General features: G+C 35.9%; 2 protein-coding genes across 4 annotated transcripts; one reads left to right on the top strand and one right to left on the bottom strand.

The window, feature by feature from the left end:
- The first annotated feature begins 27708 nt into the window (after positions 1–27708).
- Positions 27709–55047, top strand: LOC120776618 (BAG domain-containing protein Samui). 3 transcript variants are annotated; one of them, XM_040107414.1, is made up of 3 exons: positions 27709–28206; positions 52834–52939; positions 53018–55047. In XM_040107414.1, exons 1-3 carry the CDS (start codon positions 27895–27897, stop codon positions 54631–54633), a joined length of 2034 nt encoding a protein of 677 aa, XP_039963348.1. In that variant the 5' UTR covers positions 27709–27894; the 3' UTR covers positions 54634–55047. The 3 variants fall into 3 exon arrangements, with proteins under 3 accessions (XP_039963348.1, XP_039963347.1, XP_039963349.1); XM_040107413.1 differs by having other exon boundaries at positions 52831–52939; XM_040107415.1 differs by lacking the exon at positions 27709–28206 and adding an exon at positions 47718–47956 and having other exon boundaries at positions 52831–52939.
- Positions 55048–62669: 7622 nt separating this feature from the next.
- On the bottom strand, positions 62670–66383 carry LOC120778968 (transient receptor potential cation channel subfamily V member 5). Its single transcript, XM_040111044.1, has 9 exons — positions 65589–66383; positions 65305–65531; positions 64737–65247; positions 64358–64676; positions 64170–64288; positions 64001–64108; positions 63788–63939; positions 63187–63721; positions 62670–63131 (listed from the first exon to the last, which is right to left on the bottom strand). The coding sequence occupies exons 1-9, from the start codon at positions 65985–65987 to the stop codon at positions 62967–62969; spliced, it is 2535 nt and encodes an 844-aa protein (XP_039966978.1). The 5' UTR covers positions 65988–66383; the 3' UTR covers positions 62670–62966.
- Positions 66384–72089: the final 5706 nt, after the last annotated feature.

The raw sequence follows: 72089 nt of genomic DNA, 5'->3' as shown, positions 1-72089 counted from the left end.
GCGGTTGCTATTGGGCTGTCTCACTGTGCGCAGTAACGTAACAAGCGCACCGACAATTCTGTCGTAAATATTGTGCAAAAACGACAATTTACATGAATTCGCAAGAAATTCGGAAAAAGTGATTGCCGTGATAGAAAGAAAAAAACAAGCACAAAAAATGTGACAAATTCAGACATCCCAAGTATATGCATTTAGAAGTACATACATATGCATACTTAAACAAGTAAGGAAGGGCTAAGTTCGGGTGTCACCGAACATTTTATACTCTCGCATGATAATCGAGATTTCATTATCCGTCATTTACATATTTTTTTATTTTGCTGTAAAATTAATTACATTAGTAGTTCCTGAGATATGGTTTTTGGTCCATAAGTGGGCGACGCCACGCCCATATTCAATTTTTAAAAAAATCCTGGATGCAGCTTCCTTCTGCCATTTCTTCCGTAAAATTTAGTGTTTCTGACGTTTTTTGTTAGTCGGTTAACGGTTGATTTTCAACATAACCTTTGTATGGGAGGTGGGCGTGGTTATTATCCGATTTCTTCCATTTTTGAACTGTATATGGAAATGCCTGAAGACGACTCTGTAGAGTTTGGTTGACATAGCTATAGTAGTTTCCGAGATATGTACAAACAACTTAGTAGGGGGCGGGGCCACGCCCACTTTTCCAAAAACATTGCGTCCAAATATGCCCCTCCCTAATGCGATCCTTCGTGCCAAATTTCACTTCAATATCTTTATTTATGGCTTAGTTATGATACTTTATAGGTTTTCGGTTTTAGCCATTTTGTGGGCATGGCAGTTGGCCGATTTTGCCCATTTTCGAACTTAACCTTCTTATGGAGCCAAGAAATACGTGTACCAAGGTTCATCGTGATATCTCAATTTTTACTCAAGTTACAGCTTGCACGGACGGACAGACGGACAGACAGACATCCGGATTTCGACTCTACTCGTCGCCCTGATCACTTTGGTATATATAACCCCATATCTGACTCTTTTAGTTTTAGGACTTACAAACAACCGTTATGTGAACAAAACTATAATACTCTCCTTAGCAACATTGTTGCGAGAGTATAAAAATATATAGTAGATCACACCGAATGGTCACATATACAATATCAACGATTTTAGGAAAGCCTGTTCTTGTTATATGCATAGACTTTCCGTGAAGCTTTCGGTAGATTGGCTTTGAATGATGGATATGACTTTATTTCTATATATATATAGATATATCTAGATATATATTGAACTAGAGTATCGTACACTAGATTTATGGAATATTCCCTAACCAAATTTAAGAAATCGCCAAACCCGCTCCATGTCAGTCAACATCCACATATCTTTCACAACATTGAATAACGAAAAGCAAGCAAGATGGCTCTACGAATCCTGCGTGTTACATTGCCCCTAAATTTGATTTATGTGTATGAAAAAGAAGTCTTCTTCACTTGACCCTTGCGTACTCGTTTAAGTTCATCTTCATATGGAGCTCTGAGAGAGTAAGAAGATTTTTCGGGACTACTGTATGAAAAAAATTATACTAGAACAAAATATATTATATTCTTTACAGAAGCGCAGGATAAATAACCAAACGCACATTACAGAATATCTATAAATTACACTAATCACAGAAACAAATTCTTTTCTGAGCTGAAATCCAACGCTACGGCGCCTCTTATTCAACAAAATCGAAAATTGCTCCATTATACTCATAAACCATCGTTGACCAATTTTTTCGCAAGCGAAACTTTAAATATTTCTTGCACAGCTAAGTTGTTAAATACCTTCCTTGGAATTTTATTTCACTGATTATTCTCGCTTAATACATACATATCTACATATCTTTGTTGTTTAAGGTGCGTTCCAAAGTAAACAGGACTTTATCTAGCGCCCCCCGTTGGCGCCATCTATGTGCCGACTGGTGCGTTAGAATCTGCTATCTTTATCGATTGTTCAGAGACATTTCATGACATTTTATTGATTGGAAGTGAAGTTATTGCGTTTTAAGTATTAGTATGTTTGTGTTATCGATGCGAAAATGAGCTTCGGCCAAAGACCAAAAATTGCTCAGAATCCAACATTCGAAGGACGCTTGTGACCGATTATTTGACCAAAAATCACATTTTAACCATTAACCACTCCCCGTATTCACCAGATATGGCACCGTGCGACTTCTTCCTTTTCGGAAAAATGCATTTGCCCATGAAAGGAAAGTGTTATGCAGACGTAGAGGCCATTCAAAAGGCTTGCACCGGCATACTGGCGGCCATACCGGCGAACGAGCTAAAACACTCATTCGACTTGCTTTTGGACCATGCAAAAAGCTGTATTGAAGCAGAAGGAGACTATCTTGAATAAAATAAATTGATTTTGCCGAAAAAACCATTGTTCTGTTTACTCAATTATTTTCAGTTTCAGAAATTTATCCCTTTCAAGCTGTACTGACTTAAGTGGTTACATTGTCTTAAATTCTCAACTCTAGCATATTGCCCTCAACTTTCAAGTTGATCCTAGTAATAGTTTCGAAGATACAGCCTTGAGAACTTGTGCGCTCGAAGTTAGCTAGGCTAAGTTTGCCGTCCTTAAACGCGTGTTTTTGAAGTGAGTTGGCAAGATTTCTCGAGAAATACTCAACCATTCTTCATGAAATTTTACACAGGCCCTTAAGATACATTTCTTAAATACTTGGACGAAGGTTTTGTCGCAATATTTTCACAGAAATTTTAATTTTTTGAGAAAATGTCTGCCAAAGAACCAATTTTAGGGTTTAGTACGTAGGTGTACAGTTGCGTAATGAACGCATGGTATGACAATCTATACTGGGCATCGTCCCGAAAGAGTTGTACCCTTAGCGTGCAGTATGAATCGTGAAAAAACCTAAAAGAACTTCGACTTCTGGGTGTTTAATAAAAAAACAACTTCGGGGAGAATACACAGCGAAACTTTTGAAAATTAAATATATTTGTTATGCAAGATCTTCGACGCCGCTAAAAAAGCCAGTGGAGTGCAATGATTCTTTTCTTCTCAGTGGATGAGAGCTAAAAATAAAAAAATCTTTAAACTAGAATATGCTCTTCGTACAATGTCCTACGATCAAAGAAAAATTTCAAAATCGGCAAAAGGCGTCGTTTTTTGTAATAATTTCTCAATATTTTTGTTCCAATCTTCGAAAAGAAACTACTAACTAGGCCACCTAGCAATAAATATTTCTAAAAATTTTGGAAGCTGGCGTTAACCGCAGTTTTGATTTCTTATGTTTAATATTCCTTAAATCTCATACAAACTTGCGTCTTCCAAGCCTATTAAATTTGAGAATTAAATTTGAGTTGTTCCTCCCAGAACCCTCTCTCCCTTTGTAGTTATTGTTGTTTTGTATTTATAGAATTTATGTAATAAAACGATGTGTTATACAACAACTGGTTCTCACCTGTAATCAAGTCATGAACGTTTTCAAGTTCGCCCACTTCAACAAAACCAACAAAAACAACTCGCGTTTTTCTCATTCACCTGAATAAACGATAAACACTTACATAAATGCACTTAAGCCGAGTTTACTGGTTTCCAGCGATCCTACCATATTTAGCCATAAACCATAAACAATCAAAACAAGCAATAACAACAAAAATAAACGCAAAAAACGATTACACGTCGCTTTAACGTCACAGCTTGAATTGCAGTTCGCAGCTTGGATTTTGGAATTGGGAGCGTGTCACAAACTGCTCGCTTTGGCATTTTATGGCGAAAACTTATTTTTTGCAAAGTTGTTGTAATTACAATTAAGTAAGTTCAACTTACATTTTGTACGCATTCATTCCGTGTGGTGTTTGTTGTAATCGATAGTGGTGATTCATAAGCGCTAAGTAATAAACGCCGCGTGGAGAAGAAGCAGCAGTGCGTCCACTGCAATGGCGGCTTCCATATTTGGGCCGAAAAGTTGTTGTGTCACTGCTGAGCTACTGTTCGGCATGATTCAGGAGTTTGAAACGAAGGTGGGCTGTATTTTTGTAAACATGCCGATATTCCCATGTAATTACTTCGATATAAATATTTATTCATAAGTCTGGCAAGTCTAGGTTGTACGGCATATAGCGGCTCAGAAGTGAGCGGAGCGGCATTCTTGGGTCATATTTGGATTGTTTATACTCGCATTAGTTTGTAGTAAACAATTGGTTAATATTATTACTTATCTATGAGAAGAAAAACAATAATATTCTTCAAGTTTAAAAATATTTATAAACAGATATAGCTTCGTTGAAATATTAACTCCATGAATTAACCCACGAGTTTGTGAGACAAATTGACAACAAATTTAGACACACTTCATGGAGCGCTTGTTTAATGCCATTTAGTCGGTGTTCCCAGCTTAGAAAAGTAAAGTTATTATTGCTATGTCTTTTCTATTCAAAGAATGCTCCTCTTGTCTCGCTTCTAATTATCGAATGTTTTATAAACTTCATCATAATATGGCAAGTTTTTCATGTAGAAAACACCCCAAGCGGTGTCTACGACAGTAAAGAAGAAGATTACGTGACCAGACTGCCATCATTGGTACAAATAATCGATAATTTATTTAGACTTTATTGTTTTAAGAATGAAGTTAATTATATTAAAAAGTATTCTGAAAAATATTTCTACAGATTTTTTGTGATTATATGCGAGACTATATCGCTTACGCCTCTTCGACGAAAAAATATTTCCAACCATAATAAGTTATCAAATAATAAGTAGCCTCAATCTACCTATCCCTTAAAACGATCTAGTTCTGAAAAGTGATAGAAGCACTATCTGTAGTCTAACATACTCTCTGGTCTAACAGTGTTCTTTAAATAAAAGTGGCAGCAGCAATTAACTGTAAAAATATTCTCAGGATCATAGATTTTTTATCACTCTCACCGCTTTTATTTAGGGACACCACGTGTGTTAACGCTGACCGGTAAAAAACGTTCTTTGCTTTGATTTCGCCAGTAAGATATTTTAAACGGACTTCCGTTCGAAGTTCAGACTACAGTGCTAGCGATAGTGCTCCTGAGCTCGGAACTCGGCAGCTAAAACTAGAAATTTGGGGTTCTGAGGACTAAAACCTTCCGGTATAGCCCGGTGTATATACTATATAAAAAAGCGATAAGCAATTTTGACAAAGTTTAATATCGTAACATATTTTAATCGTTGAAGGAACATAGATTCATGATATTTTTTAACAAAATTAAAAGGGAAGAATCTTGGAATTTATGGTCAGCTTTTGGACAATATGTTCATGAAATTTTTGGTGTGGGTCTAATTTGATCGTCATCTTCTCCCAAAGGTACATGTATGGGTATAGCACCTGAGACCAAACTACTTGTGAGCGATTACAAATTGCTCAGACATCTCATATATCCCACAAATTTAAGCAATTTTGTCTATATAGGTTTCCAAACTGCTTATTTGGAAGAGGTACATATTGAATGGATATCGAATTGTTGAAACAAGCTTTTGTTTCAGAGCACTAGGTCTAAGCCTGTAAAACTACGAAACAATTTGTAATGTAAGGGAAGTCTATGTTGAAATATTAGTTATTTTACTGAGAAATGCTAAAATCTAATACTAAACAAATTTCAACTCGATATGCATACCCAGATGTCTTATATAATGTGACAAAAAAGTACCTAGGAATTGTAAATAAAACGCAAAATATTTAATTATTCATCAAAATTTATTTTGTAGCCTTCAAAGTAATCCCCACTAAATGTATTACACTTATGCCAACGATTTTTCCTGTCTCCGAAACACTTTTCATAAGCATTTTTGTGACGGTCTTTAGCTCCTTCTGCAAATTTTTTTTTCTCTTCGTTCGACTGAAAATGGGACCGGCAATTTCAGTTTATCGGAACGATTCGAGCGAGAACACGTGTCATACCAAAAATATCCACCAAAATCATTCAGACAGACTCGCGAGAGATGTCAAGTTCTCTTGCCATTTCTCTAACACTTTCCTGACGATTTCAAGCTCTCGACCGTCTCTGAAGGCTTTGTACTACTCGTAGGCTTGTGTTTTTGATAAAACTGAATCAGCGTAAGCCTTTTTCAACATTCACAATGACTCCCCATACGAAATTTTGTTAGAAATACAATATTTAAGAAAAATTCTTTGTTCGATATTCTTATTCATTGTAAAAAACAAGGATTAAAAATTGTGGAATACGGAATATAAATAAATTTACAGTTTTTGCAATGCATTTATAATACATACATACATATATTGCCCCCCTCAAACAAATGTTGATATGAAAAAATAAAAAAAAAAAACTATTTATTTTTCAACCAAAAATATGAGCAAAATAAGAATAAATTTTTTAAATAATAAATGTTTACATATTTATATCGAAAAGTTAGGTGTATGTATATATATTTTATATCAAATATGAAATTTATTATATGATAATAAAATACATACCAAAATACATAAGGGTGAGTCAAATGAAACGAATGTTTTTTTTGCATCGTACTCTGATAAATTGATTGATAGACAACTCTAAGAAAGGTACTCATGGTATGGGCTCTTAGTTATATAAGTATATAACCCTACGTTTATCCTTTTCCGCCCAACCGACGCGAGGAGCACATCCGCAGCAGCTAAGAATGCAACACCAAGCATTTCTATAATATAGATTAATATGTTTTCAACGACAGGTATATGGAGGAAGACTCAACCTAAAATCATATCGAATATGCCCTAAGGCGAAAAGTAAAAATTGATTTTGAACCGACTCTAACTTGTCAGATTAGATTTGGTAACTAGGGTTCCTTACCAAATGCCAATATAGGTTTAGCCAAAGTTGTAAAAAGTGTTTTAATAGCATACGGATCGCTAAATGTTTTAGAACAATGTTTTAGAAAATTGAAAATGCCTTTTGCTTTCAAGACAATGGTATCAATATAAAGACTAAAATTAAGCTTAGGGTCTATAATAACCCCCAAAACAACAAAGATAAAAACTTGCTCTTGTAAATAGTCTTTTATTACATAAAGATTTGCCAGATCTATGAGAAAATCACAGTGTCTTACATTTTTGAGATTCATGGCCAAATCATTTCTATCACACGAGTCAACCAAATTGTTTAACTCTGTTCGCAACAGACGTCCTTCATAAATTGAAGTATGTTATTTAAAAGTCTTTACGTCGTCGGCATATAATAAAATATTTGAGAATTCAACGAAAGAAAAGATATCGTTAATAAATAACGAGAACAGAATCGGGCCAAGATGTCTACCTTACGGATAACCTGAAGAGACATTAATTGAAACTCGTTGTTTTCTATTATAATGATAAGTATATGTGTATCTACTTGAGAAGAAGAGATCTTAGTTGAAAGCCCTGAAGATCGAGTTTATGTAGGAGAGTTTACGAGAGATTTACGTTATCGAAAGCTTTGCTAAAGCCAGTGTACTTATGTATATAACATCCGTATGCTTGTGTTTTCTAAAACCCAATAATACATTGTTTACAAATTCCATTTTGTTAGAGTAGATTTCCCTTTACGAAATCCATGCTGAGAAGAAGAAATTAAAGGAGCCATCGAAAATGTTATGTGGTCTCCAATGAAAGCTTCAACAAGTTTTAGTATAACTGATAGATTTGCAGTACCCATACAGTTTTCAAAGTATGACCTAAATTCATTTTTATGCAAAGGGATTATCAACGACTGTATTGAAGGAAATACATACATATGGTATACCTTGTTTAAGAGAGGCACTAATAATTCTTGTCAAAGGCTGCACTATTTTTCAGGCAGCATAAGGGCATCATAACTGGACCATAATTAAAATATTTTTTAACTTGTTTAAATTCAGTAAGATGTCTTATTCAGGAATAATTGGAGCGTTAATTGAAGTATTGGTCTTCCGCCAAAACGGGTTACTATTTGTTTCTTATTATCAGATAAAAGAATTCATAGCTCGCTTCCAACAACTTAAAAACAAATTTTCTTTTATGGACTTTGTAGGAAATTGTATGATCTTCAGAAAAGATCTACAACGATTTTTTCCTAAACCCAATCATTCAAAAGATATTAATTCGGTTTTTTACCCACCCTAATGTACATACATACATATCTACATATGTATGTATTATATTCCAACTTATAATATAAGAGTCTTTGAAATTCAGCTGTCAGCAGGTTTTCTAATTTTCCATAGATGAATTCACTAGATCTTGCTTATCCCATTTTCGTTCCATTCATAGCCATAAAGACGGCAATATAATATTCGCAAATGATGAGCGATCTCTAACCAATAAAGCGCGATCGCAAGCGATAATTGGCAATGTACGAAATGGGCAACGTCTGGTTTCTACTGCCGGCTGCCGCTGCCAGCTGCTTCCAATTCCACGGAACGGAACGGAAAGCGCCCACACATTAGCTGTCAGCCGTTGTAGGCTGTTGGGAATGCATAAATAGTATATACGAATGAATATGTGTGTCAGATGATCGGTATGTATAATATATGCACTCGTATATTATATAGAAAAAATATATCCATCTATCGCCCCCATGCATATCTAATACACGCATATACTTTGTACATATGTACACGTAAGTATGTACCAATATTAAAAATATTAATATTTACTTTTACTCACACACTCACAGCAACGCCGATCATTCGCCTCATTGGACGGCATTACTCATTGTGGTTATTTCTGCAAAGCTTGAAGAATTCTACGATAGAATGACGTTGAATCTGGGCGATAAACAATGCGGCAGTAAATAAGCATTGCTAAACAAATATTTGTAAATCAATAGTCATATTTGGCATATCAGTATCTATAACTTAAATATCTGTACATACATACATATGTATGTGCCCATAGGTGATCACTAATACACCTTATTAAAGGTGGTAAGTATTATTCCCCATTCATGAAGTCCTCTTTGCCTTTCTAAACTCGGACTTGTATATGGCAAGTCCCGTTTTATACAGCGCCTAGTCGTAAGTTGACCGATTCCTACGCGCCTTGTCGATTTCCGAGAGTTCTATAATCCACCAGAGAGGATTTTTTCTGGGGACAGGATCTCTCCATTGCAACTCACTGGTAGTGTGCTAAAGAACATATCCCTGAAGTCAACATTTTCAAAATTCAGTCATCGTTTAAATTATTTCCTCACTTCATATGAATCTCATCATACCCATAATGCCTCTCAAAGGCAAAATATTATACCAACCTTAAAACATGGAAAGCTTTTTGTATTGTTGTCAGGAATGCACCTCGCCAATGAGGTTGGAGAGTTGCTGATAAAATTCAAAATAGTAGTATTCAACAATCCTTTGCAACGAATTTGGATTTATTTATATAATAAATAATGATAAATATTGTATCAAGATCACGATCCAAAATAAAAGCTCTTTTGTGCAGAAACTAGGTACTGTAAAAGTGCAGCAAAGATCTTGATTCGTATACTCAAAGAATCGATTTAAATCTTCTCGAAATACTATAAAAGTTCATTAAAAATCGGTGAGGTTAATGTCATTTTTATTTGTCAAAATACATACATACATATATTTTAGACTATACTACAGACCGCAACATTTAGTATTTTCATTACGCACATCGAAGCTTTCACAGATTCAATTATTGAAGACATCTTCCCTTCGGACTGAAATTTTCAACTGTAGATGCTTTATTTGTACCCAATAATATACAATAAGAATTACATCGAAATTTATTAAATGTATTACTTGAATGATCCACAAACTTTAATTTGTAAAGCTCTGAAAGTTCTTCCAATATAATGTTTTAACGTAAATGGTAACATTAAATTACTTATAACTTATATGAATCTAAGTATGTACATACATACATAGTATGTATATGAACAAAATTCAGACCATGTCCCACAAGTACTCAAAAGAATATTTAATTCCCATGAAATCAAAAACAATTTGTAAGGGTGCGTTACCTGTGTAAGTATTACGACTCACTCATAATCGTTAGGGAGATGCATACACGTATTTCAATAAGATTTGCAATAGATAGATAAAGATACTATATCAAATTGTCTACCATAATTGTGAATATGAATACTCAATATGTTTATACATATGTATGTACGTAATAGAATAGAACAACAAGAATTTGTAAGGGTGCGTTACCTGCGTAGAGATTTGCGACCTTCCGCACTGTATCGTTTTGGAGATGGCTGCATAGCTAAACGATCATTTTGTATTTCTTTGGTTGTTTCTTCAATTCTCATACACTTTAGATTTAATTTCATAGAAATAGTTTAACTTTGCCGATATTTATTTATCGCTTCTTGCCCTTATGGTTGATATCAGAGTGTAACATCTGATAGATCCTACATCGGAAGATTTGTGAGAAGGCAAATCATTCCCTCCCTAGGGTTGTGCGCTGGTTTTGGGACCGCCACTTAAAAACCCTATCAATGAAAAGAGAACAATAGCTTCGGATGAGGGATACCCTTTTGATGAAGACCCCTAAAAACGTGTTTAGGATTACGATTTAAGGGCGTGCATCTAAAATGCCCGATTCTTAATTGTGAAGTCGCCGCTGTCCAGCTGGTTGCTGTACTCGTAAGAATTAAGGCTGACGGTGATGTCAGTCGAAGAAGCGCCACGGTGGGAATTGTGAAGAAGGACAAATTTGGTGTGGGATTCGTCGACGAGTCCTGGCATTCACCACGGTGGATGAACGTCCAGCCACAATCCGCACCAAAGCGAAGTTCTTCAGCATATCGCTAATTTCTGTACTTGCATGTCACCCACTTGGTTTAGAAAGGTTTGTTAATTGCACCATGCCAAAATTTTGTTAAGCCGAAATAGATCCACCTACAAAAGTTTTTTTTGCATATATTTGAGTGTATAAATAAACTGTCAATCTCACCTTGCCCAAGAAGACCTCCAAAAGAGATGGTGATTCTAGGTCATTCGTAAAATCTGGAAAAAAATAAGGATTTTATTTTACATGTTTCTACAGACGATAGCAGCTTTGTTCACCTGACGGTTGTACGTATCACCCAAAACTAATTGAGATAGATATGAATATATAATGTACATATATAATATGCAAATATATATGTATATGTATATGTATAAACGATCATAATTACGGGAAAATTTGGTATGTGACATCCTCTGACATTTTTATGTTACAGTGCCAAAGTAGGCCATATCGGCCTACAGCCACGCCTACTTCTCAAATAACTGTGTGCCTGTGGTTTAAACATGGGTTGAATCAGATTCCCTTAGCCTTCATATACCAAATATGAAGATTTGCAAACTTCCGCGTGACTTTAGACCGCGAATAGTTGCAAGAAAATGAAATGTTCAAATATACCCGACCTTAGCTCTTCCTTACTGGTTAGCTATAGATGTTTCACAAAACTGGTGGAAGTGTAGAGAAGAGAGTTAGTTTTTTACCGAAAAATTGGTCAGTAATTGGTTTATAAAAAATTGGAGACAAGTAATAGTTCTCTAAATGAAAAATATGCAGTTCGGAAAAAAATTGAAAATCTTAGCCTAATATAAACGCTTAAAGGATTTCAAGGTGGTAGCACGTGACAAAAGCTTACGATATCGTAATAACAGGCCGCCCTTTGAATGTGCGCTAGATAGTTAATATAGGCATCTCAAAAGTCCGCGTGGGTGGTACCCAGCATGTAATCGTGAAGCTGAGAAAGCTGTCCGCGTGATGGGATTCTCTACGGAAAACAATGATAATACCACTTGGTAGCAGTAGTTAACGCTGTTTAACGTAAGCGCTATCCGCTTTGTGGCTGTCGACGAAACTGGGATCCATTGGCGAATCGAATGGTCACCGTTTACTTGTGCACTTATGAAAGTAGTGTCACCTTCACCGAGGTTTAGACCTGTCAAACCTTTGTTCACGTTATCGCTTAAATTTCTACGCTGAAGAGAGCATACAAATAAAGTTCGCCTGAAGTTTGTAACACCCACAAGGAAACGTCGGAGACCCAATACTTTGTGGCCTGCACCCAATAGAGATCATGTTGAAAATAAAGATTTACGAAAGATCTTTTCCGTATTAAGTGGCCTTAATTAGCGGCATATGTGAAGGGTATTAAAGCTTCGGTTCATATTTAACGTTGTTTCTAGGCCAGATAAGCCGACACAGTTCATTTTTAAGAATTATAACCAACCGTTTTTTGAATAAAAATCTGTCAAGCTCTCTGCCTAACATGTTTTTAAAGTGGAGAAGTTACATAATGGTCTATGTAAAGGAGCTTTCATGCTGGTGAAAGCACGTTTTGAATGAATTAATTACTTCTGCCCAACATATCACACTTTTTATGAAAATATTTCACTTTCCTTTTAAGCAATAAATGCAGCATTTTTCGTAATCATTTCGCAACGCTTCACCCACATAATTATGCAGATACATATGTACATGTATGTATGTACCATGTGTGCACAGTAATTTCACCCAGAGCTATGCGACGAGTTCAATGGGTACTTACGTATGGACATACATACATATGTACATATATGTAAGTATATTTTATATAAGTATATGTTTGTATATATATACATAAGTGCGCCTAAGTTTTACCGTTTACGGCTTGTTAATTAATTATCATCACGCTTCGGTTTACAATTCAAATAAATTTATATATTTCTGTGTATGTGTGTCTGTGTGTGTGTGGGCTTTCGCGTCTTGTCAATTGAAATTGCATTGAGCAATATATGAATGGAATGTAATTTTATTAAGGAAAATTCGTCACACTCGCATAACGCAAATTGCTATGCCAATCAAGTGGCTTATTAAAGTGTTGAAAATCAAAGAAGAGAAAAAATCAGAAAAAGTTGCAAAGTGATTGGAGTCACCGATTTGGCATGGCACGTCTGGTTTTGGCTTAGCGAATGTATGTATGTATGTTCCAGCCGTACAAGGTGCGCCGGTAAAAGCAAAACCACATACACATTTTTAACCTGAACAGCAAAGAGAACAACAACTGGCGTCTTGAAGTGTCCACATTTTTGTGTCGTCACAGTCTGCAAAGCAAATAATCAATTGAATTCAATTACACACTCGCTCAATTACTCATGCACACATACATACATACATATGTATGTACATACATATACACACACTTGCACATATTTACACCCAAGAGTAAGCAGTTGCTCAGGTCAAACACGCTGTCACCTCTTTGGACTCACTTCCTGCGCGTTGAACTCACCATCGAGCAACACCAATCGCACTGCCGCCACTGTATTGCCCAGAAGCATGCAAATGCAAATGCGAAATCACGCAAAAAACAACAAACAAACCATCGGCAAAAGAAAACGTAAAACGTCACGTGGGCTACGTTAACCTGTGCTTAGCTTTGGTCCGGCTGCGCTGTTTGGGCTGGAGTTCGTTCACTTGGACGCCTCGGCGGTGCCCACGTACTCAGTTGTAGCTTTGTTTTGTTGTAGTATTTATTGCTGTTGTTGTAACAAGATGAAATATGTAATGAAGTGTTTATCGTTCGCCAAAATCAAAACGATCGAAATGGCGATTGTAAAAATAATTATAAAAGTCATTTGCCAGCAGTGTGCGGCATAATTAACAAATGTAATTTGGTAATTTAAAAACGAAACTCGAAATTCATACAGCTTTAAGTTGGGATTTCCTCAATTAAGTAGGTGTTTTATGAAGCGTGGTTTGAGGTTTTAAAAGAGTTGGCGAAAAATCTGCATTTGATCTAAGACTCCTCTCACCTCACGATCATTTCCTTTGAAGTCGTAAGCAAAATGTGGAAACGAAAATACTAACTAAACCAATCTAATGACTTTTAACAATAACGGCCCCATTATATGCAATTATAATAAGTTGCGGAGGGGTAATTTGCAAGGGCACCTATTTTCCTCACCAGGCCACAGTAGGTACACCTAATTATGTACCCAATATTGTTCATTTCTACTGCCGGGCATATTTTCGGTCACATTCTTACACTTTTGTTCACTCACATTTATACGCCAATTGGCTAGCCATTCTTCGCCAGAACTTAAATTCTCCGCTAATATTCTTCATGCTATAATGTGGCATTTGTTACGATTCATTAAAACTTCTGCAAAAGTTTATGCCAATACATTATTAGCTGTTGGAACATCTGCTGTATATATAACGTATAAAGTTGGGCCTAAAACACTGTCATGTGGTACACCAGCCCATATCTGTCACTCATCAGATATGAAATCTCCCACTTTTACCATAAATTTTCTATTTTTTTAAATAAGACTCCCATGTTTTATACAATTCCAAAGGTAGATTTTTTTTATTCTTATATAAAAGGCCTTCATGCCACTCCTTATCAATCGCCTGAGCTGCGTCTAGAAATATAGCTGAACAGTATTATCTGTGTTCAAATGCTTATCTTATTTCGTTACCAATGTTATCTTTTGCACAAAACCCGAATTGGTGGGTTGGTATAATATTATTTTCGTGGAGGCAAGGCAGCTGATATAACAATCTTTCGTCGCTTTTTAACATTCACTTCATCAAAGTTCGCCCTCAAAAGGGGGTCTCTCATCCGAGGCTGTTTTCTACTTTTCAATCTTCTATAAGAGTATATAGCTGATGATATTGATATCATTGGATAAGGAAGCGAAGCAAATGGGTCTGGTAGTGAACGAGGGCAAGATGAAATAGCTCGACAGGAGCAAATAAACAGTCGTCGCACGTAATTGTTGGCAGTCATAACTTCGAAGTCGTAGATATGTAATTTTGTCTATCTTGGAACCAGCATTAGCATCACCAACAATGTCAGCCTCGAAATCCAACGCAGAATAACTCTTGCCAACAGGTGCTACTTCGGAATGAGTAGGCAATTGAGAAGTAAAGTCCTCTATCGACGAACAAACATCCAATTCTATAAGTCACTCATCATCCCCATCCTGCTACACGGTGCAGAGGCATGAGCGATGACAACATCTGATGAGCGGGCATTACAAATTTTCGGGATATAGCTTCTGTGGAAAATTTATGGTTCTTTGCGTATTGGCAACGGCGACATGAACATTGACATACATATGTAGTTCTGCGAATTAAGAGACAGCGGCTAAGTCGGCTAAGTCATGTTGTCCGAATGGATGAAAACACTCCAACTCAGAGAGTATTCGACGCAATACCCGCCGTGGGAAGCAGAGGAAAAGGAAGGCCACCACTCCGATGAAAAGATCGGCAAGTAACTTCTTTTAGTTTGGGAACAAAAATAATTTGCATGGTTCATTGGCGGTCTGCCAATACAAAATCATGAACTTCTGCCAAAAGCACCAAGGCGTGGTCCCCTAAAACCGTTGTCCAACCATTTTGAAACTGGATAAACCAATTTTCGACACTCAACATCGTAGAAGATATTCAAGCGCTATTTGAATTTTATACGTGACTTCGCTTCTAAAACCTATAATCGAATTACAGAAGGCGGAAGAAGCTATAAAAGAGGATATTGGGCTCCACGAATAGACATTTGTATATTTACATATATAAATATACATATGTACATATGTATGTAATGTATAATGTAACAGTACTTCGTATGTGTATACATATCTACGTGACGCATTATTGTTTCTGTTACTAACGCACTTTCCTAATGTAATTTTAAATATCAACATCACGATGTCGTCGTCGTTGTTGCTCAGGTGACATTCAAAGATCCATTTCACACACGATATTTACATGAATGTGGTTGTTTTTCTTTCTTTAGATTTTATATACATATGTACATATATATGTATATATGTACATATGTATCTATACATATATGCTTGTATATATGTATGTACGACCACATTTGTTGTGGCTCTTGTCTTCAATTACGCCATTGAACGCATTTGGTGGCCGATACGGAAATAGGAAAGCCACAACAGCGACAACAGTAACACGTACAACAACAATCCAATGAGAATAGACGCTGTAGCTAAGCATATACTGATTTGTGTGAGATTTTCTTTTTGCGGTTTTCAGTATTTTCCTTTCGGTACTTGATGGGCAGCAGACAGCCGGTGGGGGAATCTCGAAGATTGAGCATAAAGGGCAACCGGCGTTGAGTTGAGCACAAAGAGAGCGCATGTGGGAAATGAGAGAGCTCCCTGACGCGAAGAGCACGTGAGCGTGTTGAGTGTCGATTTTTTTTCGAAATAATTATGTTCGAAGGGCGCACGCTGTGGTTCAACATGCAATACGGAAGTGCGCTCGTGCGCCTATTCTAATATTACCACGTTCGATTCACACTCTGCAACGCCCATTCCCATTAAGACAACGGCACATTCCCGTCGCACAATTAGACAATGACCTTTGTGGAATTTATGTGAGTCACTTGCCAAAACGCGGAAAGTGGAAGTGTGGAAAGAAATGTAAAGTGTTTTGTTTTATTTATGCCGTACTTTATCGATTTATTGTTTGTTGTTGGGTGTTGGCCCCATTTTGTTTTCGTATTGATTTTTACGCTCGCCTAATTGCTTAATTTGTGCGGTTAAAGGCTCAATTTCTTTAAAGAGTCCGCATAGACAACAAATTCATATTTCTTGTCTTCTGTGTTTTATGGCTAATCGAAGTGAAATCTTATCTTTTAGTCATTATGCGATAAGTACAATTCTTATCGATACAATAAAAACGTGTGCTAGTGATAGCTTTGCCATCAAGACCGTTATTGCTGCGATTTCTTATTAATCATTGAATTTTAGAAAGATTTCGTCTGTCTATTTAATTTTTTATCGACAACACTGCAATGACCTTCGCAGCTAGGATATTCACCTTGATGGTCTTTGGCGTATGACTATCCCGAAAAGTCCACTGATTATCTTTCTTTATTTAATTAAGATCTCCAGTACCACTGGTTAATGGATGTTGATTCTGAGGTGGTCCTAAATGTGTAAATCAGTATTTCAAGCATATAGAAGTAGAGACACTATCCTTAGAGAAATACTTTTTCGAGAATTCAAGAACTTCATTGTATTTTGTAAACAGTATCGAGGGAACTAAAAGGCGACGATCGCAGATTCATGCTTAGGTTTCGCACATACCATGATACATATGCACATATGTATATTACAATATTTATCTTCTACTTCTTCTTTATTGGCGTAGACACCGGTTTTAGCTGAGTTCACAACAGCGCGCTCGTCGCTCTTACTTTTCGCTTCAATTCGAAATTCGAAGTGAAATGCTTTTGATTAGTACAAATTGTTCAAATAGGATCGAGAACGCGTTGACGACGTCCAAGACATCCAACATCCATCAACATCAACTGATGATTAGTCTTTCTCCACCTAGTCTTTCTAATGGAGTAGAGGTCTTCCTCTTCCGCTGCTTCTTCCGGTGGGTATTGCGTCGAATACTCTCAGATCTGGAGTGTTTTCATCTATTCGAATGACATGATGTAGCCAGCGACTAGCGCCCCTGTCTCTTAATTCGCTGAACTATGTCAATGTCGTCGTATATCTCGCATAGCTCATCGTTCCATCGACTGCGGTATTCACCATTACCAATGCGCAAATGAACCTTTCGTTCGAAAACTAGTAATGCCGACTCATCAGATGATGTCATCGTTCATGCTTCTGCATCATATAGCAAGACGAGGATGATGAGTGCTTGTAGAGTTTGGTCTTTGTTCGTCGAGAGAGCACTTTACTTCTCAATTGTCTCCTTAGTCCGAAGTAGCACCTGTTGGCAATAGTTACTCTGTGTTTGATTTCAAGGCTGACATTGTTGTTGGTGTTAATACTGTTTCGAGGATAGACGAAATTATCTACGACTTCGAAGTTATGACTGTCAGCAGTGACATAAGAACCAAGTCGCGAATACGAAGACTGGTTGCTTACTGACAGAAGATATTTCGTCTTGCCCTCGTTCACAACCAGATCCATTTGCTTTGCTTGACCAGTGATATGGATACCAAATTCAGACATAGCCGTATAAAGGCAGCTCCTCTTCGTGTTGTCGAAAGCAGATTTAAAATCGACGAAGAGGTAGTATGTGTCGATCCTCTTTTCAGGGGTCCTCAATTGCTGATTTTCCAGTCTTGAAGCCACACCGATAAAGGTTTTTTGACGGTGGGCTTTAATCTTAGTTGGCGCAGATTGTGGAGTCACCCTTTTTGTGGATTGGGCAGAGCACACTTAAATTCCAACCGACGGACATGCTTTCGTCCGACCATATTCTACAATGAAGCTGAACTTATCAGTTCTTCGCCGGCCAGCAATCCAGCGGTCCCTGCCGCTTTGTTGTTCTTTAGAGGGGTCGGGCAATGGAACGTTTGTTACATCGTCATCGATTAGGAAATCGGATTCACCATCTCCTGGTGTTAAGCTTTTCAGCCATTCAGCAGGCTGGAGAAGTGTTCCCACCTGTGACGGTTCTACAAAAGTATGCTCTGATCTTGAAATCTTTTGTTAGTCGCCGCATCGTTTCGTAGAATTTTCGAGCATCACCCGCTTCATCCGGCTTGTCAAGCACTTCGTATTCACGCATTGATTTCCCGATTTGGATTCAATCACTAACCTGTAACTGTTCCAAGCAGAACTTTTTTAATATTCATATGTATGTACATATGTATAAGTGCCCTGGGGCTGAACAAAGTATTATAAGGCGAGAGAACACAATAGAACATAGATGACAGCGCACCTCTTGTTACATCATATATTCCAACCTAACCTTACTTTTTGAAACGAAATTAGAAGAAAAATGCATAGAACAATCACTAAATAATCTACGTCGTTACATATTAATGGATACGGATGTATGTAATTTAAAACAAAGAATAAATTTCTTAAATACCAGCGATCAACGATAAACAAAATTCCATTAAATATTTTAGTACTTTCAGGCATACGCACATACGAACATACCTACATACATATGTATGTATGTATGTACTACTAAACATTCCATATGCGCTCACCCAAACAACAAATTTGAATATTTTACAAGCAATGAAAGATGATTGTTGCTCTTTGCCGCCTACTAAAATTGATGTCTTTATTTATACGGTCCAAATGCTATTAGCTTTTATTCGAGAATAATCTGTGAAAATGTCTGTTGTTGTTGTTGTATGTTTTCAATACAGTTTATGTAGCTTTGTAGTGTCTAAACTAAATTTTGGTCAAAGAGCGGTGAGAGTGAATTCTCGAAGCATATACTGAGTAGATATACTGATCATTGCTTTTGTAATGGCATGCAATTAACTGCTCTAACTCAATCTTAAAAGCAAGAAGGCTTTAGTTATTTTGAAGCGCCGCAACTTTTAATTAAATATCCCCCATTTGCACGAAAAATCGAGCTGCCAGCTGATTTACTAAGCTTCATTAAATCGCGCTCTCTTGCTCTCGCAGCACGATTGAAAATTGCGTAAAATACGGAACGAACACCTCGCGCGCTCACTAAAACGTCTTGTTGTCCAACTTGAGCTAACTTAGTTGTTAGTATTTTCCCATAACTATATAAATATATTGCACATACATACATATACATGTATCTCTCGGTGTGTATATTTGTGGTGCCTCCGACACCACGTAATGGCTAAAATCGCCTATTGTTGTTAGTGTTATGTGCTCATATGATCGTCAGCATGATGAGCGCAAAACAACAATAAGTGCTTTTTGTTGTTGTTTATTTTTACACTTTTTTGATGTAAATGTGTTTGTATGTGAATTTCTGTGTGTGAACTTTCGTCGTTAGCCGTTTTCGCCAATTTGCCATTTGACGTTTAAATATTTAGTCTGTTCGGCTTTTTCGTGTTGTGCTCTCATCGCCACCCATCGGAACCCACGTTCGAATCTATTTATAAATCTGATGTGTGTAGCTTCGCTACGAGTAATGTGGTCAACATTTCAAATGCTTGCACAAAAACAATTCACTATATACAAACAAATAATTTTAATGCGAAAACGTCAATTCAGTTGTTCCGTCCGTTTCAATCTCTGAACGGCTGACGGCGGTGCAGCCTCATGTACTGCAAACAACAGTTGCGCGATCCGTTAGCAGAATATGTCGGCTGTCGGCTCATGGGAAACTAGCGATGTACTTAGTTTTTGTTGTAATTCTCTTCACTTTTTACAAATGTTGAATTACCGTCCACGTGAAGGTTAGGTGTTTACTAAACCCATTCTGCCATCAGTTGTACGGATATATTCATAAGCACAAGCCAATGAATGAACTTCAAAGGCCCTTACAATTTCAGTAAGATCTTCATTTTCCTACTTTTAGCTTCGTTTATTTCGTATATGGTCGTCAGAAAGAGCTCCAAAATTTACAAGACTACGGTAGCGTCGAAAAATATTATGAAATTTCGATATATGTAGATTCAATACAGACACACCAGACTTCCTGCAGCAATAGATCTCCGATAAACTGTCGAAATAATCGCATGTGACTCCAAGTTAAGCCTTAAGGATTAGAGCTCTATCGCCAAGTGCTTTCATTTTTATTTCGCTCTCTGTAGGCCACCTCTGGGTATCGTATAACATTGCAAAATTGAAGGTTTACCTTACGAACACGAAGGGATTCGCTGGATGTGGAAATGTGATTCTTGAGATTGAGTGTGTGGGTGTCTGAAATTGTATTAGCGTTTACATCTCTTTAGTACATTTGCAGTCTAAGCTTGTCTCTGACTAAACTCGAGAATTTAGTAAACGGGCCATCAGCTGAGAATTTACAAACCGGCCAGAAATCGGTCAGTTGACTAAATTAATATCAAAAAGCGGAACTTGACTTTTAAGCCACAACAAAGTCATGTCTGAACTCAAATTCTAAATGAAATCGGGGCCGGGAGGTTATGTCGAAACTTATTCCTATTCCCGATGTGCTATTCACCAGTGTTCTATAACTATCAGTCGAAATTCTTTCACATTTCCAGTTAACATTCCACAGTGCAACTGTAACGGCACGCAAACTGTGCTCAATTCTACTCTCTACCCAATACTGTCGCTCTCACAACACAACCTCAACGCGCTCTATACCAAGCTCCCTATCAACTTGGCGCAAACACGCAAATAAAATATTTAATGGGGAGAAAGTGTACATTATGGTAACAGTGAGAAAGAGAGAGAGCGGAGTAACACATATACACACGCGCACGTTCAAAGCCTAGGGGGAGCAGATTGGGGATGAGTGCGAGCGGAGCGTGAGTGCTGTTGGCAGAAGCGTGAGTTTTGACATTGTTAGCGACTAGCTGGCCATAAGGTAGCAGTTGAGCATCTGCGATGCGAACAGTCTAAAAGTAACAACGAAGCGATTAAGTACGGCGGAAGCATAAACAAAAGTTTAAATACATATTTATATTGTTGTTGTCATTTTGTAAAGAAGCTTATAGCAGACGGCGCCAAAGCAACAAGGCAAAAAATCGTAAGAAAAACGTGAATAAACGTGAAATTTGTGCAAAAAGCAACAATAAAAAATTTAAAAAATAACAACAAAAGCAATAAAGAAAGCTAGAAAAAATGCAAAGTTACTAAATGCACCTTTGTTGCCAATGTATGTGTGTGCGCTCTTTTTTTTTAAATTACTCTTTTTTAAATTTCGTATGTGATCGCTACGGAGGCGAAGTTTAATTATTTTAATCTTCTTTTTTTCCTAATTCTACTTTTTTCGTGTTGTAGAATGTGTGCGCGATAAGCTGGTGCATATGTGTATGTATGTATGTGTGCGAGTGTGCGTGAAGAGCACGCGGCTTTCAGCTGTGCGGCCGCATGAGTTACACGCAGCACGACAATTGCAACAACACTGTGAAACAACAATTGCAACAACAGTGGGAAAAGGAATTTTCTTAAAACAACAACAATAAAAACAGTTTAACGGCCAGCAGCAGCGCAAATCTGCGCATGGTGGCGTCATAAGTGTGCTATTTTCTAAAACGCTGCATTGCGGAATAAAATTTTTTTGGCAAAAACGCCCAAAAATACCGTGTTTTGCTGAATTTGCGCCGCATTCGCGTGTCACAGCGCCATTTGCCAGCGTTGCAAGTGCTTTTAGGTTAATTTACTGCGTCTTGTTGCGCCACAAGGTGAAATGCGTACGCTTTGCAGGGCAGCAAATAAAACAACAACAATAAAAAGCCACACAAAAAAGCTGCTTGTTTCTAAAAATCGATAATTGTGCACCATAAATGCCGGTTTTGCCCTCATTATACTACATTAAATTTGAATTTGAACCTAAATTAAAAAAAAAAAAAAACAAAAATAATATTAAAAAAATTAAATACTAACTTCAAATCAAATTAGTGTGTACGTGTGTGTGAATACTCGCGCTGCTGTGAAAATTTTCACAAATTTTCCGCTAAAGTCCAAAAGCTACTAGAAACATCGAAAAAGCATTTTCCACCACCGAAAGCCAGCAGCTGGCACATTTTAGTGACAACAACAACAAACAGCAATAGCAATAGCCAAAACGCTAGAACGAGCGTGTGGTCAGCAACAGCCCTACCTTCGCGAGAAAAACGAGCGCCACTCGCCACCCCAACAAAGCAAAACAGCTTGTGGACGAGGCTGCAGCGCGGCTGGTGGAATGATATACGAGTACTATATGTACATACATACAAGTATGTAGTTTGTAGCTCTTCAGCGGGTAGTCAGGCAGTTGTGCATTGTGTGTTAAGCAAAGCTAGTCGCATTTCAGGCGAGCAAAAGCTACATACGAACGACCTGAGTAGTCGCCGCCGCGCAAAATATATGTATACATATGTATATGTAGTTGTTGTTGTTTGTTTAGTGGTAGTGATTGAAAGCAGCGACCAAGCAGATTAACGCTCGCATTCTTGGTTGCTCATAGGCCACCCACAGCACCACAGCGCGAAAGGCATAAGCGACGCAACAGCTGGGCGAAGGCAGCATGCAACAATACTTAACGGTATTGTCACGAACTTTAAAAGCCTGGTTTTTTTTTTTTTGAGCTCAAAAAAACTATATGTTATAAAACTCATGATTCTGAACAAGCTTTGTTCTATTACTTTGTTTGCAAGTGAAATTTACCTGAGCTAGGTAGGTTGGTTCCTAGCCCAGTAAAACGAACTTCAAAAATAAACAAGATGAATTAAAAAAAACATTTTTATTTCGATGTTGGTCAATGTTTTTGTGTGCTGTTGCATGTCGATTTGTCTTTTTTATTGTAAGACAAGGATATACAGGATACACCACAGAAATATATACTACACCATTATTGGCTTTAGTTCTGGTGAAATACAGCAAAGCAGTTTTTTTCTGGTGTAAAACACAAATGTACTCCACATTTTCGACATCGTACTTTTGTACGAGATGTGCAATTGGGAGTCTTACATCGCGGCTTTCCCTCCTTCACATACCCTGGTAAATGCCCAACGTTATCTAGGCGAATGTCACGTGGTGGTAGCGGACCAGACATGGGACGTTGACGTTTTGCAGATATTTCTACTTCCAAATTTGTTCGTCGACCTTTTCCAATTCTCATATCAGTACCAGATTTTGTCAGGCACTGGGCAACTTCTGACTCAAATTCGTGCAGTACCATCTTGGGCTCAGTTAGATTGGTGTCCGCATGATGTCGCTTATATAACATCCAGGCATTGATGATAGCCATATCACACATGTGGTAGAACAATCGGTTTGTCCACTTTCGTGATTTTATGCGAATATGACTACGACTCAGTGACGAATCCAAGAGGTCAACGCCGCCCATGTATTTGTTATACTCGTGGATAACGTTTGGACATTGAATGCTCTCTGTAATTTTTTTCTTTTTGTTGTAACGTTCAATGGTAGGTACATTCGCAGGCGTTTCACCATTGGCCGCAAGATATGGCTTTATTCCAGCCATTGTTGAAGCCATGTTGACAACTTTATTGTCATTCCAGGCCACAGTTGTAACATCAACTCCGTGAAATGAAGCAGCGTATTCTTCCCAATCACCACAATTTTTAAATTTCTACTGTAATTTGCACAATGGAATTCGTGAACGGCGAATAGTCCCAAGTGAATAGATGCCTTGCATGATTTACAAATCGCGGAACCGAGCGGGCTAATCTGACAACAATATTTGCTGACGCACCCAAGTTTGGTTCAATGTCTTGACGGTGGTCGTCATCGCCGGAATAAATTTAAAATCCGTAGCAAAATCCGGAATCATCGCACAGTAGGAATAATTTATCACCTCATGGGTGTGGCTTATCTGGCATGTATTGTTTCATATAGTGCTTTATTTTCGTCGCACAGATTTGCTCGTCAACACATAATCTTGCTCGCATTGGAACCTTTTTGAAGTTCCTATTTAGTGCGGTGAGTATTGGGCGTATTTTGTACAAACGATCATATCCCGAATCGTGTTGTGGTATTTTACATTGATTTGGTTCACTATTTTCTTTTATAACTGGATTGCCGATATCGACATCTGCAATATCTGCCACATTCTGAACAACAGCTAATTCAGCAATGTTCTGAACATCTGCTACTTTGTCTTCTAAATCTTCACTACGCAAAGCAGCACTAAAGTCAGAATCTGGGTATACATCTCTGTCAGCAATAAAATTAACGAACTCGCTTAGCTCTCCTTCAGTTCGAAAATCACGTATTCTACGAGACATTGCTGAAAAAACTACAAAAAAGCCATAGTATAATCATTTTGTATATAATTTCATATTTGCAAAATTTCGTACTCTGGGTGCCTGACGGTTTCGCAAGGAACCAACCAAAAAATCAAACAAATAAAATTTACTTACGTATAAAACTTATCTTAACTTATTTAAATTTTGAGATTTTTTCCCGTTCCGATTTTAACGAATTATTCACAAAAAAATTATTGCAAAAACGCGATTTCACAAAGTTCACTAAAAATGTGGTAGATGCACTCAACTCAATACAAACATGCCAACTGACGTTTATTACAAGTGGGGATAGAATTAGCATATGGGGCATGAATTAATTAACGGTCTTATAATGACAAGCAAATTCTAAAATAAAATTCGTTAAACAGAATTTTGAATTTAAGCGGTTGGTTCCTGGCGGTACCAGTGGGTTATTAAGGGTTAAACAAATTGTTGAAATGAAATTGCGAAATTCCTTACACCGAAGTAAGTAGAGGTGAGGGCAGACACACACACGGTAGGCAGCGGAAAATTTGTGGAAAATTTTGTAGTCTGCGAGGGAAGTACACACAGATGCGTACATACATATGTTTGTATGTATAGTTTAATTAAAAGCACTAAAAAAACGATATTTAATTTATAAATATTATCCATTTAAATTACAAATAAAACAATAATTATTACTTACATATATGTACATACATATGTATATGAAAATATATGTACATATATTACAAACCCTTGCAAAATTAGTATTCAAATATTTTTCTAAAATCATCAAATGATATAAACAAACAACGTTGCCATTAAATTCAAAATTTGCCTTTTTATATTATAAACAAATTAAATTCACCAAATTTTTATAGCAATTAACATTTACAAATAATTAGTTAAAAAATGAAAAAAGCAGTCACACTATACATTTCTAAAATTAAAATAATAATAATTAATATTATAACAAGCCAGTAAGGAAGAGCTAAGTTCGGGTGCAACCAAACATTTTATTCTTTTGCAACTTGCAAGAATCAAAGCCAGAGAAATACTTTAAGGTGTAAAACCAATCACATAGATTAAAGTCAGCCGGATGTTCGAAAATTGTCAGATTAGTTATCATCAAGTTTTCTCTTAATTCTAGTTATTTTAGGCACAAAGATAAGCTTCTATGAATAAAAGACACTTTCTTATTTTCATTGGGATAACTCACACTCACTTGGAAGTTCGAAAATCTTTATTTTAAGTAAATGGGGGCTAAGGGGAGCATTGTTCCGATTCAATCCAATCCTTTTTTGACATACAGATATACCATTGTAAGAGAAGGATTCCTCATTTCATTCATTTAATTTTCCCTTCATTTTAGTTATATATATCACACGTTGACCGACATTTTCGATCAAAAGTCAACTCTAGGTGCCGGGGTCTAAATATTCGATACCTAGGGGCTTGAATTGGCTTTATTTGATTTAAACAATTTTTTGTCATAAAGTGCCACACGCTAAAAACATTGTTCGTGCAAAGTTTTATCCCGTTATATTAATTGCAGGGATAATGGAATGCCCAACTTGTTCCAGCGTGAGAGCGCCTCAGAATAAGCGTTTTTTATAACATTTTCCATTATGGCCAGATCGAACAAAATAAGAATTTTTGGGCATTTAAATTGAAACACCCAACATTTATTACGATTGCAATTTATTATATATTGGACTTTTAATATATGACGAAACTGCTTAAATCCCTTTTTATGATTTTATGATATGTTAAAACAACTGACTTTTGATCTTTCAATACTTAATAAGGTGAATTAAGCCTGTTAGTTCTCAATTATTAAATGTTTTTAATCATTTGTAATTCAAAATTTATTCTAATATGTATCAAATTACAAAACGTTTCATGAAACATATTTAAATTTCGCATTTTCTTTGATTTTCATTTTTTTTACTTTTTATTTGCGATCTTGAACGGCGGCAACAATTTCCTTCGTTTACATACATATATTTTTGGTATAATTTCAATCTGGCCGTTCCAGTCATTCCAATTGCAAAACGTCAAAACCTACCCAATCCAGCCAACTGTCAAAGTTCGGTAGGTGAGCGGTTCTCACATTTTCAGTGACAGGCGAGTTGGGGATCCCTTTATCTCTGATTACTTGCTTCTTGATTTGTGTACTGTAAACTGAATCAATGAAGTGGAATTGAAAATTGTGTTATACGAGTATATATGAGAAGAAGGCGTGGTTGTTGTCTGATTTCGTCAATTTTCGCACTGTGACATAAGAATGTAAAGCGAATGCCACGTATTAAATTTTGGTCGGGTTCTGAGATATGGGATTTCACCAAAAAATGGGCGGTGCCACGCCCATCGTCCAATTTTTACACCGTCTCCCATAAAGCTGTCTTATATCATCTGGATGGTAAAATTGAATGTCTCTGGCGTATTTAGTTATTGATTTATCGCGCTTTTAGTAGTTTTTAACAGTACCGCTATACAGAGAGTGAGCGGAATCATCCTTCGAATTCATCCATTTAAACGCTTTCTGTAGAAGTTCTTATAAGATTTGCACTCACCGAATTTGGTTATTGTAACTTAAGTGGTTTTAGAGATATGTACATTAAACTTGTTAGAGGGCGGGGCCACTCCACTCCACACGTATTCATTTCAATCCGATTTGCCATTCTAAAAGTTTCCCTAACTTTTTTCTAAAATTTAACCATTTTTATCAATTCACAAATATTAAGTATGAACACAGGACTAAAGCACAGAAACTCACCTCACTTAGTTTCAAAAACTTTAATAAACTGGCAACCACACACACGACAACACGATTCTTCAAAAAAAAAAAACGAACACAAAGAAAAACAAAAATTTGAAATTAAAAAAAATCTTTCAACTTTACGAACTTATTTTTATTAAATTTTTGAAAACAACAACTTCTACTCAAAAATTTTTAACATACTAATGTTAGATATAGTTTTTTGTTTTATACTCTCAGCTCTAATTCTAAAAATCATTTAATATATTAAATAACATTAAATTACAGTAAAGTGCAAAAATATAATTTATTCTAAGAAAACAAGAAAAAGAAGCAACACAAAAAAACAAACATAAAAGTGAACAAACAACAACAACACAAAGCTTTGGAACAACAAGAGCAACAACACTCGTTTAACAACAAAATTTACGCAAAAAATCGAAAGTATCAAAATCAAAACAACGTAAACAACAACAACGAAATAAACGCAGCGACTACAGGCCAGTCAATTAAGTGTCAGAAAATAACTAAAACAAAAAACAAAAAAGAACAAGAACGCCTTAACTGCAGCGCGCGGCAAGTGCAACAAAAGTAACAACAATGCGCCCAACCGTATTGTCGACTGCGAATGCCAACGCGGCGGCGGGTGTTGGCGGTGGCGGCGGCGGTGTTGCCGGCAACACCAACAGCAACGGCGTCAACATACCCATACACCACGACTACGGCAACGTCGCCGGCAGCGGTGGCGCACACCCGCAAGCCGCCGGCTACTACGCGGACGCCAATGCCGGTGCGTACGGTTCACCGCGCCAGCAGCAGCAACAATCGCCGCAACAACAGTCGTACCATCATCAGCCACAAGCGGCGCAACAACAACAGCACCCACACCAGCAAATGCCGCAACACTTTCAGGTTGGTACACAAGTGTATAACGCAAACAATAATCACAACAACAATTACAAACCCAAATGTATCATACTTGTATGTTCATAAGTGTGTGCATACCTGGAAGTGGCCCAAAATTCCATTGCTTTTTTGTTGTTCTCTTTTGATTTTTTCTTGTTTTTGGTGGAGCATTTGCGTGCATTGGTGTGTGCACCGCTGCCATTGCGTGTTCTGTGTGCGCCCAAGGTCACGCATATAATTTAATTGCTGTCACTCTCTCGTTACGTCTCGTTGGTTTTTGTGCCGCTGCCGCCTTTCGGAAAGCGACAAGCTTCAAAAATTGGGCGTCAGCGCGGCAAGGTCATTTCGGTACTTTTTATGGCCGCTTCCCTTTTTCATTTCACTTTTGTATATTTATTTTTTCGTATTTGTTTTTGTAGTTGAAATTGTTTTCTGCCGCACATAATCGATGGGCTCGTTATATTCATGGTTAATGTGAGAGAATTGTGCAATCGCACGCGGTTGGAGGTGAAACATGGAAATATGGGGTATATAGTTTATGTAGTATGAATGTGTCTATGTATGTGTGTACTTTTATTTGTGTAATCCCAACGTGCATGTAAATTTTGTATGACTTCTTTCGGCAAATGCAATCGAACAACAATTTAGTTCTGGTGTTGCGAGAATACTGTAATACATTTGGGAAGTCCATATTGAAAATTTATTTATTTATTGTTAATTAATTTAATTTATTTAACAGCATGCAAGAAATACATAAAAATAAATACGTATATATGTACATATATAAATACTAGGTGTATTCAACAACTATTTTTCCAAATAAGATATGATGGCCAAAGACAGAAGAACTTTTCACCCTTCTCTTTGCTGCTTTTTCTATTTTCTTTGGTCTCTGCAGTGGTAACCCTTTTGGTGTCGTCTTCATAAGTTGTGTTCGGTTCCTTTTTCTAACTCTTTGTTCATCAATATTATCCTTGAGAATGAAAGATCAAAGATAGTCCACTGCTTATGCCAAACATTTTGTTCCAATTCTCTAACTCTTTCGGTATGGCCTTGTGTACTTCCCTCAAAACAATGTTTATGCCTTGAACAGTGTATTAACAAGTAAGGAAGGGCTAAGTTCGGGTGTCACCGAACATTTTATACTCTCGCGTGATAAAGTGATAATCGAGATTTCATTATACGTCATTTACATATTTTTCAAATACCGTATTTTTGTAAAGTTTTATTCCGCTATCATCATTGGTTCCTAATGTACTATATATTATACAGAGAAGGAATATTATATACCGAATTTCATTGAAATCGGTTTAGTAGTTCCTGAGATATGGTTTTTGGTCCATAAGTGGGCGACACCACGCCCATTTTCAATTTTTAAAAAAAGCCTGGGTGCAGCTTCCTTCTGCCACTTCTTCCGTAAAATTTAGTGCTTCTGACGTTTTTTGTTAGTCCGTTAACGCACTTTTAGTGATTTTCAACATAACCTTTGTATGGGAGGTGGGCGTGGTTAATATCCGATTTCTTCCATTTTTGAATTGTATATGGAAATGCCTGAAGAAAACGACTCTGTAGAGTTTGGTTGGCATAGCTATAGTAGTTTCCGAGATACGTACAAAAAACTTAGTAGGGGCGGGGCCACGCCCACTTTTCCAAAAAAATTACGTCCAAATATGCCCCTCCCTAATGCGATTCCCTGTGCCAAATTTCACTTTAATATCTTTATTTATGGCTTAGTTATGACACTTTATAGGTTTTTGGTTTTCACCATTTTGTGGGCGTGGCAGGGGGCCGATTTTGCCCATCTTCGAACTTAACCTTCTTATGGAACCAAGGAATATGTGTACCAAGCTTCATCATGATATCTCAATTTTTACTCAAGTGACAGCTTGCACGGATGGACGGACAGACGGACGGACGGACAGACAGACATCCGGATTTCCACTCTACTCGTCACCCTGATCACTTTGGTATATATAACCCTATATCTGACTCTTTTAGTTTTAGGACTTACAAACAACCGTTATGCGAACAAAACTATAATACTCTCCTTAGCAACTTTGTTGAAAACCATAACTTAGTCTGAAGTAATCTTTGATGCATACCTCGACTTGTTATAGTGTTGATAAATTACTTCTTAGTTGTCTTCTTTGTTGACTCTTTATTGTGATAACCAGATAAAACAATGTAGTACATATACGAGAAGATTCTACAAATATTTAATTGGTAATAAAACATTAACATTAAAAGTGAAATATTCAACCCCATTTGCTCGGGTTTTGATATCAACCAGCTAAGATAAGATAAATGGGCATGACTTGAATGTTAGTTTAAGATATTAACATTATTGTTGACAATGAAGTTCAGACACTTGTGTATGTGGTTATTTACCTTGTATGGAACATAGATTAGTTCATATCAATCTTCTTTTTTTATGAACGGGAAAGAATTGAAAAGTCGGCGTATTCATGGAGCTTTATTGCAAGTTTAGTCGAAAACCTGTTTTACCACTAACTTTTAACTAAAAGTTCAATGCAGTAGTTGTCATGTCAATGCTCACAGAATGGATACAATGCCAGCTATCCTTAATACTCATTGCTTTCAGTCTGTCTCTCTTTGTTTTGGAAACTGTAGATATTATAGATAAGAAGACTATGGTATAAAGTTGTTTACCCCACTTATAAACGTTGAAAATTTGATTTCTAAAACAGGTCATAATAAAATTTATTAGTGTTAATATTACTGGAGTAATAACAGATAAATGAGCCCAAAAAACTCTATTCGATGTTTTATTAGTTTGCTTTAATACATCTTCAACCAACTCGTACTGCGTACTTACTGTCCCTTTCATATTAAACACAGCAAGACGTTTCCGAGTTTCATTTCTCAACCGCGATTCTGGGGCATTTCTATTCTGTATCTCGATTTGTAAATGTATTCTATTCGAAATTCGGATCTACTTATAATTATGCGAAAGTTGGACCACCCTGTGCCAGAATAAATACGTACAATATTCGTTTTTGCTTTCTACAACTCAAAAGCTAACGAATATTTTATTCGAAAATTGGCTTGAAAATCCGAAATTAAACACAGTTCGAGTACGAATACTTTTTCGAATCGAGTTACAGAATAGGACAGATAAAACTTTTCTGTATTGCAGAAATCTTCGATCGTGTTCGTGATCTAAAAGACGCCATACCCTCTTGCGTTGGTGCACCTTCAGCAAGAATTTTGGTGGATCTCATTGGACGTCTCGATATACAAGGTCTGTCGCAAAAGAAACATAACTTTTTAAATATAACTGTTTCTGGTGGCGCTACCTATTGGTGGGTATATAAAAATAAAAAGTTTGATCTCTTGTTGACATTTCGTAAAAATTTTAAGACGATTGGATAACTACAATCGATGTTATCGATCAAAAAGTGACAGAGGCTTTCGGTCATCGGTCGTAAAATGCATTTTGAACAAAGAGCAAATATTAAATTTGGTTCTAAACTTGGAAAAACGTTTACTGAAACATTTCAAATGATGAAAAAAGTTTATGGTGATCAGTGCCTATCCCATAGTAATGTGCATGAGTGGTTTAAGCGATTCCAAGAAGGTCGTGAGGATCTCTGTGACGATCAGAAGTGGGTCGTCTTCAGAAGTCAAAAATAAAGACAATGCTGATTTTTTTTTACGATTCCGGGGGTATTGTACACCTCGAGAGTTCGTCACACCTGGCCAAACGATGAATGCTGTGTTTCACCTTGGTGTTATGAAGCGTCTTTTGTCACGCATTCGTCGTGCTCGACCACAATACCGTGAGGCAGGGTCCGGGCGCCTGTTGCACGATAATGGTCATCGGTCGACGCTTGTCACTGATTTTTTGACAAAAAACTCCATATTAACCATTAATCACTCACCCTACTCCCCTGATCTGGCACCCTGTGATTTTTACCTATTTGGAAAACTTCATGGGCAAATGAGGACAACGGTTTCAGGACATTTAAGCTATCCAAAAGGCAACGACCGATATTCTCAAGAGCATTCCGAAAAATGACCTTAAACACTCATTTGAAACGCTAATTGACCGGGCTAAACGCTGTATCGAAGCACAAGAAAACTACTTTGAATAAAAAATATAACTTTTGAAAAATATTAATTTTTTGATGTTTTTTTTTTTAACATTCCTGTTTCTTTTGCGACAGTTCTTGTAAGTCCGATCATTTCTTTAAAAGTAAAGTTGAAGTCCGAAAACCTTGAACTAGACTTTTGCTGAAAGATGATATCAACGCACTATGTTGATTTTATATGGATATCTTTCCTAAGTGGCGCTAGTTTGTAAGTAGTCTCAAAAAAATTTATGTAAAAACATCGCTTAGAGGTGTGACATTGTCTGCCGGAAATAAGCATGTAAATTCTGCCTTGACGGTGATAAACACAAGATCTCTTGGAGCAGTAGGCTAAGTCCGACATTGACGCGGGTCGTATACAGAACCACGTTAGACAGATCATGAGCATTCTTAATACCCCCAAATATGCAAATCACTATGTATTACTGCTTAGAAAACAATGATATCGTAATACCAGAAAATTATATTATTGTTACCCACCACATTCACACGCTCTTTGTTCTAAGCTATCTTTTGGTAATCTATTTGATCGATACGGAATTCTTCTTTCGTTGCAACTTAGCCGTGATAAGTAGTTAGCTGACCTTCGTAACGCCGATTCACGGTTAATGAAAACTAACCTAATTAACCGTTAGTCGATTACCTTGCAAGGTAATTGCGAAAACTTTAGCGGACTGAACTCAGCTCAAGTCAATTTAGTTAATTGCTGTTTAAGTGAAATTAACCGAGTTTGCAGTCGAACCGAACCAACAAAGCGAATGCGATAAATGCGCCACTTACTCAATAGAATCAATAAATTAGCTGGAGAAATAGTGCAAAACGAGCAAGCACACATATGAACGTATACCATAAAGGTCTTTGTGCATGTATAACAGAAGTGAGTCCAAAGTCTAACGGCAGCCGAAGGTGGAACAAAAGAATTGCGGTGGGGCGAGCGTGGGGGTGGTAATGCGGCGTTCGCACAAAGCACATCTTTGTCGAGTGGAATGCATAGAAAATGGGTGAATGGATAAATGGGAGTGCCGTTAATTTGTTTGATGTATTTGTGTGTGTGTGTGTGTGTGAGGTGCTCGTATTGCATAACGTTAATTGCATTTGCAACAGATATAACACTGAAGTTACTTAACTATGGGCAACAGCAACTACAGAAACAACAACACTTACAAAAACAACAGTAAACACAACAACGATGGCATAGTGAACTCAAGTGCGCCATTAAATCCAAATATGAACAATATATTGACGATTTAGCGCATTGAAGCTACCGAAGCGTGCGAATACGGTAGAGAACTGCTAATGTATATATGTTGGAGGGTGTGTGAGTGCACATTAGAATGGTGCCGACGGATCATGAAACAGCGTCGCATGAAAAAACGCCTTCATTCAATTTTCTTCGCTGCGGTTCGCTTTGATACTCTCTCCAATATTATCTGCACTGATGAAAGTCGAGGATTTGGTTGGATCGCTTCTGGCTACACTTCGGGTAGTGGAATTTTAGATATTAACGAGGAGCACATGACGTCTCCCATTTCATTTTATTTAATTCGGTTGAACTGATCCTGAAATAAAATTTAGATACCTGAATTGCCTTAGAAACGATAAAATATCAGACTTTACTTACTTACTAAGAAGACTTTGAAGAAATTTGTCTGCCTACAATGTCTGCCTGTCTACTTCTTTTTTTTGGTATGAACAACGCTTACGCGGTTATAGCCGAGTTTACAACAACGCGCCAGCCGTTCTTCCATTTCGTTGTTTGCCACCAATTGGAGATTCGAAGTGTAGCCAGGTGCTCCTCATCCTGGTCTTTCCAAAGGAGGGAGGTTTTCCTCTTCCGCTGTTTCTCCCGGCGGGTACTGCGTCGAATACTCTCAGATCTGGAGTGTTTTCATCCATTCAAAAGACATGACCTAGCCAGCACAGCCGCTGTCTCTTAATTCGCTGAACTATGTCAATGTCGTCGAATACCTCGTAAAGCTCATAGTTGCATCGACTGTGGTATTCACGTTTGCCAATGCGCAGAGGATTATAAATCTTCCGCAGAATATTTCTCTCGAAAATTCGTAATGTCCGAATGGTCTCATCTCTCTATTCATCTTAATATCCGTAAGATCAAGACAAGTCCAACGAGTCCAGTAACTAAATCGCGATCGGTATTCTTGTCATCAAGCTACTGAGTGATTAAGAGTGGTATCTCTTATATGACGCTCGTTTTAGACCTCTGGACTAGATTATTAGATCTGTTTACAGAATGCTTCAGCATCTACTCACAGGGTAGGGTTGGAGCCTTACAAGAGTCATATTTCTTTCTAGATTAAGTCAGATTACTTTAGTTTAGTTGGCTTAGTTTCAATCCCATCCCGGTTACATCGAATTAAATTGATATAACAGACCTCTCGGTTCTTAGTGGTTCCAAATGTAGTTATCTTTCTTCATTAGCTTACTGGGTTCTCATTGTTCGAAATGAGGACGGTCTTAACTTGAAGTAAAGTTATCAGATTTACAGATTCTTGAAATATGCCTTCCAGAGTTGAGTCCACCCTAGTATCTGTATATAATAGCCACACATCTTCATAGCGCTGCTGTAAGTTATGGGTGTCTATTAAAAATCGCCAAATAGATTATCAAGCGGCGACGGAAGTACTCAAAACGAGCACAAGCAAAACATTTCAAGTCACTTACTTTGAAGTAATTTAATTCGCCACGATTTTATGTGATTCTCAATTAAGATATCGGCGCATGTGGATGCCACCACACAAATGCTACGAACCAGTATTTCTATTATACTAGAATCTAGATGCTAGCGCTAATGCAGAAGCGGCATTTACTATTGGACAAGTTTTTGTTGCCTCCACACACGCTCGCTCGGGTGAATTAGTGGGTATTAGTATGAGAGCGAATGTGAGTATCCATGTGTGTGTTGACTAATTGACACAGTGGCATTTCGCAGCTCTAAGGCTGTGAGTCATCTACACTATTTTTGCAATGCTTGCGAAACCCACAGCGCTAGCAAAGAAGAACGCTTTTCATCTTAAGCATTTTTCATTGTTTGAAAAGTTGTTTTTGTTATTTTTATTTGTATGCCAAACGCTCATTTCTATGATTTATGCAACGTCAAGTGTCTGATATTTGTGGCGTCTAAACAGTATGAAGAAGAAAAATATTTTGTATTTTCTTGGAAGTAATGACTGCTTGTAGTTTGCTGCAAAAATAAAGAGAGCAAAAAAATTGAATTTTGAATTGTAATTGTTATGAGTAGGCGCCGCCACAAGTGCACTGCAACATAAAAAATATACGAGAAATCAATTCTATGCATAACTCAATCGACCTCATTATTTTACAACAAGCGCTGCGTTCTACCGCTCATACACACTCGCGTGCAAATAAATTGTAGTTTTGCGGTGCGCCATGATCACTTGTCGATCGCTAAAGATTTATGCGCTCAAATTAAAAATCTATTTTGCTCTCGAGCTCTCTCTCTTTTCTCTCCGTCAACGACAACCCACTCACTTCGTTATGCTCTCGCACTTCCGTTCTCATTTGAGACGTCAGCGGTCCACAAACGTACAACGTCAGCGTATATGTCAGCTCAGCTCTTAACCCGCTCCCACTGCGCTGCTCACTTCTGGCATTTAATGACGTTGCTACGAGCATAAATAATATATATTTTTTCATTTCTTAACTGTTTTCGTGTGGGAGTTTACGTCTGACTATTTCGCTATGATCTTGCTGATTTTGCTGTGGGCTGGTCGAACGAAGGCATAACACTTGTGTGGGCATATATTGTGTATTTATAATTTATAGAGTTATACATATTTACATATTTAGTTCTCTTTTTATTTTTTCTATAGTGTACATACTATACTACGAGTATACATCAGTATATTTCCTGGCCTCGTTTTGATTTTATCTAACAATTTTCATGGTATCTGTTTGCTCGCAATTTTTCTTGTCTGTTTAGTTTTCTAAGTTCTTTCACTACCCACATATTTATTTATTTATTCTTTAATTATCTATTAATTGTCTAAATTTTCTGATATTTATTTTTCCAACATTTTTTTTATTTTTCGAATTTTTTTTATTTTTCGAAATTTTTTTTTCCAAGTTTTTACCTAAACTTAAGACTCTACCTTCAACATTTTTTATGCAATACTCTCTAACATATAAAATTACATATTTTCTGCTCTGATAAAAATACTCAGGTACCGGAGAACTTTAAAAAATTAGTGACCTCTTTGTAAAAATGGAAATACAAAAATAATCTACTCTAGTAATTTTTTATCTTAAAACAGAAAAGTATATTTTCTCGAAAACCCAAAATATAAATTTCTGCAGTGATTCCACTTAAATTCGAATCAAATCTCTTTCTCAGCCATCGATTCTTATATTCCGAAGTATTGCCTACTCTCAGCAATTATTGGTGTTGAGTATAATCCCATTTCCTCTTCATTAAGATTTTAAGCAACACATACTTGAAGGGTCGGTATCATCATACTTGATACTCCGCCACTTTTAGGCCTGAACTATTTGGCGAAACTTCTATTACTATAACTACAAGAAAGTTTACAATGCTTAGCAGTATATAGGAAGGCTTCGGAGGACTAACAGTATTTGTTAGGTCGAGAATTGAATTATATTAAGGAGCAATCAATGGCAATTTGAAGGATTAAAGTTTTTAGCTGTACATTTTTCATCAAATTTATAGAAATTTGTTCTTACTTGGACTTAAGCATGGAACCTTTCCTATAAATTTTGTTATTTCAACTACTTCGTGAATGCTAGGAATATACATATGTACATATCTCTAGAAGAACTAAAAATAAGTCCACAGGTGAAGGTGCAAAATGACAGAGGTTCGGAGTTTGACATTTTGCATTTTATGGCATAGAAATCATACACTGGCCGACATATTCGACAAAAGGTTTGTTAGAAAACAATGTAGTATATGGAAGATGGGGGTAGCATTAACCCGATTTTATCTATTTTTGCCAGTACCACATACTACTTATTAACATGCCACATACTAAAAACATGTTCCCGGGCTTTCATAAACTACCTCACATACAATTACCAATCATATGGAGTAAAATCAGAGGGATGTTCGAAAATCGTGACATTAATTATATGGGGGCTAGGTCAGGTTTTCACCCAATTTTACCCATTTTAGCCACAAAGATACACTGTTATGAGTAAAACACGCGCTCTTATTTTCATTGGGATAACTCACATATTGAACGATATATCGGTAGAAAGTCACCGGGAAGTTCGAAAATCTTTATATTAAGTAATGGGGGCTCAGAGAAGTATAGACCTGATTCAACCCAGTTTTGATATACATATAGTTTTTGATATTATTAGGAAAAAATTCTCTTTGAATTTGAATTGTATTTTTCATATTTTGATATTTTCGATCAAAAGTCAACCATAGGTAGTGGGATTCTCATATTCGGTTCTTAGGGGCTTCAACACTTTTTGTTGAATTTTGACAATTTTTAGTCTTAAGTTGGTATACTTTAAAGGCATAATACATGCGAAGTTTTCTACCGTTATATTAATTTGATCTTGATTTGTACACCAAAAAGTGAAAGAATTAATTGGAATTCATAATTATGCTATATGGGAAGTAGGGAATATAAGATTTAAGAGGGTATTCTGGTCTAGACGCATGAATTTTAGGCATTTTTTAAACTAAGATAAGAAAAATTAAAAACATTTTTACTATCCATTCTTTATATGTTTTTTAATGACATTTTAATAATATAAAAAAAAAAATTGGAAGAAAAAAAAACCAAAATTCGTCGAGATACGGGCCGGTGGAGTGGGGGCTTCAAAACAAACGGTGCGTCTTGGTTGACGTGATTTCAACCCTAGTAGAGATCTAAAACTCAAAAAACACGAATATTTTTCATTAGTAAGGATGTCGTTATCGGTTTGACCATTTTCAAAAACAAAAATAACAAAATGGCGTCGACTTGAAAAAATTTTTTTTTTATCCGATTTTTTCCACCTTTTCGAATTTTTTAAAAATACTTCAAATCAAAATATTTGGAAATCCAAGGCAGACACGATAGAGCATTGTATAAAGAAGATATATACCAAATTTCAAAGGAATCGGTAGAACTTGAGATATCATGTCTATCACCTCAAAAAAAGTAGTTTCGAGAAAAACGCGTTTAAAGTTTAGGAGACAATTCTAGTAAACACGGACGCCATGTCAAAAAATCGGCTGTATCTCCGAAAAAAAGTCAAATTTTGAAAAAGTCTCAACTTTCAAAATATGCCAAAAAAATCGATTTTTTCAAAATCCTAGACCAGAATACCCCCTTAAAGCAACGGTTTATTAATTTAAGGCGCAATAGATATGCAGTTAGTTGATGTGCCAAATTGCACGCTGTAAACTTTAGCTTATAAAGTGATTTTAAATTAAGTTGATTTTTATAACTTTTGTGAAATTTATTCAATGCATGGCGCTGTTCTTATTTAATTGGTTTGTCGTTACACATTTTCTCTATACATTTTGACGCCTCAACTGTCACGAAATGTGCTAAGTATCACGAATAATTTTAATGGAACTTAAAAGTGTATTTTTTTCCAAATAAAAGTAATAAATAATTACTCAAAAAAGGCAAGTAATGACGTCATTTGGATTATACACGGTGGTTTTATATGTATATATTTTCATATTTTGCAAAAGCAAGTATCTTAAAATTTGCAATTGATTTGAATATGTAATAAATTATTTGCAAAGGTATATATTTACATACATTTGTATATACATATACATACATATTTCCCTATAAATACAGAAAATTAATCATTATTGGCAATAATTATTTTGCGAAATGCTAAAAATGACTTTAATTTTGTTTATTCGCATTTCCCACTGTTTACATTCTTCCTTTATTTGCATGTCATTCATTTCCTCTCGTTTCGCACATTTCATGCGTGAATTTGAAATGTAAACAAAAGTTCAAACAACGCGTTCAAGCCGCAAAAAAGCTATGAATTCGCAATGGGCTATTTTGAATATGGAACACACATCCCTATATACGCACACCTACACAGATGTATTGTAAAATAATGCAAACAAATATCGGTAGATATGTTTACGAAGCTACGTGATCCGTTCGCCTCTTGTTTGCTGCCGGCAACTGGGCAACTGGGCAACTCGTCAACCGGTAATAGCTTAAAAATAGCATCGAGTGTAAGCGCGAATTTCACTAGTTTACTTTGTTCGACGCGACGATCTCATGCATACTTCGGTAGTACATATAATATGTGCATACATACTTAGGTGTGTGTGTGCATAATTTATAGGCAGCGCTAATTACTTACTCTTATTTTATTTTGTTAATTTTCCTTGCTGTTGTCATTATTTGAATCAACGAGACAGACATAAATCAATTAAATTTGTGAGGCATAATCAAAATAAAATATTAAGATTTGAAATGGCGATCACAATTTAAATATTTTAAAAGTATGTACATAAATATAATAAATGTTAAATGTGATAAAGTGAATTAAAAAAATAAAATAAATTTAAATGAGCAAATTAATTGACTTAAATTATTATAAATTATAATTAAATGAAATTAAATTAAAGCAAAAACAAAAATAATAAATTAAAACAAAATTAAAAATATTATATTAAAAAAAATAACGTCAAATGTAATGAAAGATATGAAGCAAAATAAAATTGAATTAAATAAACAATAACAAACGTTAAATGCGAATATGCTTCAAAAATAAAAAAAAACTTCTCATATAAGAACTTAATTTTGATCATATATGTATACATACATACATATGTATACATTGGGACAAAAATCCCAGAAATTGTAAATAAATATCTAATTATTTATCAATATTTTTTTGTCGCCTTCAAAGTAATCCCCACCAATCTTTCAGTCTTCCAAACACTTTTCATAAGCACTTTATGGGATGGCCTTCAGCTCTTTTAGCGAAATTGTTTTATCGCTTCGAGCGACTGAAAACTGTGATTTTTGACTTGCCTGCATGTCAAACTCATAAACTCTTGTCTTATCGGCTGTTATAATGCTCTCAGTGAATGTGGTATCGGAATTCGCACGATCAAGCTTGCCCAAAAAGAACTGTTTACGGTACTATTTTTGAAAAAAATTCAGCTTTATCGGGACGAGTCGAAGAGGAATTCGTTTCATAACCAAAATATCAAGCAAAATCATTCGAACGGACTCGCGAGAGCTGCTTAGCTCTCTTGCCATATCTCTAACACTTGCCTGACGATTTTCAAGCACCATATCTCTCACCTGTTTAATATTTATAACAGCAAAATACATTTTATTTTTAATATCATTTACCCGGCGAATTTAAGTAACAATTTCGGAGTACTTTTTTATTATAATTTATGCCATAGTGAAACGATCTGTACAATTTGTACCGGTGTCTTGGGCAACATTTCTTGACCAAACATGTGAAACATTTCAGATCGATATCTAAAAAACTGAGGGATTGGTTCGATAGGCAGACATGTCTATATCGACCCAGATCATTTATATATTTTCCTTCTGAGTGTCACAAACTTCGTGGCAACTTTAACCCTGTTCGGGAAATAAAAATATCTGAAGGCAAATTGAAAAAATGTTGAAGCTTTGAAATTATTAATATGTTAGAAAACATTAAATATGTAATAAAACAGAAAATTGTAATTAATCTAAAGAGATAATGCTTTAATAATTTGTCCGAGCTATGCTCTAGAACCAGTTTGGAACTGAAATCGAACAAATATTTCAGAAAAATGAAATGAAAAACAAAATAAATTATGAAAGTATTATTTACCCGATGGTATTATTCATTTCTCGATTGTCTTTTTTATTACTTTTTTAAATTTAACTTACATTACATTGCAAAAGGAATCTAATACTATCATCTGGTAATTCTTAAATTTGGCAAAATATGCCAAATACGTCTTTTTACATTCCCATACATTCTTAGCGAAAATTATAAAAAAAAATAATAATTTTTCCAGACTTTCTTTACGTAAACGTCTCCAGCTGTCCCTTTGTCCAGAGCGTCTTGTTCTCTCACTTTCCTCTGAAGGTTATATTCTCGATTATAGTTTACATTTTAGGGTTTTTATGTGAAAAATGCCTCTAAGTGATGATGCCTGATGCTGAATAGCCATTATATCGCTGCAGTTCCGATTTTATCAAGTGATGTGTACATGAGTGATAATATGCTACTCAAAATCTAAAAAAGTTAGTAACAAAGAAAATTACAAAAAAAATGCTCATATATGGCAACTAGTTTACTTTTTAAACCTGCACTTATGTTAAAATACAAAAAATAAAAGAAAAATTAAAAAACACTTTTTTATAGTTTTATTTCAAATTTTTATTAAGTAAATGACTATTTACTGAAATAAAATTGATTATTTAAAAATGCTTTTTAGAAAGTAACAACAAAATAAAATACCTGATGAAAACTTTGAAAAAATTAAAAAATAATTACTAAGACATAAATCAAAAAAAATTCACCCGAATAAAAAATCCGAAAATATTCTCACCTTCAAAAACAAAAATTACGAAAATTTACGAATCAAGGAGAATTGTTAAAATTACACGAATGCACTTGCGTAAACGCTCACAACCCAACATCTCACATACACTCAGGGGTGGGCTCTATGGAATTTTATGGTGGACGACACGAACAATTTTCGACTCACCTTGACCGTATAATAACAATTTGGCAGCTGCAACTGTCACCAAGCCAAGGAAATGAAAACAAAAAGCATTGGGCCAGCGATGTGAGCAATAAAAGTAACAAAAAATGGCGCAGCGAGACAGACAGACGGACAGACGGATAGAGAGGCAAGCATGTCGGAATAAAATAAGAAAATGCTATTTAATAACTGTAAAGCAATTGAAATCGTCAAAAAGTCGCATGCCAAGAGAAAAATAAATATACAAATATGTATATCTGTGTATGTCAGTGTGGAGCTGCTCATTGAACAGAAAGCGAGCATCATTTAAAAATAAAAGTGATTCCAAGGCGTCTTTTCAAAAAAATATAAAATTGAAGCAAAAGCACAAACAATTAGTGTACGAGTATCTGCCAACATTATGAAATTTGAGGTTAGAAAATGAGTGAAATGCTTAAGTGAAATATTTATACACACACCAAATACAACACTGGGTAGCTTTCCAAGTATTTAAGATTGGTGCGGAGTGATTGCCTCGAGAGAAATTGCACAATTGCAAGTGTGAAGCGTTCGTGGAAAAAAACGAAATTAATTTTCTTTATACCCCACACTTCATAACAAAAATTTTTAAATACAAAAATGCTTGTGTATTTTGTATTTTGTGTGTGTAAAATTTGGCCAGAGCAGCACAGACGACTTTTGCTTTTCAAATCATGTCAAATTGAATGAGACCGCGAGCAACGCGTTGACCACTTGAAGAACGCAAAATATTGAAATGAATGTTGAAAATAAACAAAGAAATTTCGGCAAATGGAGAAAAAATACCGAAATTTATGCGAGGAGAGTGAATAAAATGGAAAGCAGCTGCCCTCAGGCACTAATGGGTTGAATAGACTTTGAATGGTGATACCAATTCGCTGTTTGGGGGGAGCGCACTTATGGCACTTGAAGAGCGATGTGCTGTGGTAAAAATTAGGGTGGGGTTTAAATATCGGAAGAAAATTTTCAAATAAAATTTCCAGCTTATGATGATGCTATTATAGGCGAGTGCATACATTATTTATATAACACATATGTATGTACATATATGTATTAGGGTGGTAATAAAATACCGAAAGAAAAATGTTTATCTCATTTCTTGAACATTGAAACACATACATACATATAGTAGGGGTACGCTTAAACACCAGAAAAATTTTCCGGAACCAAAAATGCTTAACTGCCATATATGTTTTAATAAATTTCGATCGCGATTTATAATAGTTAGGGCGTAGTTCACAGTGTTTGAGACGCAGATCAGCCCAAAAAACACAAAATATAGTTGTATATTTACTTAATCCAATATAAACTTTTTCGAATTTGTCATATATGAAGTTTCTTAGCGATTAAATTTAAGAAAATGTTGACCCCTAAGTGACACTCCCTAACTTTCCCATTCCATATCTTCAATTTAAATGGGTACAGAAGTATATTTTTTTATGATATATGTATAAATATAAATCTAATATATCATTAATAGATTATCATAGAAGATAAGTCACAAGTGACACACCTTAATAGTAGATTCAGAACAGAAATAAATTTAAATAGGCGTTTTTTGGCTGCCGTTACTATCAATTAAAGTGTATATGCAGAAAAAAAATATTTTATTCACAAGTTTTTAGGACCGCCCTAATGAATACGTGAATTTTCATCAATGCGATAAAAATGTGAATGATTTACGATCCAACCGGGTATATGCACGATCTATATTAACGTCTAAGTATTGGAAAAATGAATATGTTGTCCAGTTACACAATTATCTGATTACTTCGTGTTATTTCAATTACTTTCGTGTTCTGAGTTGCTCATTTGTTTGAAATTACGCTGCTTCCAGGAAAATTGTGCACTGCACTGCACTTTATATATTGTAGTATAAAGCCTATGCCATAAATATTTACATGCCTCAATAATTTGTGTGTGTGTGTGTATGTAGATGTCGGAAAACCGCATATTTCTATAGCGCGCTAGACGAAGGCGTCTGTCGGCTGTGGCCTACTATTTTCCAAAACATTTGCATTATTACTGCCAACTGGCGGAGAGGCAGTACAACTGTCCGCCTATAGGTTTATGTGTGTGTATATCATTTGCTATGGATATTACCATAAGTGCAACGAGTTGTAGCCACGCGAATTTATACTGAGGCTTTACAGACACTCGTTGGACTGAATCTATTGATTATTAGATATACGAGTATTTGTGCAAAATCAAACACAAACAAACATGAATATGAAAGACTGCCACTTAAAGCTTTGAAAGAACCGTCTTTATAAGTAAAACATTTTTTTATTTATGCATATTTTGCGTTAGTCATAAAATGGCATAAATTGGAGCAAAAGTTTTGGAAAAAATAAACAGACAATTCCGGCAATGTAGGCATACACATTTCTTTTATGATTTATTACAACATCTACTTTAAGAGAACTTTGGAATTATCGGACATATCGATCAAAAACTGACAAATTCATCGTGGGAAGCGCGCTAACGGCCTTAGTTAAAAAACTCGTTTCCGAAATCACCACATAACTGAAAATCTTAGCTTGCTATTTCCTCGCGAGAATCTAGTATTCAATCAAATATATTTATTCATCGAAAATTTATTGGACAGTCCCAGTAATGTTCTGAAAGCTCCACAAAATGGGTTAGTCTTACGTTTAAAAAGCTCCAAATAAGCCACGATACACTTTTGTTAATAAATTGAGTCAAAACCATTTCTGGAAGATATTTTTTTGGATAGGGACTGTAGCTACCTATAAGCTCACTGCTCTCTCACATACGAAGTTTGCACAAAAAGTATTGCGATTTGAATTTACGCGGGCTACGCGAATTTCGATTGTTTTGTTGCGTTAAGTTGGTACTCGAACTCATACTCATTGGTTACCTTAGATAAAACAAGAAAAAACGTTAACTTCGGCTGCACCGAAGCTAAAATACCCTTCACAGGTGCATTTCTTTTAGTAACTATGTGTTCAGTTTGTATGGCAGCTATATGCTATAGTTAACCGATCTGAACAATTTCTTCGGAGATTACATTGTTGTCTTAGAAAATAATCTATACCGAATTTCGTGAATATATCTTGTCAAATGCAAAAGTTTTCCATACCAGCACTAGATTCCGATCGTTCTGTTTGTATGGCAGCTATATGCTATAGTGAACCGATCTGAACAATTTCTTCGTATATTTCATTATAATCTTAGAAAATAACCTGTGCCAACTTATGAGAAGATACATTGTCAAATGTGAAAGTTTTCCATACAAGAACTTGATTCCGATCGTTCAGTTTGTATGGCAGCTATATGTTATAGTGGTCCGATAACGGCAGTTCCGACAAATGAGCAGCTTCTTGAAGAGAAAATGACGTTTGCAAAATTTAAAACGATATCTTAAAACTGAGGGTAGTTCGTATATATACAGACAGACAAACAGACAGACAGACAGACGGACATAGCTAAATCGACTCAGCTCAACATACTGATCATTTATATATACACTTTATAGGGTCTCCTACGCTTAATTGTGGGTGTTACAAACTTCGTGGCAAACTTAATATTCCCTGTACAGGGTATAGTAAACGTTTATTGATGGAACGGACGGTCGAGCACAACATGAAAAGACGAAAACATTAATTAAGTGAAGAAAATAGTATTGGCCAATCGTCGAATCACCAAAAGAAAAAGTGCCAACGGGTCGTACGGTTAGTAAAGAATATTTGTGAAAGAACAAAAATTTGGCTTTTGAACCATAGTAACAACTCTGCTCATGCTTGACTATTTCTCCTCTCTCTCTATTTTTTGACTTTTTTCGTTCCCAAAATTAATGAGGATTATGGAAAGTCGATGCCACGCTACGATTTTATAGATGAAAACTGCATCGAAGTAGGAGTTAAGATAACAAAAAATTACTTTTTAAAGTGTTATGATTATTCAAAAAACGATGGCATAAGCGCAATATATCTGGGAATTACTTTGTAGGAGACACAATCGATATTATTTAAAAAATTAACACTTTCTAAAGAAATACAAAAGTCGCGTTACTTTTTGAACAAACCTCGTGCAAAGCCAGAGTATTGTGCTGGAAAAGAAAGAAATCATAATTTAAATGTTTGATACATGCTTCTTGCTTTAAGAACTGAATATGATCCAAAAAAGTTAATAAGGAGATACCAAAAATGGTCTAAAACCCAAAACGGGTGTACGAAAATACCTCGACACTAAAAACGAATAAGTTCAAGAGTTTCTGTTTAAATTAGAAAAAAATATTCCACATGTTTTTGAAGAAACGCTGTGTGTTGGAATCTTTTATCGGGATATTTATATGGAAACAAGTTCCATGGGTATAGAAAAAACATATGTAATTGGTTTATTATTTGGGCTTGCAATTCCTGTTAGACAGTTAATTTCACTGCGGGCCTAGAACACCAAAAACAGGTCTCACTCTGACAATTTATTCTGCGAGTAATGAAAAGAAAAAGGGAAGTTCTCGCTTTATAAGAAATGTAATTGTCGGCTATAGCCGCGTATGCGGTGTCTACGCCAATAAAGAAGAACAATTGTTTCCAAAAAGGGTTGCAATAATAACAAAAAAGTCGCACGTAGTGTTTTATGAAGTTTTATATAGTTACATATGTATATAGACATAATCTTGCTTTTTCCTCTCCTCCCAATTTAGCAATATACAAGTATGTATGTAACTTTATGTTTTTTTTATAAGCGTGTTAGAAGTGCTTAGAATCTAGATTATTTCATAATGGACTGAAAATGTGAAATTTGCGTAAGCAAGGACGAATGCAATAGAAAGATGTACAAGAAATCCATTGATAAGATTATTTTTATGAATGTGTGTGTGCATAATCAATCTATGGCTACACATACATACATACATACGATGTGAGAGAAAAGGTTTCAACAATTTAAAAGTTTATTTATTCAAGCAAAAAAATATTGAACGAAATGATAACCAATACATGACTACAATAGAAGAAAAGAGCATAAGGGAGAAGTAAAACAACAGCAAAATTATATTTTTTGCACTTATACAACAACAATTAGATACAATTACTACGTACTTACGTAAGTGTAAGCCAATCTTTTTATTAAAAAAATTTTTGCGTAATTGTTATGGAAAACCGCTTTACTCACCAACAAAAAAAGAAAATTGTCATAAGAAAAACAAAGGCAAAAACAAACAACTCGGAAAAGTCATGTGCTAATGGATAAAGAAAAGCCAAAAAATTCTTTTTGCAAAAAAGAGTGAAAATTCTTGCATAAAATATTATGCGAGTCTGTATGTGTATATAAGTACATATGTATATATACATATATGTAAATGTGTAAGTGCTTGCTTGTGGAAAATCGCTAAGGAAAATCAGAAAATCAATAGCGCCCCCCAGCAATGAGTGAGTGCGCCAATTGTTGTCTGCGCCTTCGAGAAGAGCGTAGAAGCTACGCAGAACATCGGGAAAAGTCATACGACACATACATACATATGTATACACATGCTTATATACGCCAACGCGCACAACCAATCAAACCAAATACGATTGAGAGTGTCCGCACTCAAAGCTACTACTCTAAGTCATTGTATGTATGTATGTGTAGGTTTGTGTGCTTATGGGTATGTAGTACTTGCCAAGCAGTGCAACTAAGCGAGGGCGTCTCTATAAAAGCAATGCCAATTAGTGACAGCGCAAACAGTTGAAATTGAGACGCGAACGTGTGCGGAACACATCAATTTGCGAAGAGAAAAACGAGAAGAAAAAGAAATTATTTATTAAAAAGTGTTAAGAGCAAAGCAAAAATTTGTGAAGCGAACAGTATTATACTACAAATCTTATTTTAAGTGAATTCAATTGCAACAAAGTAAAGACTTTCGAAATATATTGAAAAGGCAACAACAAAGCAGTGCAGTAGAACAACAAGTGTGCAAGTAAATATATTTATATAAATTTTATACTAAACCAGCAAACATCGCGAAATAAATAGTGCAATTTTAGTGACTTTATTTGAGCATGAGAAAAAATTAACAACAATAACAACAAATATGTTGAGAGCTGCGCATTTTGTGGACTTTTTTGGCATTAACTAAAATTGCTGAACAAAGCAAGTGGCGAAACGGCTAAAAAGGAAAACTTAAAGCTGCCAAAATAAGCCAAGTTAAAACTGCTTTTTGTGCTAACCAAATTTGGTTACAGTTACAAATACATACATACTATGTACATATACAATTTCATACATAAAATGGTATTTTGGAAGCACCTGGAGCTTTCCAGAAATATTACATAATGAAAAATTATTTGAATTTAATTTTATATAGCAGCTACATTTTTAATAATAATATAAATGGTTTGAAATGTTAGTAAATTGCATAGTGAATAAAAATCAATAAAAATCACAAAAATAAATAAATTGTTGTACCTATCAAAAAGTGGCGTGGAACAAGAACTGATTTGTTTTAAATTTTTTAAATATCTATGTGTAGTTCTGCTCATTTGTGTAAATTTACTTTAATCTTCTAAATCTATACAACATTTTTGTTTTTAATTCCATTCTTTACATTTTTTTAACTTTCCATTTTTATTATCGATTTTTAATTTATTACGTTATGCTCAAGGAAACAACCTCTGAAAAAAAGTTTTCGTTAATAGATTTCGTCAAAAAATTTAAGTTTTTTTCAGCCTGGTTATATTTTTTTGTACATTTTTCATTTTACTATGCTTTTTAATTTTATTTTATTCTTATTTCATTTTAATTTAAATTTATTTTTATTTAATGTTAAATTTTTTATTTTCGATTTTTAAGTTAGTAAATTGTGTTCCATGAATCATCCCGTAAAAAAAGCTTTCGATAAGAAATTTCGTCTGCGATTCTTTTATTTTTTGAAAACTTATTTTCAGCTTGATTACAAAATAATTAGCGCGTCAAGAATTTAAAATTAGCAATTTACTAAATTTAACTGAGTAAATAAAAAATAATAATATTTTTTGTGGTAGCTAGATGCCAAGGCAGGAATGCTCGAAGAGATAATAAAATTATGTTATAAATAAACAAATGGCTTAACATTACACTTAGTGATTTTATACATTTTTTTTATGAATTTGCTTTGATTACAGACATTAAACAGATTTAATCTATCTATAATTGTTTTCTTTGTGACTGCGGTTCTCAAAATTGTCGCAAAGTTTAGTGGTTGTGGGGCAAGTTAGCAATTTTTAAGCTGAAATAATTTTTAAATCGAAGTTTGTTATACCATCATCACTCGGGTTTCACAATCGGTGTTCTTACTTTTCTTTGCACTTGTTTAAAAAAATAATAAAAATTAAAATAATAATTCAGTCTAATCGATCTAATTCCAAAAAATGCAATGCATTTTCCTAAACAATTTTTTGGACTTCAGGATAACAATTTCGAATCCTCTCAGTGCTTCTTATGCGACAATAAATTTTATTTATCACAAACATAAATTTTTAATTTTAATTACTTACTTTATTTTAATTTTTTCAACAATTTTTTGTATAAAACTAATTTTACATAATAAATTATTGCTATGTAAATTGCTAAAAAAAAATGTTGATGTCATAATTTAAAAAGAGATATTTATTTTGAATCTAAAAAATATGTGGTGAAAATAAATTAATTTTTTTTTCTAAATAACTAAAATAAATAAATAAATATGATTTCTTATTCAAGTAATATTTTCCAGTTTTTTAATCACATTTTTATTTAATATTTGGTACTTTTTGTTTATATTTTTTTACTTACTTGGAATTACCATAATTTTATTTTATTTTTTTTCAAAAAGAAATTTTAATTTCAGATAATCTATCAAATAATATAATATATATATTTATAATTCAATTTATACAATTTTTAGTATCCTTTGTAATTTTTTACGCTTAATTTTACGGTAAACTAATAATTTATTATTTTATTGTAGTTTTTGTTATTATATTCAATTATTTTTTTATGTTTTATACATATATTTACATATTTACATATGTACATACATACAAATATAGTTTTGGAGTTAGCATATAACTCTTTAGAAAATGTATGTTTTTTTGTATTTATGTTTTTAATTTTGGAATTTTTAAAAACTTATTTATTTATTTTTAAAAAGTATGCGGTTAAAATAAATTAATTTTTTTTGAAAAATAACTAAAATATTTAATGATTTCTTTTTTAAGAAATATTTTCTATTTTTTTATTTTATTTTTTATATTTTGTTTTATTATTTGTTAATTTTTTTATGTATACCTACTTTTTTTGATTGGTTTTGATACCACAATCTAACTTATATGCAGCTCGTCTTTATGAACCCATTAAAGCAATTGTGCTCAGATTCATTCACCACAAAACGCCTCATTGTATAGCTTTACAGCAATATCAATGAGGCGTGCACAAGATATGATACAAATGAAAGTTTTTTGAATATTTTTTATTAAATGTGTTATTATGCGCCCGAAATTGAAATTTGCTACAGAAATTGCGAAAAACATGTAAACAAAATTGATTTGCTTCCCAAATGGTTACTGGGCATAAAGCCCACTCTAAATAAATTAAAACCGCAACAATGGCGCTTTAAAATTCGCGAATTTTTTGCAAATAATTGCGTAAAACACACCCACACATAAACAGAAAAATGGTCAAAAAATTGTGTTCGATTGTTTAATTTTTATTTTTTTCGGATGTCCTCCTGAAATTCCGGCACTTAAGCCACGAAATATACATACACTTGTATACATTTGTATCTGCGTATGCGGGGTTTCAGCTGGCAATGACGTCATGCCGGTAGTGGCGTGTTGTGCGGTTATGCATGCCGGTCGCGCTGGCCAACACAGGTCTCAACGCTTTATTCACTCCACAGTGTGTCGATTTCGGCTTCGACGCACAAGTACAAAAATCGCATTGCAAAATATCATATTTAGATACAAATATACATAGATATACTGTGTACATATATAAATATAATATACATACATATGTGCATATTAGTTTTGCATACAAAACTCATTAATCCAGTTCGCTAGCTTGTTGTTTGCTTTCGTCTTTGCTCGCATCAGCCTCAGAGCTTGCTTCGCAAGTCTTAAATTACACTCTTCTGATTTATTTCACTGCCAAATGACGTCACGCCTTACTGTTTTCAATATTTAGTGTGTTTGAATGAAGAAAATATTGTTTTTTGCGCTAAATTATGATGACTGATACTTATGTACTTGTTGTTTTTACCATGTAATTTGAGTCGTAAGTGTTGGACGTGCTGGTAAACACTTCAATATACGTCGTGTTGTTGCTGTTTTTGCCTATGTACACACGATATTTCTGCCTGTACACCTCTTTAGCGTATTGTTGGCGATTTTTTCATTAACTCGAATTACTTTTTCTTTTTCATTGGCGTTGACTGGGATGACTCATTTTGTATTTCTGCGACGGTGTCGTTATTATTTTGATTGACACTGTCGTGTATTTGCTTGTTTTGATTTGTTTTGTTCGTGTAAATTCGTTTTCTTTGTTTGTTGTTTAGTCTATTTGTGTATCCAATAAAGCAAATTGAAGGTGGACTTCTGACACATGAAAAATAAAAGGAGATTTAATAAATATTTTGTTTTGTTGCCAAAATGAAATAATTCTGAAATTGCACTCATCAGTGCACAAGCCTCTGTATGAACATGTGGTTGTATGGGTATAAATGTACATTTGTTTTTATTTTTAGTCACCGTGATATGCGTGACTTAATTGTCGTAGACAATTTGTTGAACCCCTTGGACCGCGAATATTTATTATATTTATTTTTGTGTGCATTTTCAATAAAAAGTGTATTTTTTTTTTAATTTTCTCTGTGGAATAATGGAATAACTGATTTTTGGAACTTTTTCTGTAGAGTATTGGAAATTCCGATTTCTCTCTGTAGAATATTGGAAACCCCGATATTAATATATGTATGTACATACATACATACATATTTGCTAAATGTAATATTGAAAAGTTTTGATTTTATAAATTTCGAATTTTTTGGGAACATTACTATTAGTAAAAGTCTCCCGTCGAACCTTCCTAAACTTTTTGATCTCTATAAAAATATGTTCAGAAATCGCTGTATAATTGATCTCTACTATAAATGGCCGAAATAACCGCTACCCAAAAATTCGCACTTTTTAATTATAGTAGGTAGGTAGGTAGGAGTGCAGCCCTATCGGGCTCAATTAGCACTTGATGAGCCATTTTGACACACTATTCGTAGAACCTCCTGTATCTGCTATCACGTTTCACCTTCTCTCTCAAACCATTTTGAGGTTTCGATGAAACTACTAATGTCTGATATGCCATTCAAGGTTTGCTTTTTAGTTATAATCATTGAGTTCCTCCCGTTCTTTTGAAAAAGTCAAGACTTCCTAAGAACTTAAACCCTTTTTCCTTCCTTAAACAGCTTTCTCTACCTTCCTCTAGATTTTTAACTGACTTATACCTTTCATTTGACACATTAACACTTACAGCACCCTGTATGGGAACCGAGGCGAAACGAAAACCTCACCATCTCTTTATTCGAAGTTCTATTCTTCATTTGTCATACATTTTGCCTTTTTGTAAAAAAAATTTAAATTTTAAAACTTAAATATCTAAATTTTTTAACCAAAACTACCGAAATTTGCAAACTTATACAGTAAAGTGATAAAGCCATGCTTTACGACGACGCAGTAGTAATTTCGTATAATTTTAATTATTAATTTCAATTGTTCTTATGTGCGCTTTTTTATTCTCACAGCATTTTACTGAAGTTTACGTCTGCTTTTTTGTCTTTTTCAGCAGGGCTTTGGTTTCGAACCGGACATGGACATGGATATGGATATGGACATGTTTCCACGCAGTCGCTTGGGCCGCATGCACGACCCGTTCAGTGGCTTCAACAACTCACGTAAGCACAACAAAATAACGACTTTTGTCAAATTTGTCCTGATTAAAGTTTATTTTTCCTCTTTTTTTGGCACTATAGATTTTGGTTTTCCCCAATTCAACTCGCTCGGTCGTCGACGTGCTGCCGATCACATGGGCCGTGATGATGACTTCTTCAATCGCCTGCCTTCGGAATTCCGTCAATATATACCGGACGGTTTTGGTCACAGACGTGACGAAAGCGCCACATTGCCACGACGACACAGTTCTCAGCATTCACAACAAGTGCCAGTACAGGGTGGCGGACCCGCCTACTATCAATCATACGTACCCGCTTCACCACCCAATGGCGTTGGCGTACCACAATCGCCATCGAAGAAACTCTGCGACGCAGCCATACAAACTGAAGATCCCGCTGTCCGCATGGATGGCGATCAGGTGGACAGTGCTGCACCACAAGCTTATGCTGACAATCTACAACAACATGGGCTACGTAACACAGTCGATATGGGTGTGAAGTCAGCTCTGGAGTCGGAACAAGGTATTCGTGCGCATTCGGCGCCACCACAAGAGCAACAACAACAACAGGTGCCAGTGAATGGCAAGCGCCAGACACCGCCACCACAGGCCGGACACTCACAATTCGGCACACAGACTAGTCCACATGTGCAGACTGGCGCTAATGCTAGTCAGCAACCGCAGTACCATAAGGCCTACTATCCGCCACAACAACAACCGCATCCACAGCAACGACAACAGACACCACCACCGCCACAAACCCCGGGTGGCAGCTATGTGCGCACTATACCGATCTTTGTGGAGGGTCGTTCTGAGCCGGTCATTAACGCACACAAGGAAATACCAAATCAAAATAGCGCGCCCGGTCAGACACAGGCTACAGCTAGTGCATCAGCTCGAGCATTTGTGCCGCCACAACAACAGCAGCCACAGTACCAACCACAACCACAGCAACAACAACAGCCGCAACATCAACAACACCGTCCAACTCCACTAAATACTCAGCAGCAGCCGCCTCAACAGGGTGCAGCCGCAGGTGGCATGCCGCCACAAACTCCACATACGCTAGACTCAATCAGCAAAATCCAAGACATTCAACGCGATGTCCTCGATCTCATGGCGAAAGTGGAGAATTTCACGGGCACGCGTCAAGACAAAGAGTACGTCTATCTAGACGAGATGTTGACACGTAACCTTCTTAAGTTGGACACAATCGATACAAATGGCAAGGACAGCATACGTCTAGCGCGTAAGGAGGCCATCAAATGCATACAGGCATCCATCAATGTGCTCGAAGCGAAAGCAAACGAGAACACTAAAGCTGCACAACAGTCTACAGAAGGTGGCGCAGCCGCTGAGCAGTCCGTGTCAAGCGGTGCCGCCGAACCAATGCAGACCGAAGAGGCTGCGACGCGCAAGAGCGCTTCAAAAGAGAAAGTTGCAGAGGTCGCAACTGAAGCTGCAGAGACGCCTGCGGCCGAGCCCGAACCAGCTGATGCGAAGCAAATTCAAGCGCCCATACCATTGCCACCGCCAGAGGGCATGCAAGTCGAACAGTCAGCAAGCGCTAGTGATGTGAAGAGCGCAGATGCCGCCGAGGCGAGCAGCAAGGAAGCAGTGGCCAGTAGCGATGTCCCGGCTGCGGATGCCGCCGCAACCGAAGTGTCGTCGAAAGCTGAGGCGGAGTCGAGCAAATGATGATTGCAACAGCGCAGCTCATCAGGCGCCGTGAGCTCCTCTTCCTACTCAGCCACATTTTCAAAGCGTTTACATAGCATCACCAAACGAAAGTCCTAAAAAAACTTAGTTTCATACATCTAAATAAATGTAAAATTCGTTGTGTTAGAAATTTAACGAAAATTTAAGAAAAAAATATATACTTACTTATATACGTTTTTATTTTATGCCACAAATTATTTTAGAAAATGTTGAAAGGAATGCTGCGCAGTGCTTTAGGCAAAAAAACAATGTTTCGTAAATTTAAGTGAGATGTTTAGCGAGCGCTAGTATACCACACGAGTCCTGTTTCGGAGCCGAGGCGAGGGACTCGACAAGCACTGCGTTTATTGGACGAAAAATAATAATAAATAAGAATAAAAATATTTAAATTTATATGTTTTTTTTTGTTTCTCACATTATTCAGGTTATGGTATAATCTAAGAGTTAAATTAAGGTCTTAAAGTAAAAAACATATTTTTTGTGATTTGATTTCGGTCATACGATTTTTTGTTATCAAAAGTTGTTCTTCGTATTTAATTTTTGGCTATACAAATTATTCGATTTTTTCTCGTGATGACGATCAAAACATAATAATTCTAGTTTGCTATTTATTATTTTTTTCTAATCGAAATGTAAGAAATATATCGATCAAATATATTACAAAACGGTTTTGAGACAATTAATTACAATCGATATTTTGTAAATCCCACAAATCCTAATAAATGAAAGTTTTATAACGCCACTTTCAATATAAAAGGAATATTTTTAGAAATATATACATAGATTTTTTCATTGAAGAGATTTTTGTGGCGAAAAAAAATATATAACAGTTAAGCTCAGAAATTAATTTATGAGCAAAAACCGATGAAATCAATACATAGACAATTATCGATTATTTTAAAAAGTTTTAAAGCTTAGACCACTGTATTATAAAATCCAAAATAAATTTATAGAAAGAAATCGAAAAAATTTATGCTTAAACAATATCTCAGATCATCATATTCTTGCAATCGGAGTCGAAATTGTAAAGCGACGATCGAGCCAGGCCCTATTTTACCTAGGATTATTGCAATTTTTACTCCGCAGAAAATCAGCAGTGGAGAGGGCTTTACTTCATTGTAAGTCGCTTAGTTCGCCTCTTCCATTGAGATCTGCTAAGAGTACACCTTTATACACCTTTTTCGTTCCGTGCTAGTTCAGGTACCAGCTGGTTGGATAGAAGCTTTGGAATCCGGGTCTTGATTTCTATATTGCGGGCTCTTCGGTTTCCGTTTCTGTGGTCGTAGCTAACATATTCAACAATTAGTTTGTTGAAAGGTATTTTCGTGGCCCGACAGCCTTAGTACATAAGTTCAGTGGAATCATCCGACATATGTCCATTTTTATTGGACTTCATCAATGTGCTGGGGCTAAGTGAGTCCATGTGATTTAGGAGAGGGCACAATACACCTAAGGTCGCGGTGCATTCCTCATCAATAAATCTAATCTAATGTCCATTTTAGTTAAACCTAGTGCTTACTTACCACAAAGCATAAAACGTTGACAACAGAGATCAATTAGGGTCGGCTTTAGTATACCGTCCCAGGATTTCGGGAATAAAATGGGTTTGGTCGGATAGAGGAGACTCTCCAGATCACGAATATATATGGTTATATATATTATGATCAATTAATCCAATAGCATATACAAACTGACCATTGGATTTTAAGACCAAAGTTCAAAGTAAACTTTGCATACAAAAGATATTACACAAAGTTTATTTTCCTTTCAATTTACGAGTATATTGAAATTTGATATATTATCAAAAATTGTTTACAAATTCTGAAAAAGCTAATATACACATATACATACATATATCAAATTGGATATTCGTTGAATTTTGATGGTAGAAATTATTCGCCAGCTATTTTTGTGCTCAGATGTAGTAATTTGTTTTTATGAAACCCTCTGTGGAGTTAGAGCTTTCAAATAGCATAGCAAGATTTTCAATAGCTTCAATTTTTTCGATTTCACTAATAATTACTGGATTGTCTTAACAGTTCTTTAGGTTTCTTTCATGATATACAGGTATGATATCTTATACAACGGCCAGTCCACCATTAAATTTAATGCCTAAGTTGCATGTCCGAGAGATCGTCAGCATCTTTTGTATTTACCTTTAATCGTAATTTTGAATAGCGAATTAAATTTAAAAGATTTAGACACATATATCATAAGATGATATACATACATACATTGCCTGTGTGGGAAGTAGAAATGATGTCTCCGTTTACAAATTTCGTAAGACACCTCTTGTCAACTGGTTGTTCCGCATAAGCAACATAAAAAAAGTATCTGAATTATTTTTTGGTAGAAAATTTAATACGAAGTACTGTTATTCTAGCATGTAATCATTAGAAAATACTATCTTTGTTGCTAATATAACGAAAAGAAATATATAACGAATATTCTTGCACTAAAAATACTAATCTTAATACTAAAAATTAAAAACAGTGAAATGAAAATAATGAAATCAAAAATTAAATCGAAAATTACTTTATTAGACAGCAAACCTTAACACACAGTGCCTAAACAATTACATAAGAGAGGTGTAATAAAGCTTACCTCAATTTAATATAAAGGAAATTATCATAAAAAAAAACAAAACCCCATTTTTATTAAAAGATTTGGCGAAAAGGTTACATGAAATACTAAAAAATCACAAAATTTGTACAAGAAGTTTTAAAAGATACAAAAAATTTTATATAATTAAGGTTTAGCTTCATCAAAGTACACTTTTGCGAAAAACTCGCAATAAAGTTTGAAATTAGCGAAACACTGACTTCGCAAAAAACGAAATCTAGATTGTTTGTAAATAAATAATATAATTTATCACAAAATTTAACAGACATTTAGTGTGCCTTTTTGGTGGGTTTTTGTTTAAGCCCACTACAATTCTTTTGCCACTTTTCCAGTATTATTTTTTTTTTTGTCTCCAAATGGCAAGTTTATTCGAAGTACTCCTAATATTACCTTCTACAAGTAATAATCAATGCAATTTCCAAAAATGTCTGCATTCCAGAAATACAAATATGAATTCCTCGATGCTGAATACGATAACCACTTCTTCTTATTCTTTATTGGCGTAAATACCGCTTACGCGAGTTTACAAACACTCGCCAGTCGTTCGGCTTTTTCGCTGTTTGGCGCCAATTGGATATTCGAAGCGAAGCCAGGTCCTTCTCCACCTGGTCCTTCCAGCGGAGTGGAGGTCTTCGTCTTCCTCTGCTTCCCCCGGCGGGTATTGCGTCGAATACTTTCAGAGCAGGGGCCCTATTCTGTAACTCGATTTGAAAAAAAATTTACTCGAATTCGGATTTTTTATATTCTGTAACTCGATTTTCGCATTTTCAAGCCAATTTTCGAATAAAATATTCGTTAGGTTTTGAGTTTTAGAAAGCAAAAACGAAAATTGCACGTATTTATTCTGGCACAGGGTGATACAACTTTTGCCTAGTTATAAAGTAGATCCGAATTTCGAATAGAATACATTTACGAATCGAGATACAGAATAAGCCCCCTCGATTGTTTTCGTCCATTCGTACACATTACGATGAGCTATAACGTAGCCGCTGTCTTTTAATTCGCTGAACTATGTGAATGTTGTCGAATAGTTCTTATAGCTCATCGTTCCATCGAGTGCGATATTCACCGTGGCCAATGCGGAAAGGACCATGAATCTTCCGCAGAACTTTTCTCTCAAAAACTTGTAACACCGACTCATCAGTTGTTGTCATATAGCACGACGGGGATGATGAGTGACTTATAGAGTTTGGTCTTTGTTGGTCGAGAGAAGACTTTACTTCTCAATTGTCTACTCAGTCCGAAGTAGCACCAATTGGCAAGAGTTATTCTGTCATGGGTTTCGTTGTTGTTATTGATGTTAATGCTGGTTTAAAAATAGACGAATTTATCTACAACTTCGAAGTTAAGACTGTCAACCGTGACATGGGAGCGAAGTCGCAGGTGATATTTCGTCTTGTCCTCGGCCATACCCATACCCTTAGCTTCCTTATCCAGTCTGCAGAAAACAGAACTAACGGCGCAGTTGTTGAGGCCAACGATGTCAATATCTTCGTGGACGCCAACAGCTGTACAATCTTATAGAAGATGGTGCCTTCTCTATTCAGCTCAGAATTATTTTCTCCAGAAGTAGATTGAAGAAGTCGCACGATAGGGAGTCGCCTTGTCTGAAACTTGGTTTGTTCAGTTTACACAGACGCATTAGTTTTGCGGAGATACAAAGCGGCATAAAGGCAGCTTCTTTTTCATGCCGTCAAAACAGCTTTTACTGGTCTTTTCCAAGATTTGGCGCAAAGCCACACTGATAAGGTCAAATTTGTTTGTTTGTAGTTTGTAGAGGAGGCTTATCCCGCGGTAGTTGGCGCAGATTATGGAGTCTCCCTTTTTGTAGATTGGGCAGACCATACATGTATTCCCATCTTCAGGAATGCTTTCGTCCGACCATGTTCTGCAAAGAAGCTGATGCATGCTCCTTATCAGTCCTTCCAGTCCATCGGACCAGGACGCTTTCTAGTTTTAGACTTTTTTTATTTGATGAAATTTGATTTTCTTATTCAATATAGTTATATTTGAGGGCGATACAATGATTACAGCGGTAAAAAAAATTTTCAATACAATTTTTAAAATACATATTTCTAAACCCTCAAAATAAGCCTCCGTTTCTACGAATACCTCTTCATTGTTGCTAAATTTCTTTCCAGCTGGCATTCTCTTGAGGTCTAAGAAAATGGAATAGCCACTGCGGGTCAGATCTGTAGAACAGTGAATGGGGAAGTAATTCGAAGTTAAATTCATGAAATTTTGACATCGTGTTCATTGATTTATGACACGGTGTGTTGTCTTAATGAAACAGCATTTCGGTAAGTTACAGGTAAGGCAGGGTATACATCCCGTCTCATATGTCAAATCAGTCCTTTGCAAAACAGAATCCGCATATACTGGTAATATATTATACATACATATATGTACTATATGTCAATAATTCGCTGCTCTGAGAGTTTCATTATTCCGGATATCTGTACTGGATTAGTATTCAACATCGTTAAACCTCGATTAAACAGGTGCTTATATGTTGAAGTATCAGTAAACGGAATGTTGCATGAAAATGTCTAAAATTTTGGGTAGTTTATATGACTTAAGTCCTGTAAAGCCCCAGTATTTTTACGTAAACTGTTTGAAGGATTTTTGGCATTCACTCATTGGTATCAAACGCTCACATTACTCCTGATTTTAGTGGTATACAAGGCATTAAAAAAAAAAAAAAAAATAATAGACAACACCTCCCTCTCGATAATCTAGCTTGGAGCAGAAAACTGAAAGAACCCAAAAGATCACAGATCGACAGAGGGGTTAAACTAAGAACCTGAGAACAAAACAAAAGTTAACTGTTTCATAAATTTTAGCACAACTTGATCTTCCTATTGAATATTTGGATGCCCAGTTTAGTGGGAAGGATCCACCACTTTATTTTTAGTTCAGTAAGCACCCACTAATTAGGTAAAGGAAAACACATTAGTTTATATGAGGTACTAAACACTTTAGGGTTAACTTTATTGAATGTTAATGAAAACACAGCTGTAAAATTGATTGCACATGGTAACGGCGACCATATCACGCAGGGCTGCTGAGAATCGAATTGTATATCATAGCGCACAGGACTGGCAGCTAGCAGGAACCGTGTGGTAGGACTTGTTATCGAAAAATTGCAACGAGCGGGATGGGTGTCGAAAAACGAATTTGGCCGTCCTTTTTGTTGATGGGGTTCCTGTAGAAGTATGGTGAGTTGTGTTGGTGTTGTGTTGTGTGATGATGTATGAGTATGGTGTCATCAGATGTGGTGTATTGTGCAGTGTTTTCTTAGGGTGCGCCAGTTTTCCCGGGTTGAGTGGAGGCTTAACTCATATAAACACTTAATAAAACCATCGGCTTCCAGAACTTTAAACTCATCACCGAGCGAAATCGCCACCCTTAACAAAAGTCATAGGGATGCAACGTTACAGTTCGCAAAAACACATATGAAGTGTACATGAGAATGGGTAAATGTAATTTTCTTCCGACGGAAAAAGTTTAGTCTCATCGGTCCTGACAGACCAAAAATAGGAACCAAGGTAAAGTAGAAACTTTGGCGGTGGAAGTGTCTTTTTCTCTTAATGGAAGATCCAAAATGTGTTATGCTCCAACCGAAATGAACAGCGAAATTTACATATGTAGATATATAAACAAGATATCCAACAGAATAACGCCGCTATCTACTTTTCAAGGGAATAAATAGAATACACGACTCTACAAATAATTTTTCGTTCTTTGTCCTAAAGTCTATTTTTTTGTTATATGTATGTATATGTGGACAATTTATTAAAGTTCGAGAAGTAAAATATGAACTAAATGCATCTCACGTTCTCTGTGAAGAATAGGTTGGTATCGAGGTGAGAAAAGGTTTATGAAATTTGCAATACCAAGAATCTGACGAGAACCAAAAGATCACGTTAACGACTGCTACTTTTGCATTGTGAATCCGAGTAAAAGGCGTAGAGGTAAAAATGCAAAACCTATCGGATATCTTGACCTTGAGTCTTCTTCTGCTCCAGTTTCAGACGATTTGACGCGACTTGTACCTGAGCCACCGATAAAATTATCGCAAAAAAGGAGCTCATCTCTTAGTTCTCATAAAAGTAATTCCGATAAGGAGTTTTTACCGACACCAGAACAACCAAAACATCATTTCGTCACTACAGAAGACTTTAATGATTTCATTAGAGATTTAAATTTGCCAAAAAGTAAAGCAGAGCTTTTAGGCTCTCGCTTAAAACAGTCGAATTTGCTTGATGATGTTAATATAACGGATCAGCGGACCAGGCATGAAACATTCTCAACATTTTTCACAAAAGAAGATGGACTTTGTTTTTGCAATGCATAAAAAGTTTGTTCGAAGAAATTGGCATACTTTGTGTTCCTAGCGTATGGCGTTTATTCATCGATAGTTCTACCAAAAGCTTAAAAGCCGTTTTCTTACATGATGGAAATAAATTTCCATCTCTTCCCATCGCTCACTCAGTATATCTTAAAGAAAATTATGAAAGTGTTAAAATTTTGCTCGAATCTGTAAAGTATTGCGATTATAACTGGCAGCTAATTGGAGATTTCAAAATGGTGGGATTTTTTATGGGACTTCAAAGCGGATATACAAAGTATCCGTGTTATTTGTGCTTATGGGATAGTAGAGCGGATGCTAAGCAGTATACTCGACAGTCGTAGAATGAAATAGCACAACTTTGTATCGGAAAAGAAAACGTAAAATTCGCCAATTCTTGAAGCAGAAAAAGTGTTAATGCCGCCTCTGCCTTAAGTGAAGGTTGATGAAACAATTTGTTAAAAAACTAGATCAAACCTCAGAAGCTTTTGAATACTTAAAAAAATTTTTCCCGAAGTTATCCGAAGCAAAGGTTAAAGCTGGGGTTTTTGTTGGTCCGCAAATCAGACAGATTTTCGCCGAAAAAAAATTTCCCTCGTTGATGGATCGTATTCAAAAAGCGAGTTGGAACAGTTTCAAAGCTGTCGTTTCCGGATTCTTAGGAAATAACAAAATCGAAAACTACAAAAACCTAGTTTAAAATATGCTAAAAAATTTTGAGGCCATGGGCTGCAGAATGCCATTAAAAGTACATATGATGCATGCTCATTTGGATAAATTCAAAAACGACATGGCAACGAGAACGTTTTCGCCAGGACATTATGAGCTTCGAACAACGTTATCAAGGCCAATACAATGAAAACATGATGGGAGACTATATTTGGGGTTTATTAAGAGATAGTACCTATGAACATAAAAAAAAAAGTAAAAGTGTGCACTTTTAAATTTTTGATTAAAATATGTGGTTTTAATATTTTAAAAAAATGGTTAAAGCGGTTTCCTAAATAAAAAGACAAACTTTTTCATGGCATATATTTTTTTCGTCTAATTACGACCTAAAAAATGGAAATTTTTTGCTTTAAAGTTATTGTCAAACCGGTATCCGAAAATAAAAGGATAATAGTTTTATATTACAGGTATATAAAACAAACTTATGGTTTTTGATTTCGATTTTTGTTTTCAATTTTAATTTATCTAAACAAATCGATTATATGTACTAGATTATCATGTTCAGAAATTTTCAGACATTACCTAGCTACGACCAATAACTCTTGATACCTACTTATACTACAAAGATATCATCTATTAAATTCAGGTCCTTCCTTCCAATAATCTCCCTTCAAGTATTATTATTATCACCCGGCGGTTTTGAACCGAAGAATTTTTCGTACTCCTCTTGTCTCTTGCGAGCACGGGCCTCACGCTCAACCTGGCGCTTCTTGGAAAACCGCTGGTGTAGGCGTTTCATCTCCTGCACCTCCTTCATCTCTTCTTTGTCCTCATCCTAGAAACAAACATTTGAAAGACACTGAACCCGAAATTATTTCCGTCACACTTACGCTCATATTCAGCCGAAGTACCAAAGCGCGTCGTCCATCTGACATCGGTTGACTGTAATGCATGAAATTCTTTAGACGTTCCGCCGGCGGTACACTACGCTCCACTACCAGTACAATACGCGCCCACTGACGTTGCCACTCGTTGCGTATCTCGGCGATCTTTTGATAGGTGTTACCCATCATAGCGATCAACATGTTCACCAACAACACGCTGACAATCACCATGAAGAGAAAGAAAAGGGTTTTCGCTTCATATTCGTGCTGTGTGGAACCCATGCCGCCGAAGTAGTCACCAAAATTGGTAAGCGACATCAAAAACATAGCCACTATGGACTCCATCGGGGAAGGCATTGGATTCGATTCGGAATCGTCGATTTCCTCTGGTGTTGCGGGGTTGTCGAATGTGAGAAATATAATATAGTAAGCTTGTGAAAAACCCATCACGAAGACCAGATAGATGGAAACGAAACGTATAAGGTCACCCATGACCATGCGATAGATCATCACAACGAAAGGACCGACAGTTTTGAAGCCACTGAAAAATCAGGTTGGTTTGGTTGCTGGAATAGTAATATTACCATAGATTTTGTTGAGAATTTACCGACAAAAGAATAGAAAGTAAGGCGCTGTAGTGAGCATAATAAAGACAGCCACATGATCATCGATCTCGGTCATGCAGGACAACCTCAGCCAAGGTATAGTCATCATGAGCGCACAGGAGAACAGAAACATGACCCTAGAGGGTGCAGTCATCTGTAGATGGATAAGAAATAAAGAAAGATTGCTATCATCGTATGAAATAATGGAACCTTACCATATTCTCGACAAACATTTTATAGCCCAAAAAACGTGCTTCTCTCAAGGCCGCCAATAAGTACAAAATCGAGCCAAAGAATATGATGATTTCGGCCACAATTCGTACCTAAAAGAGACGAAAGTTTTCGTTAATCACACGCGATATTGATATGATCTGCATAAGCAACCTTCGCTAAGTCCGATTCCATGTTCATTAGCGGACATTCGGCATAACTCGCCCACCAAGATGGCACTGGTTCCACATCATTATCGTCGAAATAGTCGGTAAAGTTCAACCAAAAGGTTTCTGTGAAGAATTAAAAAAATTTAACATTAGCTCTGCCTCTGGTGTACAGTTCAGACTCCTACTGCTCACTGTATTCCATCTTGTCGATTGCGTGCTTGATCAAACGGCGTAACCACTTATCGCCTCTATGAAATGCAGCAGTACTACTTGTATTTATGGCTTGTGGGTTAAAAGTTACTACATCGTCGCTCTCAACTTCTTCGCCATCATCGTCTTCATTTTTGTCAGACGGTCCGGGACGTAAGATGAAACTTATTAACGAGAAGAGGAAATAGAAGGAAAACATATAAAACTGTTTGTAGAAACGCGACTTGACAAACGACTCCCATTTGGTCTTCAATAAATCGATAACTACACCGTCTAACAACTCCAAGTGCTCCAGTTTGTCCTGCAAGTTTTAAAATGTAAATTTAATCAAGTATCTACTCGGTTTTCAAAAACTGCTTACACCGAAAACTACGAAATTCAATACCGAATCTTTATTGATATTCCCTGTCTCGACATCGATCGTGTCGATCATCGACAATGGGTACGCCGCACATGTTATGCTACCCAGCTGCCAATATATCTCACGTTCTATACTTAATATATGGAAGAACATCTCGACACGTCCCAGCTTGGCGGCCAACGTAAGCGCCGTTAGGTTTTGCATATTGCGTAAGTGTATATTGGTGCCTACCTCGTAGGCTACATCGAACATTTCGATCTTTTCGTAGATAACCAACATATGCAGCGAAGTATTGCCGTTGGTGTCCTGCAGATTGGGGTCAGCGCCACGCGCCAACACCAAGCGAAAACAATCTTCTTGTGAGAGACAGGCAGCAAAGCTCATTGGGTACTCGCCCCAATAGACATAGCCATCGTAATTGGTCATCGGTTGTACGCCGACATACTCATGATCGGGCGAGTCGTAACGCGAAGGTTTCTGATCCTCGGCGGACATGAAGGCGCCACAGCAACTAAGAAGATCACACATGTATATTAGCTGTAGTTATATGCTTCGCATAACCTATTACCGTTCTTGTACATCTGCGCCAGCGTCTAACAGATATTTGACCATCGCCGGATCCTCGTTAACGATCGCGATATGTAACACGCTCTCACCATAATATTCATCGCACATATAGACATCGAGTATGAGTTTGGGATACCATTTGAGCAAACGTTTGGCGAGATCCGCATGCAATGATGAGGCATTCAGCAGACAGAGATGTAAAATGGTTTCGCCGACAGCGCCGCGTTCCTGAAAAAGAAACACTTTACTTGCGCAAGCGAGGCTACAGAGAGTACTACTACTCACATTCAAATTCCAGCACACAAAACGGTAGGCACTCGGATTCGATATATATTCGGCTTCCGAAACCTCTGTACAGTAATCGTGTATATTAAAGTCATCATCTGGATTCTCCAGCGCTCTGATCTCAGGCAGTTGTTTGGTACGCGCGCGTTCCTTATTACGCAAGAGCACCAGTTTTGAGATTGGAAAGTAACGGCCTGCGCCTTTATTATAGAGAAACGGTTCCACTTTCGTTTTAATTGCGTGATCGATTTCCGCGAATTGTTTCGTCTGACACGCGCGTTTCATCATATCCACCAAGAGACCGCCGCCCTTGAGATTAACAAACTTGTAAAGCGCTTGTGTGGAGACGCCAGCTTGCTTCTTGACGCCACTCGTTACATTGCTCTCCGTATTCCCCATGGTGTCGGACCAAGCTCAAGTCAAACGTCCAAGTTGGGAAACGGCACGGATAGGTACCGCGACTGACCTTATTCACAGGAGTTATGGGAGCATTGCCATTTATGAGATGTATGTCCATTCACGTTACGACATTGTCCGAGGTAGCTTTTATAAGAAAATTTCAGGTTTTACTTAAGCGCATTGACTTTAACTTTCTGTGAGCTCGAAAAAAGTTACGTGGTCTTCTGCTAAGTTTCAAAACTTTCTGTAGTTCGAAGCAGAGGGTAGTTAAAAATCGTGGCAGAACTTTTAAGCTGCAGCTCCGGTTGACTTCACAGATATTTTTAAGAGATTATTTTTATAATTTTAACTGTTTTTAATGAGCAAAACTTTCTAAAGAACTATAATTCTGCTGAAACTTGCTCTTTACTTAAACTCACTGAAAAATTCCATTGATTTAACAGCAAGTCGACCATCGGTTGGTTGCCAAGCAAACCGCGCGTATTTTGACAAAGACTCGAAGGACTTGTTAAATTTCACTTTCAGTCTTTGACAGTCTCCTACTTCAACCGGGCAAAAGTGGCGCGAAAAATTAGAACCTTGACAATTCAAACAGCGAAAGGTAAACAAAAAAGACGAGCGACGCTGCCCCATCAAAAATGCCATGGCTGACCTTCCTTCAGCCACCTGAGGCTATTTATTACATCGAAAGGGTTGCCTCAGTATGTAAGGGTGTGCACTTTAAATATGTTATTTTCCGCTTTTCTCTACTTTTTGCAAATATGTTGTTTATAAACAAGTCGGCCGATGTCATGCGCGTGTCACCGGAAAATATTTACAGGTGAATACACTTCTACGAGCCGCGTGTCCATCAATGAATGAGTTATGCAAATTCTTGTCCTTGATACTACTTCTGTGACATGCCAATAAACGCGATTTAAAGCCAATTTGCACGCAAGACCTTCTACGAATGTAAACAAAATGCTTTGATCCAATTAAAGTTCAATGAACCGGGCATAAGACACACAGTAGACAGCGTTATCCCCACTTGGCTTAAAATTATTGTTTGTTAACGGTTATATGTAAATTTTACTCTGGCTAAGCGTCAATAAAATGGGAATAGAACGTCGTAATCTCGTCCAAATCTTTTAAATACTCTCCGTTTTGTTGGAAGACATTCTGATCCGGGTTTTGTACTGGTGACATACAACATACATCCCACAATAAGATCAGAGATGTATTAATGTATAAACTTCAAGACTTACATATATATTACAAAGAGCTCGACATTTTTAAACAATCGAGGACACCATTTTGACTCAATTGAGGATATAAAAGCTGAATAGAAAAAGGCTCTGATGGCCATCACGACGGAGGAGTTTTCCAAGTGCTATGAAGACTGGAAAATGCGTTGGCATAAGTGTATTGCATCGGGAGGGGAATACTTTGAAGGGGAATTTCATCTCCTCACCTTTCAATTTGATTTGATCACAGGTATAAAGGATGATCCATTTCGAGGTTACCTACTTTTTTAAAGAAAAACCCAGAAACTTCAAATTTAATGCGGAAAGTTTTTTATTATTTGAAAGAATATTCCTTGGCATATATTTTGTGTGAATTATCTCTTTCAAATGTTGGCCGCGGCTACGACTGAGATGGTCAATTCGTTGAGTCCAATTTTCAATAACTCGTTCGAGCTATTCGACTGTTAACTGGCGAATGACACGCGTGGCCTTTTGCTCTAAGGCCTGAATCGAAGCGGAATTGTCCGCATATACTTTAGACTTTATATATCCCCACAGGAAAAAATCTCAACGGTTTGGTATCACACGATCTTGGTAGCCAATCAATCGACCGGCCCAAAACGTGAAATTATCTGCTCACCGAAGGGTTCTCTCAATAAATCCATTGATTGAAGCGAAGTGTGAGAAGTGGCGTCGTCTTATTGAAACAAATGTCGCCGAGATCATTAGCTTCGATTTCAGACATCAAATAGTTGGTTATCATGGCGCGATAACGGTCGCCATTAACGGTTACGTTAAAACCGTTGTTTTTTTTATGAAATGGCAGCTATTCTTCAGATTGCTCTTCAGCCCAAATGCGGCAAATTTGCTTTTTTACATAGCCATTGACCCAGAAATGGCCCCCTGAAAAAAAATTGGCTCGAAACCGTGGGATCTGCTTGGAACTTTTCAAGAGCACATAGAGCGAAGCGATGTCGCTTGGGAGGGACGAGCGGCTTTAGCTCTTGCGCATGCTGTATTTTGTACGCTTTTTATTTAAGATCTCGATGTAAAATGCGCCAACACGTTCCATACGTCAGTCCGAGTTGTTACGAACGACTTCTAAACGGCCTTGTACACTCTCAGGTACGGCTGCTATATTTTCTTCATTGCGTGCAGGACCTGATCTATTCGGTCGAATATTGTCCAATAACGAATACTGGGTCTCAAGATGGGTGATGGTGTTACGTTGAGCGAAGCGCCTAAAACACATTATTTTCAGAACGTGAATTTTCGTAATAAAGTTGATCGATTCGTAAATGTTGTTCAGTCACAAGACTTTCCATGATGAAATAAATACAATCTCGACTGTAGTGAGTTCAATGAGTGGTGGGTTCAATGATTGAGATGTAACAAGTTTTTGGATGCTTGCAGGTATGAAGAAACAATCTATTAATGGATATTTAGAGAACGTTACACAGAACGACTACACCTTAAATGGCTTCCACGGCTGCAAAATATTATTGTTTTATTGCATTTTTTAATTCTATGTCTAGAATATTGTCCTATATGCTCAAGTTCAATCGGAGTAATAGTTTTGGAGATGCAGCTTTGAAAAGTTACGCGCTCGAGGTAAGCTATGTAGTCACTCAAAATTGTTAAAGCTCTTTTCTCGAAACTGGTTTTTCAAAGTGGGCTTCAAGATTGCTCGTGAACTACTTAACCGATCTTAATGAAATATTTCAATATATTTTTTTAAGGTCATTACGGAGACTTTTTTTGGTCAATAAAATTATAAAAATAACTTCAAAATATTTTGAAAAAAATTTTGATTTTCATCTGCCAATAATACAATTTTAAATTTTTTGTTTTTCCTTTGTCCAGTACCTAGTTTATTACTTAATTAAAGCTTATTTTTCCATTTTACTTTTGATGACCCTTTAAGAAGTTCTGTTGTCTACACGGAGGCACTGTTTTCTGAGGAACTACTGAAAATGATGTCGCAATCGTTGAGTTTTTAATGTATTTTTGGAATTATAAAAAGTTTTAATAAAATATCTAGTTTTGTGGAGGAAAAAAATATTGAAAAAAGGCCGTTCTTTGCTCGACGAAGCTGAACATCTTTCTACTAGCTTTTTCGATACAAGCAAATCTCTATTCAATTGGAATCCCAATTATCCCGATTTGACTCATGATACTATAAAAAAACCAAGCTGACCGACAGGGGGATACTCGAAAATTATGCGAAAAGACGCAGCGACTAACAGAAGGTTTCTGGACCGGAGCGTACTCTTACAGAGCCCCCAGAGATGATCCAGTGCCTGATGACCGCATCCTCAATCGATTACGATGGAGCATACGTTCCATTGCCGGACCATCAAGAAGTTTGAAAAACAATAAAGCGGCGGAGGCTGTTGGATTGCCGGCTGAGCTATTCAAATACAGCATCGATGAACTGATAAGGAGCATGCATCATTTTCTTTGTATATATGGTCTGACGAAAGCATGCCCGACGATTTGAAGTTAAGTGTGCCCTGCCAAATCCACAAAAAGGAAGAGTTTAGCCTCCACAACATCGCATTAAAGGTGCTATCGTGTGAAAGATTAAATCCCACCGTCAACAAACTGATTGGACCTTATTAGTGTGGGTTCGGGCCAGGAAAGTCAATCAACACTCGCAAAGTCTTTGAAAAGACCCGTGAAAAGGGGATCGACAGACACTACCTCTTCGTCGATTTCAAAGCTGCTTTTGACAGCACGAAAAGGAGCTGCCTTTATGTCTCTATGTCTGAATTTGTTATCCCCGCGAAACTAATATGGCTGTGTAAGCTAACGTTTAGCAATACCTCTCCGAGCCTTTCGATCCCTATCCTGCGACATCTTCAACCTACTCCTGGAAAAAAATAAGAGCTGCAGATCTGAATAGAGAAGGTACAATCTCCTACAAGAGTGTATAACTGCTGACGTACGCCGATGACATCGATTTCATTGGCCATGGTTGGACAAAGAAACGAAGCAAACGGGTCTGGTAGTGAATGAGGGCAAGGCGAAATATCTCCCGTCATCAAACACACAGTCGTCGCACTCGCCACTTGGCTCCCACGTCTCTAATGAAAGTCATAACTTCGAAGTCGAAGATAATTTCGTCTAGTATTAACAGCAACAACAATGTCGGTCTCAAAAACCAACTCAGAATAACTCTTGCCAACAGGTGCTACTTACTTCTTACTGAGTAGGCAATTGAGAAGTAAAGTCCTCTCTCGACGAACAAAGACCAAATTCTACAAGTGACAAGCCAATATGAGGATTTTTTTAAATGAAACACCCGAAATTCATATTTTCGAAACATGCATGTATACTTTTTTATTTTATTGAATTCTTATTATTGTTTTACAATAAATATTGTTAGTAATCGTAGTACATAATTTTTTCATTCCCTTATACTCGACTTAGATCTAAAAATTGTGGAAACATTTGCTGAATACAAAAAGGTTTTGAATAAAAGTACAAAGTTTTTCAAATAAATTTCGTCTCCTTTCCTTCTACCATAATAATTTTCAATACAAAAACACTCTAAAATTTCATTACATCAAAAATTAAGTATTGAAATAAGTAGCGTAAGTAATACTAATAAACGTTGGCTGTATATGTTTGTATATAAAATGGACAAATTATGAAGAACGCCGCACCTTTTAAAGGTTCCAAGCATAAAGTTTAGTGTTGCGCAGTATTCTTAATGCAAATAATTTGTTTTTTAGTGTTTCATGAATATAATTACATAATGCGGTTGCGCTAATTGTAAATATAACATTTTTGAGTTAAAAAAACTGGTTTGACTTTCTTGATATTTCGCATGTCAGGACGCAATAAGGACGCATTTTTGTTTTACAACAGAAAAATAATAAAACTTAAGGAAAGTTTTTAAACTAGGATATGTATGTAAGTGTGTATATATGTGTGTGAGCGCATAAGTGGTGTTTAGTTTCTTTATAAAATTTAATTTAAAAAAAAATTTTAATTTTCAAAATTAAAAAAAGGTAATATAAAAAATAAAAAGAAAATGAATTAACCAAAACAATTTTAAATAAACGAATAAACTAATACACATTTAAAAAAAAATTAACTTTTTTTAAGAAACCATAAGAATTAAGAAGAGTTTAATTAATAAAAAATGTAATAAAGTAATTTTTCTATTTTCTCAATTAATTTAATTTTTTTTAAGAAATCAAAAAAATTTTAATTAACATTTAATTATAAAAAATTAATTAATAAATTGGTTATACATTTTTAATTAAGAAAATATGTATATGAAGAAAATAATTAAACTTTTATTGCAGTTTTTTTTTTGTTATAAATTAATTTAATTAGAAATTTTTAATAATTATAATTTTTGTGTTTCAATAATTTAAAAAAAAATGTACCTAAAAGATATAATCGTTATTAAAGAACTTTTTTGGTTTCTTGAATTTTAAATCAAAAAAATTTTAATTATAAAAAAGTGAAATTAATAAAAAAAATTAATTAATAAATTGGTTATACATTTTTAATTAAGAAAATATACCTATAAAGAAATATAAAGATTGAATTTTTTTTTGGTAAAATTAATTTAATTAAAAACATTTAGTAATTACACTTTTTGTATTTAAATTTTTTTTGATTTCATAAAATAAGTAAACTAAAAAAAATATACGTGATTTAGATTTTTTTTGGTTTCTAGAATTTTAATTAATAATTTTTTAAATTTAAATATGAAAACTATTTTAATTAATTTTGTATTTAAGAATTCTTTGTTTCTTCAATTTTAATTAAATTTTTTAATTTATATCTTATATTCACATGTTTATAAATTTCGTTTGATATTAAAACAATTTATTTTCTTAGCTCAAATTAAAATTTTAAG

Source organism: Bactrocera tryoni, chromosome 5 (assembly GCF_016617805.1).
Source record: "Bactrocera tryoni isolate S06 chromosome 5, CSIRO_BtryS06_freeze2, whole genome shotgun sequence".
Classification (NCBI taxonomy): Eukaryota; Metazoa; Arthropoda; class Insecta; order Diptera; family Tephritidae; genus Bactrocera; species Bactrocera tryoni.
This window is presented reverse-complemented; position numbering and strand designations above follow the sequence as displayed.

What these genes read in the sequence shown, in the direction of transcription:
- LOC120776618 (XM_040107413.1), top strand. Translation starts at nt 27,895, where the DNA reads ATGCGCCCAACCGTATTGTCGACTGCGAATGCCAACGCGGCGGCGGGT. An exon ending in AAATGCCGCAACACTTTCAG is followed by an intron (nt 28,207 to 52,830) that starts GTTGGTACACAA and finishes TGTCTTTTTCAG; the next exon opens with CAGGGCTTTGGTTTCGAACC. An exon ending in CAGTGGCTTCAACAACTCAC is followed by an intron (nt 52,940 to 53,017) that starts GTAAGCACAACA and finishes TTGGCACTATAG; the next exon opens with ATTTTGGTTTTCCCCAATTC.
- LOC120778968 (XM_040111044.1), bottom strand. Translation starts at nt 65,987, where the DNA reads ATGGGGAATACGGAGAGCAATGTAACGAGTGGCGTCAAGAAGCAAGCT. An exon ending in TGGAATCGGACTTAGCGAAG is followed by an intron (nt 64,109 to 64,169) that starts GTTGCTTATGCA and finishes CGTCTCTTTTAG; the next exon opens with GTACGAATTGTGGCCGAAAT. An exon ending in TACTTTCTATTCTTTTGTCG is followed by an intron (nt 63,722 to 63,787) that starts GTAAATTCTCAA and finishes CTGATTTTTCAG; the next exon opens with TGGCTTCAAAACTGTCGGTC.